Raw genomic sequence first — 72089 nt, 5'->3', positions numbered from 1 at the left:
AGGTTTCCGGGTCAAGGTTAGGGCTGGGTTTTACAAAGATAGTGCAACCAAGGGAAGTTATCCATTACCCCACTAATGCGTCTAACTGTCAAGATCGGATGGTCACCAAAAGAAAGCAAAGACGAGTTCAACGAACGAGATTAAGAGGTAAACTATATATAAGTCAAAACCTATGTATAAAGAAGGTATCTGAATTGTATTCCCAGTTATTGTCACACCCCACCCGTCGGTCTCGGTTTCCCGCCCGACAACCCGTGGGTGCGATCCGTCACAAGATCCAAGGTTTTAGTCTATCAACAATATTTAAGACAAATAAAGATAATCAAGAGCAAAGAATATTCAATAACTGAATTAAATGAATTACGGGGAGTCCAAAATACTCCAATATCAAAGGAAAGAAATAAAGAATAAAGAATAAAACAAAAATGAGGGCAGCGGAATAATTCAAAAGTGTTTATATCAGTTTTCTAGTTTGCTTTTCTAAGTCAATGAACTTAGACTCAAGTTTAATAAGGTGAGGGGTCCTCCAATTCTACTCCAGTCTCTGTGCGAACTTCCTGACCAGCTTTCGCCTCTGACCATCAACCGGTGCGATAAACGCACTCCATGCACCCGCAGGAACTCCCGCACATGCTATTTCCATCTCCCACATTTGGCGGTGCCACATCCTCTTCATACGAGATGGTTCCTTCATAGGAAACCAGCCCATCTTCAGATATAATTCCTTCTTCTGTGCAGGCTATAAACATACAAAGAATAAAGGAATGAGTTCTAAAGAACTCAGTAAGAAACAATCATAAATCTCATCCATCATCCAATAATGCCATGATACAAAAGTAATATGAATGAATGCAAAATATGAATGATACTATGATTTCTAACTATGAAAGTCTCTAACAGTTGACATGCTTTAAGATAAACACCAGCCTTCCTCTGGGTAAGTCTCATCACTCTGATCCGGCAAGGACTGGTTACCTCTGTAGGGATCCAGGGAAAAAGGGAAAGTCCACACCTAGCTCACAAACCTTGGTTAGGGGTTAAGTCAACACTCTCTCACCACGACCATTGGTAATGAGTACTGGCGCATATCGGGGTTTCTAATCCAATGCAAGGCCATAATGGTTACATGTCTACATGAAGTCTAGATACATCCCCTATGGCACCAACCAACTCGGTTCAGTATCCTTTGCAACCTAGAAGTAAGAATCCTCACGGACTGGCTACCTCTGTTGGACTCCACTCCTTAACCCTATGGTCATCCACATATTATTGGGGCGGATGCTCTCATGATTCCTAACGACACCCGGTCCGGTCCTTGGACATCCATGAGCCCAACCCTAACATATGCAACCCTACCATTTATATGACTAACAGTGGACCACCAAGTCACATCGCTGTCATCACGGGTCACTCGGTTTCAATCCCCCTACCGAAAGGGTAGTAGCATGTGGGGTACCTAGCCATGCAATCTAGACTCATCCTAATAATGTCATCAATTAGTCATGATAGTGCTGAAGGCATCAACAGGCATGTGTCCCATTCCACAGCCTTCTGATATCACCAGCCAAGATATCCCAAAAGGAACACCTCAACTATCAGAACCATATACCAATTACCATCATCATATAACATTCATAATTCACCAGGTAATTATGAAATCAAGGCAAACAGCAGTAGTATATCAGAATTAAATACAACTACAGCAGCATATAATAATAGAAATTAAGACTAACAACTATCAGATTAACATGTTCAAGTATATGTAGATAGATAAGATAGATTGTCCTTACTTGCATATAATTGGAATGTCAGTAAAATGGAATCCAGTAACTATTAGAAGACTTTTCTTTCAAACAGTAAACACCTAAACACAGGGTTATTAGAATATATAAGTCACATGAATCAATTTGAATCAGAACCAAATGTCAATTGGTCACTATTTACCAGCCGGTTGCTTAGGTTGAGCGACCGCCACTAGTGACCGCCCCTAAAACAGTGAGTTTCAATCCGAAACTCAGGCTTCTGATTACTCGATTTCAATCCAGATTTCGAGTAATCTTGACCTAAGTCTCGAATCAAACACTCCCTAAGCCAAAAGGGTGAGGGAAAACTAACCATTACCATCAATAGATTACCCATAACCCTCCCCTTGACTGGATTAACCATCTCACGGAAACAGAGTTTCGTTTACGGTTATTCCATCTCAAGTAGATTAAAAAGAGAGTTAAAATATCCAAGGGGGTAATCACAAAGACGAGGGAAAAAAAGGTTAATACTAATTTAACGGACAAAGAGAGTAAAGAACGAAGGGTTAATTCAATACCTCACGCCGAGAGTCAAAGAAGGAAAGAACTGATCTTCCAAGTCATTGTCGGTACTCCAAGAGACTCTTTCGGATCTTCCCCGCAGCCGTCTAACCTCCCAAAAAGCAACCACAAATAAAGTATTCGTTAATTAGACGGAGGTTGCCTTTTATAGAAGTCGGGGGCAAAATAGGGCAAAATCCCAACAGAAACAGACCGGGCGGTCGCTTAGGTTGAGCGACCGCCACTAGTAACCGCCCCCATGTAATTTGCCATACAAGGGTGCTTTTACTAGGGGGTTGATACCCAAGGCCAACCTAGCCCTAAATAAGAGATGGGGGAGATCTTACCTTCATTCCGGACATCTCTGAACAACACCTGGCTTTCAGAATTCCAAAATCCAACCAAGGCAGGCTCTTCAGATAAAGGATCCAGATCCATGGGTCCTGGGTATGGATAATGGGCTTCAATCTGGATACTCCACAAGTTCACCCGACTAGACCTTTGGGTTCTCGGACCTGGAATATGGATCTCGGGTTAGAAATATGGGGGGTGTGACATTCCTCCCTCCTTAAAAGAAATTTCGTCCCCGAAATTACAACGTACTTGAAGGTCCAAAAAGGTGAGGATACTTGGACCGCATCTCATCTTCTTTCTCCCAAGATGCTTCTTCAAAAGAGTGATTCTTCCATCTGATCTTCACCAAAGGTATAGTCCGATTTCTCAACTGCTTGTCCTTCCGATCCAAAATCTCAGCCGGTTCTTCATCATACGTCAAATCCGCACTCAAACCTTCCGGTTCAGGCTGGAGCAACTGCTCTACACTTGTCAAGCATTGCCTTAGCATAGATACATGGAATACATCATGCACACCAGCAAGAGACGGGGACAGAGCCAACCGATAAGCTACTGGTCCAACCTTTTCAATAATGTCAAAGGGACCAATATACCTAGGGCTGAGCTTTCCTTTAACATTGAAAAGCATGACTCCTTTCATCGGCGAAACTTTCAAAAATGCACGCTCACCAACTTGAAACTCAAGGTCAGACCTTCTTTTATCCGCATAGGACTTCTCGTCGAGGTCGAGCAGTTTTTGATCCTTTCTCTAATCATATCCACCATGGTGCCGGTGGTTTCGATTAGATCAAGGCCAAGAACACGCCTTTCCCCAACTTCATCCCAATACAGAGGAGTTCTACAAGTCTTTCCATACAGAGCTTTAAACGAGGCCATTTCAATAGTAGGCCGATAACCGTTATTATAAGCAAACTCCATCAAGGCTAGGTGGTCATCCCAGTTACCACTCATATCTATGACACACGCTCTAAGCATATCTTCCAAAATCTGTATGGTCCTTTCCGATTGGCCATCGGTCTGAGGATGATGAGCAGTACTCAAATTCAGCTGAGTACCCAGAGCTTTCTGTAGACTATTCCAGAAACGTGATGTAAACCTCGGGTCTCTATCTGACACAATGCTAATAGGAACACCATGCAGTTTCACCACATTATCAACATAGAGTCGGGCCAACTTATCCATAGAATAGGTGATCTTCATTGAAATGAAGTGTGCCGATTTGGTTAATCGGTCCACTACCACCCACACCGAGTCATTCCCTTTTCCAGATCGGGGCAGACCAGTGACAAAATCCATAGCAATGTCTTCCCACTTCCAACTAGGTCTTCGGAAGAGGTTGCAGAAGGCCAGACGAAGGCTGCCGGACAGCTTTCACGCGTTGACAAGTCCCACACTTAGCAATGAAATCTTCCACATCATTCTTCATTCCAGACCACCAAAAATACCCTTTCATATCATGGAACATCTTCAAGCTTCCGGGATGAATAGTAAAGATGGACTGATGAGCATCAGTCAAGATTTCGCTTCTGAAGTCTTCCACAGCAGGAACACAAACTCTTCTTCTAAAAACAAGAGCACCATCAAAGGCTAGGGAGAAATCTTCCACTTCCTTAGTCTTTGAAGTGATCAAGTCAATCTTCTTCTTCAATTCTGGATCAGTCGACTATAGAGCAACAATTCGGTCCCTCAAACTTGGTCTAACTGACTCAGCTGCCAAAATAGCACCAGAACTTTCTGACAAAATCTCAAGTCCAAATCTTACGACGGAGAACAATAAGGGCTTACTGAGACACGTCAGAACCACACTTCCTTGATTACTCTTTCTACTTAAGGCATCAGCAACCACATTAGCTTTTCCTGGATGATACTGAATATCACAATCATAGTCCTTCACCAGTTCTAGCCATCTTCTCTGTCTCATATTCAACTCCTTCTGAGTAAAGAAATACTTGAGACTCTTATGGTCAGTGAAAATCGATATCTTTTCACCATAAAGATAGTGACGCCAAATCTTCAGAGCAAAAACCACAGCTGCCAATTCCAAGTCATGAGTAGGATAATTAAGCTCGTAGTTCTTCAATTGCCTAGAAGCATAAGCTACCACCTTCCCATGCTGCATCAATACGCAACCCAAACCAACTTTAGAGGCATCGGTATACAGCATCAAACCTCCAGAGTCATCTGGTATCGTCAACACAGGAGCGTTAGTTAACCTTTTCTTGAGTTCTTGGAAACTCTCTTCACAGGCTTCCTTCCACTCAAACTTGACTCCTTTTCTGGTAAGCTTTGTCATAGGTGCTGAAATTCTGGAGAAATTCTCAATGAAGCGCCTATAATAACCCGCCATACCAAGAAAACTTCGAATCTCAGTGACTGACTTAGGTCGGTCCCAATCAGCCACAGCTTGAACCTTTGCAGGGTCAACTTTAATTCCGTCAGCAGAAACAATGTGACCTAAGAACATAACTTTAGGTAACCAAAAGTCACATTTGCTGAACTTGGCAAACAACTTCTTCTCTCTCAAACGCTGCAAAGCAAAACTCAGATGCCCAACATGTTCTTCTTCGCTCTTTGAATAAATCAGAATGTCATCAATAAATACAATGATAAATTTATCTAAGACATCCTGAAATACTCGGTTCATCAGATCCATGAACGTTGCCAGAGCATTAGTAAGACCAAAAGGCATAACTCGGAATTCATAATGCCCATATCTAGTTCTAAATGCAGTCTTGCAGACATCACTGGACTTCACTCTTAACTGATGATACCCAGATCTTAGATCGATCTTCGAGAACACAGAGGCACCTTTCAACTGATCAAACAAGTTGTCAATCCTAGGGAGAGGATATTTATTTTTAATCGTCAACTTGTTCAATTCCCGATAGTCTATGCACATTCGCATACTACCGTCCTTCTTCTTCACAAACAACACCGGGGCTCCCCACGGCGAAACACTGGGTTGGATAAACCCTTTACTTGACAAATCATTTAACTGAGTCTGAAGTTCCTTCAACTCAGTCGGAGCCATCTGATACGGAGCTATCTGATACGGAGCTTTCGACACAGGAGCTGCTCCAGGAATTAGATCAATTGAAAACTCTAACTCTTTCTTTGGAGGCAAACCAGACAAATCATCAGGGAAAACATCAGGAAAGTCCCTGACAACTTCGATATCAGACAACCGTTTCACACTTTCCGAGACATCCACAGAAGAGGAAAGAAGTCCAACATTCTTAGTCCACTGCCTGGCTTTCACAGTCGCAGCCACTATCTTCTTGCTCAACTTCTCTTGACTACTTTGATACTCAAACGGACTATCATCCATAGGATGAGACAGTACCTTCCTTTCCGAACAAAGGATAACTGCACCATACTTAGATAACCAATCCATTCCAAATATCACATCAAAATCAGACATGTCCAACTTTATCAAACGGGCTTCAAGGGTTCTACCAGCAATAACAACGGGACAAGATTCAACCACTTCATCTAATCTAACAATAGATCTGGTAGGAGTACTAATTACTAATCCTCTTTCCAACTTCGCAAGTGTAACAGGAATACGACTCACAAATGAAGATGCTATGAATGAATGCGATGCACCAGTATCAAATAATACGAAGCCAGAGGTAGATGATACTGAAATAATACCTGTCACAACATCGTGATCTGTCTCAAATTCTGAACCAACAACACTGAACACTTTACTATAGGGAACACTCGAAACAGGCTTCAAAGCTGACACCTGAGAATTCGGCTTCTGAGTGCAGTTACGAGAATAATGACCCTGCTTCCACAGTTAAAGCAGATCAAATCCCTACCACTCACGGAGAGCTGCTGAAGAAGGATATGCGGGTCTTTGGTTATTAACCACTGGACGAGGGTTAGCATAGATCGGTCCAGTACCCTGACTACCTGCAACAGGACGCACCGGTGCACCACTAGAACCATAGCTCGAAGCAGAGCTGAAACTGAAACTAGATCCTCTAGGCTGAAACGAAGGGGCAATATAAGGAGCAAGCCTAGAGAATCTCCGGTTACGGTCACCCAAATGATTCCTGTTCGAAAGAGAACACTAGAGCAGATAATTCTCTCTCTCATTATCTTCTACCTTCTTCACATTTTGTACCATCTCAGCATAATCCACAATCGGATGAATTGCCAGGTAAGTCTTCAATGACGGCCTCAAACCTTTGAAGAACTTCTTTGCCTTCTCACGGTCACCTTTGAAAGCATCAGGGGCATAGTAGAACAATTCTTCAAACTTCTTCTGGTACTCCAGAACAGTACTAGGTCCTTTCGTGAGTGCCATGAACTCAGCTTCCTTAGCATCTCTCACAGACTCAGGAAAGTAATTCTTGCAAAATGCATCCTTGAAAATTTCCCAAGTAAGAAATGGGTGCGAAGCTTCCATAATAGGTCTGGTAGCATTCCACCACGCATCAGCTTCATGCTGCAGACTCTGCTCTGCACAAAGAATCTTCTAAGCTTCATTGCAACGGAGGTTGCGAAAAGCTTTCTCCATCTCTCGGATCCACTTGTTAGGGAACAATGTATCCGACGAAATACCAGTAAAAGCAGGGATCTGAAGCTTCAAGAAATGCTCCATCAACCTTGCATGCGGACCAGGGGCAAAATCGTCCACAAAAGTACCAGCTGCAGAAGTACCAACTCCATTAGGATTAAGAGCTGCCTGGGCATTCTGCTGAGTAGTCACAAAACCTTGCATCATAGTAGTAACTGATTCTGCTGTTGATGCATCATATTTCCCAGAATGTTCATCACATCCTGAATAGAGACTACTTGCGGTGCCAGCAGAGGATTTCCACCAGTGGAAGGAATTTCAACTCGGGGAGGCTCAGTTCCAGTGTTTACTGCAGGTATCTCAACACGGTTCTGATCCTCACCACCTTCTTCTCCATCTTGACCATTAACAGCACGATTCCTTAATTGAACCATTCTGCGAAAGAATTCCAGAGATTAGCAACACTCAATGATCAAGTCCGGAAAAGATTTCACAAGTCAAAATAACTCCACAACATGGCCAACATTCACAAACAGAAGTAGCAACAAGCACAAATTCCAAAAATCAACAAAATAGAGCCAAAATTCAAAAATCTGTGCAATAGTAATTGGACCGGTCGCTTGAGCCGGTCGCTCAAATCAATCGACCGCCAGTAGCGACCGCCCCAAAATACGCGCGACAGCAAAGCTTCAAATACGGTTTTTGGGTCTCATTTCATTTCTACTTTGTTCCAAACTCATTTTGGGCTCTGGGGATTTCATGCAAAGGGTTAGGAAGGTATTTTGGAGACTCCGTTGGCTTCGGATCTACTTCCCACGCAACGCATACACACTACACCGGTAATCTTCTCATAAAACTCTTCATTTCTATGGTTTGCATGATAGAACTACAATGTGTAACTATTTTTAGGTTTTCTTTTGTGCAAAAATGTTTCTTTTACTTCACATAACATGTCTAGGCATAGATCTACTGTTCACTATGCATTCTTACACAAATAGGTAATTATTAGACATCTCATGGCTTCTCATTTTGCATCTTTTTTGCCTAAAAACAGATTTTCTCACTAGATGGTTGCCCGCGGAGGTAGGAGAGTACCCATTCGCGGCCGAGGTCGTGGTCGAGGTAGAGGTGGCGCACATGACCCAGTCCATCCGGACTACTTTAGATCACTTGAGGCACAGGAGCTGTACTTTGGCCATTTCAGTCATCGTACGATCGAGCATGGTCGACCAGTAGTGACTTTAGAGGTAGCACAATTCCAGATCGAGAGTAGATTTGCGGCTGTGGGCTGGAGAAATACCTTGTTTTTGAACGAGGATGCCTATCCCAAGCTAGTCAGGTTATTCTACAGCAACCTGACCTTCCACAGAGAGATGGATGGAGAGCACGACACTAGGCTAGTGATAGAGAGCCGGGTGAAGACTACGGACATACGCTTCACCCACGGAGGAGGCTGGCTCACATCCTAGACGTGCCATACATCCACGGCGACAGGAGATGGTTCGAGCCAGGGGCTGAGTCAGATGATGTCATTCACTGGGAGGAGAGAGCTCTCGTCTTCTCGAGCATTTGTCCACAGGAGTGCAGCGGGGTAGAGTCAGTGACCGAGCTGTATCCCTCATGCAGGATCATCTCCAGGATCATAGCACGGAACTTGCTGCCTAAGGCAGGTCATCAGAGTGAGATTTCACTCATGCAAGCTATGATGACCTTCTCAGTGTACACCCGCTACCAGATAGACTTGGCTTACATAATCCAAAATGCCATGATCTATCGAGTGACACATCCGAGGGGAGAAAACCTTGGATACGGGCGACTTCTGACGCCGATCTTCGAGCACTTCGGGGTCGACTTCGAGGGAGAGGAGGCTGTCCCAGTTGGGCATGGTTGTACGATAGGTCATAGATTGGTCGCTCAGATGCACTTACTGGGCGGACCAAACTCACCAGAGATGCCAGCCGAGCAGGAGGACATGGATGTAAAGGCTGATGATGAGGATCATGCAGACTCGCCACCACCTTCCCAGTTCAAGACAGGAGGCACATCCGGGACTCAGGATACTTCGGAGGTCGCACCACCTTGGGCTAGAGGTCTGTTCACTCGGATGGACCAGTTCGAGCAGGGGCAGGTAAAGATGAGGGGCCAGATAGCAGAGTGCCTTGACATACTCCGCCATATGAGACTAGCTCCACCACCATCACCACAGCAGTAGATAAGTTTAGGTTTTGATTCACTTTGATTCAGTCCTGACTTTAGGGTTTAGATATGTTTATTGTAGTTTTTATTCAGCACATGTTCATTTCCTAACATTTTGTAAAGCGTAGAGTACGCTCCAAGTTATGTAAAGCTTTATCTTATTAAATGAAATACAGTTATGTTTATTGCACTTGTATTATTGTCTCTTATGCACTTTCTTGATAATTACAATGTGAGAATGTATTTCACTTGACTTATTGTAAGTTATTCAAAAGATCATTCACTTACTTTCTCAGTTTGTTTCTAACGAAAGATTTTCTATTATTCACTCTAATTCTTTTGAGTCACTTCTGGATCTATGACTCAGATTGCTCATCTAACACTTGTATTAAATATCTTCATAAAACCAGCGCTCTGTTACCACTCTGTCACACCCCACCCGCCGGTCTCGGTTACCCGCCTGACAACCCGTGGGTGCGATCCGTCACAAGATCCAAGGTTTTAGTCTATCAACAATATTTAAGACAAATAAAGATAATCAAGAGCAAAGAATATTCAATAACTGAATTAAATGAATTACAGGAGTCCAAAATACTCCAATATCAAAGGAAAGAAATAAAGAATAAAGAATAAAACAAAAATGAGGGCAGCGGAATAATTCAAAAGTGTTTATATTAGTTTCTTTCTAGTTTGCTTTTCTAAGTCAATGAACTTAGACTCAAGTTTAATAAGGTGAGGGGTCCTCCAATTCTTCTCCAGTCTCTGTGCGAACTGCTTGACCACCTTTCGCCTCTGACCATCAACCGGTGCGATAAATGCACTCCATGCACCCGTAGGAACTCCCGCACATGCTATTTCCATCTCCCACTGGCGGTGCCACATCCTCTTCATACGAGATGGTTCCTTCATAGGAAACCAGCCCATCTTCAGATATAATTCCTTCTTCTGTGCAGGCTATAAACATACAAAGAATAAAGGAATGAGTTCTAAAGAACTCAGTAAGAAACAATCATAAATCTCATCCAACATCCAATAATGCCATGATACAAAAGTAATATGAATGAATGCAAAATATGAATGATACTATGATTTCTAACTATGCAAATCTCTAACAGTTGACATGCTTTAAGATAAACACCAGCCCTCCTCTGGGTAAGTCTCATCACTCTGATCCGGCAAGGACTGGTTACCTTTGTAGGGATCCAGGGAAAAAGGGAAAGTCCACACCTGGCTCACAAACCATGGTTAGGGGTTAAGTCAACACTCTCTCACCACGACCATTGGTAATGAGTACTGGCGCTTGTCGGGGTTTCTAATCCAATGCAAGGCCATAATGGTTACATGTCTACATGAAGTCCAGATACATCCCCTATGGCACCAACCAACTCGGTTTAGTATCCTTTGCAACCTAGGAGTAAGAATCCTCACGGACTGGCTACCTCTGTTGGACTCCACTCCTTAACCCTATGGTCATCCACATATTATTGGGGCGGATGCTCTCATGATTCCTAATGACACCCGGTCCGGTCCTTAGACATCCATGAGCCCAACCCTAACATATGCAACCCTACCATTTATATGACTAACAGTGGACCACCAAGTCACATCGCTGTCATCACGAGTCACTCGGTTTCAATCCCCCTACCGAAAGGGTAGTAGCATGTGGGGTACCTAGCCATGCAATCTAAACTCATCCTAATAATGTCATCAATTAGTCATGATAGTGCTGAAGGCATCAACAGGCATGTGTCCCATTCCACAGCCTTCTGATATCACCAGCCAAGATATCCCAAAAGGAACACCTCAACTATCAGAACCATATATGTCACGCCCTCCCCCCCCGGTACCCTATCCGGCATACCCGAGAGTGTGATCCACAGCCCGAAGATCAGGTATCGAGTGATCAACCTCCCACATAAACAATAACATAATCATGAACAATCATAACAAGAGTGCGGAAGATAAATCATAGATCCAATAAAGAAAGAATGAATCATAAATGAATCAGAATACTAAATATAATCAGAGTATCAAACAGATAAGTAAAGCGAGGCAAAAATCCCACTTTACAACCAGCGGAAAAGTAGCTCTAAAAGAATAAACTAGACAAAACCTAATCCCAGTAACAAGTACATTGGGTAACTAAATTGTTCTCCACTTTATAGACAACATCCTTGTAAGTGTAAATCTCATAAATAGCACAAGGACGCTTCCACTCAATGGTCGGACTAAGCATCGTACGGAGCATAACCACTCGCGGAATCTTCGAGTAATTGTGGTAACCGCAATCACCTTCCGGGAGATATGCCTCTTCGCCTTGCGCTTCTTCATAGGGACCGTCATAGTACTCGGTACTGCAGGATAGTCTAACAACATTGTACAATAAAGGAATGAGTTTCAAAGAAACTCGGTAAAGCGATTAAAATCCATAATAACATAAATGGCGAATTCCAGAACAAACATAAATGCAATATGATATGAGACAAGCAATGAATGAATGAATCTAACTCTATGTATGCTGGTCTCTATTGGCAGACATGCTTTAAGTCATAGCACCGTACTTCTTTAGGAAAGTCCACTCACATCCTCAACCATTTAAGATATCTTGGATTCTCTCACGGATCATTTCACCGGTCTTGAGCAGCCGATTGGTAATGGGTCCTTCATCCCTCGGGACAAACCTTGGCGGGGGGTTAAGTCAACACACTCTCTCACAACCATTTGGTATAAGTACTGGGCGCATGTCGGGGTAAAACCTAGCCAAATGCAAGTCTTCTACTTAGTTACATCAAGTCAGATCCGGATACTTCCATTCCTCGTCCCGACGATCCTTTCCGGTATCCTTCACACTAGAGTCGGCGTATCCTATGGCACCGACCAACTCGGACTACGGACTCATCAACCCTATTGATCATCCACATATGGTAAACGGGAAGCTCTCACGTCCTCTCACGGGTTGGTTACCGGTCTTAAGCGCCCGTGAGCCCAAGTCTAATCATATGCAACCCTACCAATAAATGGCCCCCACAATGTGATTCCTGTCCTCTCACGGGTTGGTTACCGGTCTTGAGCGCCCATGAATCCCCATTGCTACCACGGGTCGTTCGGTCTCAATACCCCTCCGATTAGGGTCCGACATAACAGGACATCCTAGCCAAACACTACTAGACAAATCCTAGATATGTCATCCAACGGTTTAGGAAGGTGTCCAGAGGGCATCTCCGGAAACATCCCATAATATTCCCGTAGTAGTCCAAGGACAGAAGTGTCGAAAGGACACCTCTCCTTTCCAAACCATACTTAAGCATACACATGCATCAATTCATATCATCACATATATGGTAACTTCATATATGGAAAGAAATCAATAAGTACAATCACTTGTATATAATTGGTAAGTAAATCATACATGAATCAATTCAACATGAATAAGTAATGCTACTGTAATCAAAGTTATGCAACAGTAGTATATCATTGTAAGAATCTAATTTAGGAATCATATCAATGATATTCAAATATAGAAACTAGATTCATGCTATCTATGTAATTAAGGAAATAACCATCCTTACCTTTTATAACTCGCAAAGGAATCCTAAGAAATCAAGTAAGATCTTGGCAAACTTGAGAAGAAGGTCCTAAACAAGTATATACAACATATTAGGAAAGATCCCTAACGAGAAAAGATATCAAAACATCCGAAACAGACCAAATCCGGAGTTGCTTTGTACTCATTGGTCGAGTGGATTGGTCGAGTGGTCCAGTCGACCAATCAGTCGACCAATGCAGGCAGTAGCCTATAAAATCAGAGTTTTAAGATATGAAATCCGAATTTGGTGGTTCAAAAGGGTACTAATCAAGGGGTAGACTACATCAGTAGTATTCTAACATATAGGGGACCTCAAAACACTAATCCAATCAAGGTATCAAGATCCAAATTAGGAAACAAAAAGTTACCATAATTAAATCAACCATGGATCTTGATGAATTTGAAATAGAAAACAAAGACAAGAACAATAGGAGGATGGATCATTGCTTTCGGTAATGGTATCATGAAAACATACATAGATCTTCATGGAATAAGGCTTAGAAGTATAAATCTAAATAAGGAAATAAAACCTACCATATATATAACTACCATGCATCATGAAGAACACATAGTATGGTAGAAGAGAACAACTAGAAATCTATAGATTATGGATCATGGAAAGAAAACACAGTAATTAACTACTAACATGATCAACATAGAAGATCCAAAGAGATCAGAATTCAGATTAGAAGTTTAACAGAGATTAGATCATGGTTTGATCATGATTCCTTCAAAAGCTTGCAATGATCATGGTTAAGATCATTGTTCTAGCCTCAAATCCTTAGGATGATCATGAGAACATGTTCGAGAGATGTTTGCAACAGAGAATGCAGCATCTCTTCTACTGTCTCAACTCAAAAAGGAAAGAAAAACAAAGATGGAGGAGAAGAAGAGAGAGTAGACATACCTTTCGATGCAAAAGAAGAGTTTTGACGAAGATCCGTCAAGAAAACACCAAGGATGCAAGAGAGATGACTTGCAGAGGTCTTTGGTTCGTTCCAGAGAGTTTGGAGGCAGCAAATACGAAGTGGACTCGAGATTGGACTTAAATAGAGCAAGAACAACCTAATTGCCAAAGACAGACACTCATTGGTCGAGTGGATTGGTCGATCGGCCCATCGACCAATCGATCGACCAATGCGACAACAAGACCAAAACGAGGGAATTGAAGGTCCAGATCAAATCCAATCCTAAAGGGGTTTTGCACACAAGTCAAGTGACTTACCTAATAGGTAGAAATGCCTTCAAACCAAGATAGAGAGCACTCCAAGTCCATCAACTAATTAGATCTTCATCAGGATTCGGTTTCCATAAATAGAACCTCATCATCAACTTTCATGGATTCAAAGCCGGACACCAAGTCCTCTCTTGGGATGGCCCAAAGCTGACTTCTTACTTTACTTCGGGTCATCGGACCTACAAATAACAAGGTTTCCGGGTCAAGGTTAGGGCTGGGTTTTACATTCTCCCCCCCTTAAAGAAATTTCGTCCCCGAAATTGAAAGCGTACCTGTGCTTCCAAAGAGGTAAGGAAACTTCTCCTTCATATCTTCTTCCTTATCCCAAGAAGCTTCTTCAGGGGTATGGTTCTTCCACCGAATCTTCACCAAAGGAATGGCGCGATTCCGCAGCTGCTTGTCCTTCCTATCCAAGATTTCGGCCGGTTCTTCATCATAGGTCAAATCAGCACTAAGTCCTTCAGGTGCTTGCTGCAAAATGTGTTCCGGATTCTCTATGTATTTTCGGAGCATCGAAATATGAAACACATTGTGCACACCAGCAAGAGGCGGAGGTAATGCTAATCGATACGCAACAGGTCCAACCTTTTCCAAAATCTCGAAAGGTCCAATGTAACGAGGGCTAAGCTTTCCCTTAACATTGAATCTCATCACACCCTTCATTGGTGAGACCTTCAGAAAGACTTTCTCTCCAACTTGAAATTCCAAATCGGTCCTTCTCTTATCAGCATAAGATTTCTGTCTCGATCGGGCGGACTTAATCCTTTCTCTTATCATATCTACCATAGCACTTGTAGCTTCAATCATCTCGGGACCTAAGACTTTTCTTTCACTGTCTCGATCCAGTACAAAGGTGTCCTACAAGTACTGCCATACAAAGCCTTGAATGGAGCCATGCCTATTGTGGCTTGATAACCGTTGTTATAGGCAAACTCAACCAAAGCTAGGTGTTCATCCCAATTACCACCCATATCCACCACACAAGATCTGAGCATGTCTTCCAATGTCTGAATTGTCCGCTCGGATTGTCCATCGGACCTGTGGATGATGAGCTGTACTCAAGTTCAATTGGATTCCCAAGGCCTTCTGCAAACTATTCCAAAACCTTGAGGTGAACCTAGGATCACGATCCGAGACAATACTCAATGGCACACCATGCAGACGAACCACATTATCCACATAAAGCCTTGCTAGCTTATCCAAAGTATGAGTGATCTTCATAGGAATGAAATGGGCTGATTTGGTCAACCTATCAACAATCACCCACACAGTGTCATTGCCTTTACTTGTCCGAGGCAAGCTAGTCACAAAGTCCATGGAGATATCCTCCCACTTCCAACTAGGAATAGGAAGAGGCTGAAGTAATCCAGATGGAGGTTGTCGAACGGCTTTCACACGTTGGCAAGTCTCACACTTGGCAACAAAATCATCAACATCCGCCTTTAGACCAATCCACCAAAAATGTTCCTTCAAGTCCTTGTACATTTTGGTGCTTCCCGGTGTGTCTGATAAAAGACCGACTGGTGTGCTTCCTTCAATATTTCTTTCTTAACTTCTTCGTTTGCAGGCACACACAGTCTTCCTCTAAACAACAAAGCACCATCCATGGATATACCAAAGTCGGGGTCCGACTCAGGATTCGAAGAAATCTTCTCAACTTTGATCAAAAACTCTTGATCAGAACTCTGCAGAGCAACAATCCTATCTCTAAGACCAGATCTTGCCATCATGGCAGAAAGAATAAATTCAGAATTCTCAGGGACGATTTCCAAATCAAAACTCTCGATAGAAGACCACAATGGTAAACTCAAAGCATTCAAATCCAAAGTCTTCTTCTGGTTCTTCCTACTAAGAGCATCAGCAACAACATTTGCTTTCCCAGGGTGATACTGAATATCACAATCTTAATCGGAGACTAGTTCCAACCATCTCCTTTGCCTCATGTTCAATTCCTTTTGGGTAAAGAAGTATTTCAAACTCTTATGATCCGTGAAAATGGCAATCTTCTCACCGTAAAGATAATGTCTCCAAATCTTCAAAGCAAAGACAACGGCGGCAAGTTCTAGATCGTGAGTGGGGTAATTCCGCTCATAATCCTTCAATTGCCGAGAAGCATAGGCTACGACCTTGCCATGTTGCATCAGTACACAACCCAAACCAATCTTTGACGCATCGGTATAAACTGTCATACCACCGGAACTATCAGCTATAGTCAAAACCGGGGCACTTGTCAATCTATCTTTCAACTCTTGGAAATTCTTCTCACAAGCGTCAGACCAAACAAACTTCTCTTCTTTCCTGGTCAACTTAGTCATAGGAGCAGCCAACCGAGAAAAATTCTCAATAAACCTTCGGTAGTAACCCGCCAATCCAAGAAAACTTCTTATTTCCGTTCTTGACTTCGGTCTCTCCCAATCAGCCACAGCTTGGACCTTTTCAGGATCGACACGAATACCTTCGGCTGAAACTACATGACCAAGGAATACCACTCTCTTAAGCCAGAAATCACACTTGCTAAACTTAGCGAACAACTTCTTTTCTCGCAACCTTTGCAACGTGAAGCTTAGATGACTCGCATGCTCTTCTTCGCTCTTCGAATAGATCAAGATGTCATCAATGAAAACAATCACAAACTTATCAAGCACATCATGAAATACTCGGTTCATGAGGTCCATGAACACCGCAGGAGCATTGGTCAATCCGAAGGGCATGACTCTAAACTCGTAGTGACCATACCGCGTTCGGAAAGCTGTCTTGAAGATATCACTAGACTTCACTTTCAATTGGTGATATCCGGACCTTAAGTCAATCTTTGAGAACACAACTGCACCCTTCAACTGATCGAAGAGATCATCGATTCTGGGCAGCGGATATCTATTCTTGATAGTCAACTTATTCAACTCACGGTAGTCGATGCACAAGCGCATACTACCGTCTTTCTTCTTGACGAACAAGACCGGAGCTCCCCAAGGTGACACACTAGGCTGCACGAAACCTCTATCTATGAGCTCATTCAACTGATTTTGCAACTCTTTCAACTCAGTAGGAGCCATCCTATACGGAGCTTTAGATACTGGTGCAGCACCAGGGACGAGATCAATAGAGAATTCGACATCTCTGTCCGGAGGCACTCCGATAGATCATTAGGGAAGACATCAACAAAGTCGCAGACAACTCGACTTCATCGACTCTTTTCTCCACTATACCCTTGCCTTCGGATGAAGCATCATCCACTAGGGCATAGACTTGCATCGGTCAGACAGCACCTTCTTACAAACCCTTCTCTTTTCACCCTGAAATTCAAAGACCGGACTTCCACAAATATGGAACTGAATCTTCTTTGAGGAACAAAGGAACACAGCTTTGTGGGCTGTCAACCAATCAATTCCCAAAATAACATCGAAGTCCTTCATGTCAAGAATCACAAAATTGGCTTCCAAGTTCTTCTCACCAATCAACACGGGACATTTAGATAACCCCTTATCTAGTTTCACAACAGGACCAGTAGGTGTACTAATCAATAAACAACTAGACAACTTCTCGGGGATTAGGTTAGTCTTCTTGATGAATGCGAGATGACATGAACGAATGAGATGCACCCGTATCAAATAAGACAAATGCGAAATAGAAGCGACTAACAATGTACCTGTAATCACATCATGGCTTGGATCCTGCTCAAGACTGGAAATACTGAAAACTCTACCGAGGGAGGAGCAGGAGCACTCTTCACCACTGGGGGCGGGCTGCTTGGGCGGGCCGCCCGGACAGAGCACGAGCAAAATGACCAGCTTGCTTGCGGTAGAAGCAAACAGGATTGCTTTGGATCCAACGGGGGTGGCTGCAACAGAGGGCTTCGAACAAAAGGCCTTGCACTTGCACTTGCACTTGCACTTGCTGGTGGTCGGTTTCCGCCATCTTGTCTAAACTGGCCGGGCTGCTGAAAACCCGTGTTCGACCTACACTCTTAGCCCGAAAGGTAGGAGTGGGGTAGGGTGTAGGTCTCACAAAACGACGGTCATTACGATCCACCAAACCAGAATTCCTTGACCGCCAAGGCTTTTGCACACGAGCACTTTCCTTCTCTGTTTCTTCCAACTTCTTCGAGTTCTGCACCACTTGAGCATAGCTCACTATAGGCTGGACTCGTGAGGTAAGCTTTAATGGCGGGGCGCAGTCCTTTGAAGAACTTCTTTGCTTTGGCGAGGTCTTCCTTCAAAGAATCTGGAGCAAAGAAATGAAGCTCCTCGAACTTCGTTGATACTCCAACACGGATAGAGTTCCTTGAGTCGAATCATAAACTCAGCTTCCTTCGCATCCTTTACCGCCTCGGGAAAGTAATTCATACAAAAAGCCTCTTTGAATAACTCCCAAGTTACAACTCCTGCATGCAAACCTTCCAAAACAGGACGAGTGGAGATCCACCATGCATCGGCTTCTTGTTGCAACTTCGCTCAACAAACAAAATCTTCGAGCTTCCGAGCATTGCGGATGTCGGAAAGCCTTCTCCAACTCACGAAGCCACTTGTTAGGAAACAAGGGGTCCTTGGTAACTCCGGTAAAAGTGGGTACTTGCATCTTCGAGAAAACTCTCCATCGAGGCAGAGTATGAGGAGTTCCAGCTAAACCTCCCGCATTCGGGACTACGGCATGAGGATTCACATTAGCACCAGCCCGGGTCTCATTATGCTGAGTCATGAAACCCACCAACATCTGGTTGAACCGAGCTGCTTTGCTGCTGCATCATATTGCCCATAATATTGGCAATATCTCGAAACTTCCAACATTCGGGGCACCGGGGATCTCATGAGTACCCTGATCAACATTTGGTATCTCACCACCTCCATGAGGTACTTCACCACCTCCCCGAGGTATTTCACCACCTCCATGACCACTTGGATTCACCACGCCCACTTCTCGGAGTAACCATTCTCGCAAAACCGAGAACATCAAAATACCGAATTTCAAGATTCAACATAAACCACAAGTCCAAATGATTTGAAAACTTAAATCATGCTCAAATATATCCATATAGTCATCAAACAATATTCCATAAGGCAAAAATCACATTTTCCAAAAATTCAACAGCAAATGAGGTCACCGTGACCATTGGTCGAGTGATTGGTCGAGTGACCCGATCGACCAATGAGTCGACCAATGCGGATGAAATCTGAAAATTCGCATTATAAGCCTCATTTTCACATTCCAACCTCATTCTAACTTCTTCCAAAGGTGAGAGAGCTCTAGGGAAAATCTCCAAGAGTTTCCAACAAGTGTTCTTGAGGTGATTTAGTGCTTCAACAACAACACCACAACACACCATCTTCACAAACAAGGTAAATCTCTCATTCTTTCTTCCATTTTCATCTTCTCATGCTTGCATTTCAATAAAACCATGCTTTACTTGTATCCAATGCTAGAAATCATGCTTAGGAATGCTTAGAAACATATTCCCTAGGTTTTAAACACAATGCCATGCATAGACAACAAATTTTAACACATTGGTGCTCATCTCGCAAAGTTTTATACCGAAATCGATATCTTTAGAAAAATTTCGTTTTCTCTCAAACCGCTTGAAATTTTCGCACGAGATCAAATGCTACATGCTCAAGATGACAATGTAGATAGGTCCATACAATTTGATTTAACCAATTTCAACTTTTCAAAAATCCAATTTTGACCTAAATTGCAAAATCCCCAAATTTCCTTCTTGCTGAATTTTCCGCTTTAATCCAAGTTTTCGATCGATTTTCATCAAACAAACTTCATAGACATGAAATTCCAAGTATTGCGCACATGCGAGTATGTTCAAATCAAATTTCCCCCAAATTTGAAATTTTCCGAAAAATTACGAAAATACCCTTTTGGCTCAAATCTTAAAATAGCACTAATTGGAATTGTCTCTTGTCTCTTCCACAGATACACTATGCAAAGGGGAGGGCGAGGACGAGGTAGAGGTCGTGGTCGCATCGTAGGTGCTCTTAGGGGCAGAGGTCGGGTTCCTTTCGAGCCTAGACGGGAGGTTAGGAGACCGGACATGTTTGACACACCTCGGGCCGAGTTCTCGTACGAGGCCTACTTCGCCATTCTTGCAACATTGAGATGGGACGTCTACTTCACTTACGCCAGCTCGTAGCCTTTAGGATTCGGCAGAGGTTCGACACATTGCGGTGGACTCATCTCTTCACCGAGGATCTACCGGTATACCGGAACTAGTGAGGTTGTTCTTCAGCAACCTTACTTACACGAGAGGAGGCTCGAGGCCAAGGACATCCACTTAGACTTGTCCTCGGGAGCGGGGTCTTCCGGACTCGGATTCGCTTCTCTACCCGGACACCGGCTGAGATCTTGCGGGTTCCTTACTATCCACAGCGGTGTGTGTGGATACCTGCGGGAGCGGATCTGGACAGCCATCCGATGCCGTACGAGCTTCGCGAGATATGCTCTACGCTATGGGATAGCCGTCGATGCTTCACACCGTGGACTAGCGGACGGATGACGGGTTCTGCACGTATTATCGGTCGCATAGTCGGCCGAAACATCATGCCGAAAGCCGGACATCACCATCGGGTCACGGTGATGGAGGCCTTAGTCATCTACCGCATCTACATGGGCTTCGAGATCGATCTCTCCTACATCATTCAGCGGGTCATGCTTTGGACTTAGTTCTGCGGCCTAGCATGCGGAACCTTTGCTATGGGAGGCTTCGACTTTGATCTTCGGGCATTTCGGGGTGAGTTTCGAGGATACACCGGTGGACACTAGATCACGGGGATACCCTATTGGGACTCGGACCATTCGTCGGATGAGACTACAGCGATCGGAGAGATCTCCCGGTCCGGAGGGTGAGGATGATGATGAATCGAGAGGATGAGGATCGGGGATCGAGAGGATGAAGGAGAGGATATCGGTCCCGATAGTGATGATCAGGCCGAAGATGATGCGAGATATGCGCGAGGCTGAGCACATGCATCACGAGTTTCCTTCATCACACTTCGAGGTAGGTGGCCCTTCGCATGCGGTTCCGGAGACTTCGGATCTTGGTGCACGAGATGAGATCGATGACTTCCATGCTAGAGAGAATGGAGGTCGGACAGGGAGCAGATGTACGAGAGGATGGAGTCACGACGGGATAGGATAGAGCATCGGGTGACTCAGCTAGCGAGAGGAGTTCGAGCATACGAGATCGGAGCGGATCACCTAGATAGACTGTACCTTAGGATTTCCATTTATGCATTTCAGATGTGATCGTTGTAAAAACTTTTGAAATTAATGAAGTTCATTTTGTTTCTCTTTAATTATTGTATGTTATGCAACTTTCTTTTCCTTGCATTAGTGACATTTGTTCAAGTATAATTATGGTATGTTATTCAGAAATGTTCTGTTATGCCTCAAAGGTCAAGTTTCTAATTCGGTGTTCTATTATTCACTTCTAAGAGTAGAAGAGTCATTTCGGATCAATGACTCGGGAATGTTCGAGTTGTTGTCTTTTGTGGTTAGGATCTCCTCGAACCCCGGGCTCGATACCAATCATCACGCCCTCCCGGCCCGGTACCCTATCTGCATACCCGAGAGTGTGATCCACAGCCCGAAGATCAGGTATCGAGTGATCAACCTCCCACATAAACAATAACATAATCATGAACAATCATAACAAGAGTGCGGAAGATAAATCATAGATCCAATAAAGAAAGAATGAATCATAAATGAATCAGAATACTAAATATAATCAGAGTATCAAACGAGATAAGTAAAGCGAGGCAAAAATCCCACTTTACAACCAGCGGAAAAGTAGCTCTAAAAGAATAAACTAGACAAAACCTAATCCCATTAACAAGTACATTGGGTAACTAAATTGTTCTCCACTTTATAGACAACATCCTTGTAAGTGTAAATCTCATAAATAGCACAAGGACGCTTCCACTCAATGGTCGGACTAAGCATCGTACGGAGCATAACCACTCGCGGAATCTTCGAGTAATTGTGGTAACCGCAATCACCTTCCTGGAGATATGCCTCTTCGCCTTGCGCTTCTTCATAGGGACCGTCATAGTACTCGGTACTGCAGGATAGTCTAACAACATTGTACAATAAAGGAATGAGTTTCAAAGAAACTCGGTAAAGCGATTAAAATCCATAATAACATAAATGGCGAATTCCAGAACAAACATAAATGCAATATGATATGAGACAAGCAATGAATGAATGAATCTAACTCTATGTATGCTGGTCTCTATTAGCGGACATGCTTTAAGTCATAGCACCGTACTTCTTTAGGAAAGTCCACTCACATCCTCAACCATTTAAGATATCTTGGATTCTCTCACGGATCATTTCACCGGTCTTGAGCAGCCGATTGGTAATGGGTCCTTCATCCCTCGGGACAAACCTTGGCGGGGGTTAAGTCAACACACTCTCTCACAACCATTTGGTATAAGTCTTGGCGCATGTCGGGGTAAAACCTAGCCAAATGCAAGTCTTCTACTTAGTTACATCAAGTCAGATCCGAGATACTTCCATTCCTCGTCCCCGACGATCCTTTCCGGTATCCTTCACACTAGAGTCGGCGTATCCTATGGCACCGACCAACTCGGACTACGGACTCATCAACCCTATTGATCATCCACATATGGTAAACGGGAAGCTCTCACGTCCTCTCACGGGTTGGTTACCGGTCTTAAGCGCCCGTGAGCCCAAGTCTAATCATATGCAACCCTACCAATAAATGGCCCCCACAATGTGATTCCTGTCCTCTCACGGGTTGGTTACCGGTCTTGAGCGCCCATGAATCCCCATTGCTACCACGGGTCGTTCGGTCTCAATACCCCTCCGATTAGGGTCGACATAACAGGACATCCTAGCCAAACACTACTAGACAAATCCTAGATATGTCATCCAACAGTTTAGGAAGGTGTCCAGAGGGCATCTCCGGAAACATCCCATAATATTCCCGTAGTAGTCCAAGGACAAAAGTGTCGAAAGGACACCTCTCCTTTCCAAACCATACTTAAGCATACACATGCATCAATTCATATCATCACATATATGGTAACTTCATATATGGAAAGAAATCAATAAGTACAATCACTTGTATATAATTGGTAAGTAAATCATACATGAATCAATTCAACATGAATAAGTAATGCTACTGTAATCAAAGTTATGCAACAGTAGTATATCATTGTAAGAATCTAATTTAGGAATCATATCAATGATATTCAAATATAGAAACTAGATTCATGCTATCTATGTAATTAAGGAAATAACCATCCTTACCTTTTATAACTCGCAAAGGAATCCTAAGAAATCAAGTAAGATCTTGGCAAACTTGAGAAGAAGGTCCTAAACAAGTATATACAACATATTAGGAAAGATCCCTAACAGAAAAGATATCAAAACATCCGAAACAGACCAAATCTGGAGTTGCTGTACTCATTGGTCGAGTGGATTGGTCGAGTGGTCCAGTCGACCAATGCAGGCAGTAGCCTATAAAATCAGAGTTTTAAGATATGAAATCCGAATTTGGTGGTTCAAAAGGGTACTAATCAAGGGGTAGACTACATCAGTAGTATTCTAACATATAGGGGACCTCAAAACACTAATCCAATCAAGGTATCAAGATCCAAATTAGGAAACAAAAAGTTACCATAATTAAATCAACCATGGATCTTGATGAATTTGAAATAGAAAACAAAGACAAGAACAATAGGAGGATGGATCATTGCTTTCGGTAATGGTATCATGAAAACATACATAGATCTTCATGGAATAAGGCTTAGAAGTATAAATCTAAATAAGGAAATAAAACCTACCATATATATAACTACCATGCATCATGAAGAACACATAGTATGGTAGAAGAGAACAACTAGAAATCTATAGATTATGGATCATGGAAAGAAAACACAGTAATTAACTACTAACATGATCAACATAGAAGATCCAAAGAGATCAGAATTCAGATTAGAAGTTTAACAGAGATTAGATCATGGTTTGATCATGATTCCTTCAAAAGCTTGCAATGATCATGGTTAAGATCATTGTTCTAGCCTCAAATCCTTAGGATGATCATGAGAACATGTTCAGAGATGTTTGCAACAGAGAATGCAGCATCTCTTCTACTGTCTCAACTCAAAAAGGAAAGAAAAAAAAAGATGGAGGAGAAGAAGAGAGAGTAGACATACCTTTCGATGCAAAAAGAAGAGTTTTGACGAAGATCCGTCAAGAAAACACCAAGGATGCAAGAGAGATGACTTGCAGAGGTCTTTGGTTCGTTCCAGAGAGTTTGGAGGCAGCAAATACGAAGTGGACTCGAGATTGGACTTAAATAGAGCAAGAACAACCTAATTGCCAAAGACAGCACTCATTGGTTGAGTGGATTGGTCGACTGGCCCAGTCGACCAATCAGTCGACCAATGCTGACAGCAAGACCAAAACAGGGAATTGAAGGTCCAGATCAAATCCAATCCTAAAGGGGTTTTGCACACAAGTCAAGTGACTTACCTAATAGGTAGAAATGCCTTCAAACCAAGATAGAGAGCACTCCAAGTCCATCAACTAATTAGATCTTCATCAGGATTCAGTTTCCATAAATAGAACCTCATCATCAACTTTCATGGATTCAAAGCCAGACACCAAGTCCTCTACTGGGATGGCCCAAAGCTGACTTCTTACTTTACTTCGGGTCATCGGACCTACAAATAACAAGGTTTTCGGGTCAAGGTTAGGGCTGGGTTTTACAATATACCAATTACCATCATCATATAACATTCACAATTCACCAGGTAATTATGAAATCAAGGCAAACAGCGGTAGTATATCAGAATTAAATACAACTACAGCAGCATATAATAATAGAAATTAAGACTAACAACTATCAGATTAACATGTTCAAGTATATGTAGATAGATAAGATAGATTGTCCTTACTTGCATATAATTGGAATGTCAGTAAAATGGAATCCAGTAACTATTAGAAGACTTTTCTTTCAAACAGTAAACACCTAAACACAGGGTTATTAGAATATATAAGTCACATGAATCAATTTGAATCAGAACCAAATGTCAATTGGTCACTGTTTACCAGCCGGTCGCTTAGGTTGAGCGACCGCCACTAGTGACCGCCCCTAAAACAGTGAGTTTCAATCCGAAACTCAGGCTTCTGATTACTCGATTTCAATCCAGATTTCGAGTAATCTTGACCTAAGTCTCGAATCAAACACTTCCTAAGCCAAAAGGGTGAGGGAAAACTAACCATTACCATCAATAGATTACCCATAACCCTCCCCTTGACTGGATTAACCATCTCACGGAAACAGAGTTTCGTTTATGGTTATTCCATCTCAAGTAGATTAAAAAGAGAGTTAAAATATCCAAGGGGGTAATCACAAAGACGAGGGAAAAAAGGTTAATACTAATTTAACGGACAAAGAGAGTAAAGAACGAAGGGTTAATTCAATACCTCACGCCAGAGAGTTAGAGAAGGAAAGAACTGATCTTCCAAGTCACTGTCAGTACTCCAAAGACTCTTTCGGATCTTCCCCGCAGCCGTCTAACCTCCCAAAAAGCAACCACGAATAAAGTATTCTTTAATTAGATGGAGGTTGCCTTTTATAGAAGTCAGGGGGCAAAATAGGGCAAAATCCCCGAAAACAGACCGGGCGGTCGCTTAGGTTGAGCGACCGCCACTAGTAACCGCCCCCATGTAATTTGCCATACAAGGGTGCTTTTACTAGGGGGTTGATACCCAAGGCCAACCTAGCCCTAAATAAGAGATGGGGGAGATCTTACCTTCATTCCGGACATCTCTGAACAACACCTGGCTTTCAGAATTCCAAAATCCAACCAAGGCAGGCTCTTCAGATAAAGGATCCAGATCCATGGGTCCTGGGTATGGATAATGGGCTTCAATCTGGATACTCCACAAGTTCACCCGACTAGACCTTCGGGTTCTCGGACCTGGAATATGGATCTTGGGTTAGAAATATGGGGGGTGTTACAGTTATCGTATTCATACTTTAGCTTTGCAACTAGTCAAAGCCTTTGTGATCAGTTCATTAACTGACTTAGCCATCGGAGGTGGACTCCCGACCCCCACAGTCGGGCCATATCTGACGATTGTTTTGCAAGTCATTCTCAAGTGATCTAAGGGCTGAGCAAATTTTGGATGCATCACTCGCACATAGCAGTTTCATATTCATTTAAATCCCAAAATGAAATGACCAAATTACCCTTCTAATTTATTTACTAAACTATCACTGTGTCTCATCCCATGCCCAACTCTTAGGTGGGTGAAGGGATTCTCTCTTCACCCATCTCCTTCCTTCACTTTGCAACTTGCCAGAAACCACCACCACCATTGGAAATCCCTAGTGGTGTTGGAACTAAAAGCGCCCATCTAAGTTCATGGACTGGCTCTTGAATTTTCAAGGTTTCCTGAGCATCTAGCAGGAAATATCACCATAATAAGGTTCTAATGACAAAGGGGCTCAAAGACCAAAGGGTTCGTCTCTCCATCTCAATGGCCATACAGTTCTATGATCTACAGGATTGTCTGGGCTATGATCAGCCCAACAAAGCAGTGGAATGGCTAATTAAAGTTGCCGCAAACGTGATTGCTGAGCTTCTTTCGCTAAGAAATGCTTTTTTGGAGACCCCAAAGCCAAGTGATGAAAGAAAGTCTATTGCCTCGTAGACAAGGTTTATTCTAGCCGAACTCGAATTAGAAACTGAGTCATCTTAGTAGCAATAAAATTCCCTTACTAAATCTGGAGGAAGCAGCACATCTAAGACAAGAAATTGATTGAGCTTGTCTGTCTCTAGGTCTGAAAGTTGTGTAAAAGCTGGTGTGCACGCCAAAGAAAGAACGGTGAAAGGAACGAAGCTCTCCAGTGGTGGTGGGTGATTTTGATGGGGGCGGTGGTGGTGTGTGATTTCTAGCAAGCAAAGTGAAGGAAGGCGATGTTCCCCCTTCACCCACCTAAAGGTTGGGTATGGGATGAGAGACAAGGGTAGTTTAGTAAATTGATTAGGTGGGTATTTTGGTTATTTCATTTTGGGATTTAATTGAGACTATCTGAAACTGTTATGTGTAAGTAATTTGTAATATCTAGGTGAGTCAAGTAAACTTTGTCACTTACTGGTTAAGGAAGGCACCTTTAGTTTCACTTCCACTTAAGGGAATCACAAGTAAAAGAGCTCTATTAATATCGGAAGGTAAGTCAAGAGGTTGCCTGATTATTTCTCTTTGGTCAGATTTTAAAAAGGATTTACTCAATAAAATATATTTTTAAAATACTTAAATGATCCTATTTTTGAAAACAATTACCAAATTCCAATTTTGTGATATTTTTTCTGTCCAACTAATTCTACCATGAACTACCCAAATTACCATCAAGTCAATTATATAAAAACTTGTGAGAAGTGGTTACGAATTCCTTCAATCTCTTGGCAATTTTATGGCCAACAATATCTTGTCTTTTGTAACTCTCAATCCTCCTATCATTCGTCAATTTCATCGTTTGCAATGAAAGACTTGAGGGTAATTTAGGTAGTGGTAGAGTATTAGTTCGGTGGGAAAAATTATCACAAAATTTGGATTTGGTAATATTTTCAAAAATAAAGTCCATTTGAGTAAAAAAAAATTTAAATATCTTATTAAATAAGTATTTTTTAAAATCTAACTATTTGAGATATTTTCCCTTCATTTTTTGCTTTTCCCCCCTCTCTGTAAACCTCCTTTATTTTTTTTTTTCCTGAAAAAACATAATTATTTTTGGTCAACGAAAAACAGACATAATTGTGTGCAGAATTTTTATATTTAGAATAACTTCTATAAAAATGGAGTTAGTCGTATATTTTATGAATGTTAGTTGAAAAGGGTGTCGAGCGAAGGTCAATTGAGCATGTCACATGAATTATGGACAAAGCAGATGGTGGATCTGTTGCATGACCGCATCAAATCCGTCACGAATTTCATTTCTTCCACTAAACCCGTTTACATCATCTTTATCTTTGTCTCTCTTTTTTAGGGTAAAAAGAATTATTTAAGAAGAAATTCAGCATTTATCAACTCTACCCTTCATACTTGGCATTAAAATAAAATAGAATCGGAATAATCACAGATTTCCTGTCCTAAAGTTTAATAAGTAATTATTTTTATTCTTAGTAACTTTTTAAATTATTAATTTAATTCTAAACTTTGCTTAAACTTATTTCTATCATTAAGCTCTATTAGTCAATTGATGATGTGAGTGATGTGACTTCTTTGTATTTTTTGAAAAATTCTTTAATAATCCGACATCATTATAATTTATTCATTTCATCGGGATTCAACCCTTTGAAATTTAAAAACCCAAGAATATATAGGTAAAATGTTGGTATTCATATGATTTTTCTAAGTAAGAATAATTTTGTCTTTTGACTTCTGAATTCTAATGAATGGTCAATAGATATTGTACATCCAACCTTGATAGTTTAATAGCATTAAAAGTGAGAAAGGCAATAGTAATTTGATAAACAACAGGATTTAATTAGCAGTTAAGGTGCAGTATGGGGCAACAATAATTATCCCAATTGAATTAGGTGAGCTCAACATTAAAAGTGATGTAAATTAATAAATATACAGAAAAACAGTGGGTATTGGATTTGTTTCCAACTAAAACTGATGTAATGATGCGTGACAAAAGCGCCGGTGACTCTGCATCTATATACATACGAAGGTCAGTTTTGAGGAACTTTAAAGCGTCATTTACAGGGAACAGCTCTGTTTAAGGAACTTCAAAGAGTTGATTTTACAGGGAAAAACGCTATGTTCTGAGGAACTTCAAAGAGTGGTTTTACAGGGACAGAAAACTCTGTTTTGAGGAACTTTAAATTCGTGATTTTACAGAGGAAAAGCTCTGTTTGTAGGAACTCTTCAAAGAGTGGTTTTACAGAGGAATACCAAGCAAAATGGATGGAATTGGTAGCAGCATAGACGATTCATATCAGCCACTGACTTCGGTCTACCTGGGATTCTTATCTATATGGCTTCTTTCGGCAATCTCTTGGAGTTTTAATACCTGGATTAACCGCCATTTTCAGGTTCGAATTTGCTTCGCTGACTCTAGACTTCAATTTTCATTTCAAGAATTTTAAGTTTGCATTGTTTAACATAGCATAGTTATTGATTATTCTTAAGCAGTCAAACCATCTGCAGTGGACGCTTGCTACTGTTCCATTGATTAAAGTCCTGCAGCTTACACTTTCTTTTCTCTTCTGGTACGTAGAAAGAAGGATTCACATATGTGCATTCAAAAGCTTTGGGTTCTGTACTTGTTTGGTTTTTCATTTATATTTTGCTGAAAAGTATCCCTGTTTGGTTGCTTATATATTGAAGGTTTTGCTTATAAAAAAATGTCAGAGCACAAAGATCATCTTCCAAGATGCTTGTGGCAGATATGATAATACCTTTTGTTTTGGGTCACTGTTTTAATTTCAGAAATGATCTTTGTACTTCAATTTTAATACCAAATTTCTGGAACGAAATACTGAAATTTTAATAATTTTAAAAATTACTGTTGAAAACCCAAGAATTTGCTAGTGATGATTGTGGTCATTGGGATGAAGGGCTGGTTGTAATGGAAATGCGAGGCATGGGTAGTAGGGGATGGTGGCGGTGGAGTTGGTGGTGGTGGCGGCGGTGGCAACAGTAGTAGGGATGGAACCAGGGGTGGTGGTGGCTACTAATTCTCATAGAGATTAAAGAGTAATTGAAATAGGTTCAAACATCCCCACTGGAGCTTGAAATGGAGAAAAACGTTTGAAATTACTCATCGTTGACTGCACTGCATTTCTGTTCTCTTTTCTTCATTTCTTACAACAATGTTCTTGCAGGTATTCTTGCTATAGTTTCCAGACATGCTCCCTATGGATGTCATTTGGGGTGTACGTTACAGGAGCAATCTTTCAGACGGCTTCTTTCGTGTCCTTCATACTCATTTCTCATGGTTACTGTATAATGTGCGAGCATCTTTCAGTACCAAAACGCCGTGCTACAGCTGCTCTTGGGTGTGTTTCCTATTTGACTCTAGTTGGTTACAGAGCTTCAGTACCTTTCTTCACTGTGAGTCTCTTGTTCTCCTTCATTGAGATCCTGTACCCGCAAATTCATATACTCTTATTAAGTTCATTTCAACTCGATGTTCAAATAACCATTCTTCATGATCTTCTTTTCTGACATTAATATGAGCTGACAATTCCTTTCTAACTTGTTATCCAGGTCCTTTTGCTACTTAATTATTTCATATCATTCTATGTTATCTTCCACCACATATCTCAGAATCTCCTAGTTTTGCGTGAACAATTAAGCTTCATAGACGAAGAAGACTTACATACAATGCATGATGCAGTATATACAAAATACACTTTGTTCAAGTAAGTCTATGGATCTGATGTTTATTTAGATTACTGTAGCTACTATTTTGCACAATGGCTGAATAACAAAATATTTTGACCTTCATTCTTCAGGAAATTTCAAAGTGCAATGCAGATGGTGGCCATGGCAGAGACTCTGGTATGGGCTGTGGTTCCCATATTCCTAATGATATTTTTGCCAATGTACAAAATATAGGAAAATGTTATTTGAACACTTGGATACATTTTGATCAGATATATATAAACATGGATGAAACCTCAGACAATTACTGGATCCGTGTTTTAGTTCGAGAATGGGCACAGCTCTGCATCTTCTTGTATATTGGGTACGTTCTATCAACTTATACAAGTTATTGTCTCTGAAATTTCTCATTTTAATTTAAAGGAGAATTCAGTTTTCATATAGTAAAATATTTTCAACTTGAGTCATGACAACCCTCTCTAGTGCTATCATGTAATTGATTTCTCTGCACTCCAGATGGACTTTCAGGTCACAGGAATTCTCATCCAATTTCTCAGTTGTGCCTAATCTGAAATCCGAAGGGAAGAACATGATACCTCCCATCTACAGAGTAGTAAGACTTCTCTTCCTCATTCATCCAAAAGAAAGAGACTTATTTCTATCAGATCTCCATACTTTTTAAGAACCTTGCCTTTTTGGTTCTTGAGCTCCATCACCCTTATGTTCTCAAAGAATGGTCTTTGGATATCTTGACATGAAATGTCTAATGAAAGAAGATAATAATGCCCCGTAAAGAACTCTTAACAAAACCAGCAAGGCAGGCTTAATGCCCAAAACTGTAAAAAAATTTCTCCACTAATGCCAAACTTCATTACAGGAAATGGATGCTGCAGCTTTCAAAGATTTCAACTCTCACGAATGGCACATCGGGGTGGTAAGTGAAATCATTTCAAGTGTATTAGCTTATTCCTTAATGAGAATCAGATAGTGTCGTAGTTGGTACTAGTACTGAAAGTTAAAGATGAACTATTGCAGCCAACTTCCTCTCCTCCAAATGCAGAAAGCTCTGCAGATTCATTTCTAGTCATTGTCCACCATCCTCATTCACAGAAAGCAACTGCTGGAAGTCAACTAGTCCACACATAGCTGCTACTTAACCACAACTACAACAGCAGCACAGGAGTTTTAGAACATAAGGTTCATGCTCATGAAATAGCATTAGTGGTAAAAGTATTGATTTCTTTCATTCTATGACCTAATATCAGCGTCCAATAGGCAGTTCAACTCTAAATATATATCTCATGATGGCAGAAGGGCGAATTTCAATCTTTCTATTCTTTGCACATGTTATTTCCTGTCAAGGCCACCTAAAAGCAAGGTGTTTACTCTTGAGAGTAATTTTACACTCTAGTGCTATTGAGCAGAGTCCATTCATCCCCTCTCACCATGTTAAACTGTATATTTCTCCACCTGTTGTATGTCAATTTTCTGATCATAGAAGCATAAACTTATGAAAGAATTGCAAATTACGAACTAAGCCTTTGACACATTTCTCCCCCCTTGTGAGTGCAATCACTACAAAAAAACATGTTTTTGGCGACGGTTTCAAAAGACTCCAAACCGTCGCCAAAAATGTTCCACTACGATTTATGACCGTCGCCACTATTGTTGCTGAAACTGGCGTCGTGGAAATCCACAACTTTTTTTTACGTTTGGAAAAATACTTTTGGTGACGGTTGTCCAAAAACCGTGGGTACAATCACATTTTCGTCGGCGGTTATAGATAAGCGTCGCCGAAAAGTTAAACCGTCGCCAGATATCACAAGCATGGCCCGGCCAAAACCACACTATTATGTGACAGTTTCTTAGAAACCGTGGCCGAAACTATAATATTTGGCCACGGTTTACCGTCGCTAAACATAATATTTTTATTATTTGTTTTAACGTTTTTTGTGACGGTTCAACAAGTAACCGTCGCCAAAAATAGCATTTGTTTTAAAAAAAATTTGGTGCGAATCTATCGCATCCTAATCCTTTAATAACATACACCTAAAAGTGACAAATAACATTTAGAATTATCAAAATCCTAATAACATGCACTATTTTTCATGTACCAAAAATAAAAATAAAGAAAAAATTGTATAACAATCAATCATTATATAATACAATATTGAAAAGTTGGTAAAATTGACCTATGAAGTACATGAACCACTAGCAATTTTAAATGAACAAAATATATAACATGTTATTACAACAAAGGAAGGAAAGAAAAATATTCTTACAAAACTTGCTTTGAAAATGACTGATGTTTCTTGTTATATGTAGAGGCTAATGCCAGTGCTAAGTGCCTCCACAAACTTGGATATCAATTGCATCAAATTCATACCCTCTGGCTCGACAAATCAGCTTACTCATTCGTTTCTGCATCAATTCAAGTTTCTAGAGAAGCAAATTGGATTCATTTTCCATGCCTGAAACACACAAGGAAAAATTAGATGATTTCATATAGAATCCTAACCACTACATGTGTTAATATGTATCAAGGTAAATTCATATATTGAAGGGTTCAAAATTCCTATAGGATGAGAAGAAAATAGTTGAAGGGTTGGTTCAGATTTTAGAAAATTGGGAACTTTTTCAAAACTCTCTCTTTTCTTTCTTTTTCTTTGATTCTTTTTTCCACTCTATATTCATCTCATTCTTTCTTTTTTGCTTTTTTATCTTTTTTCTTCTTTTTATTTTTTTCTGCTCTTTGTTGTTTCTGTTTTTCTGCCAGAAACAGAGTACAGAGGGAGAGAGGAGGGAGTTTAGCAAATATAGAAGATAAATATATAAGATTCTGAAACATCCATTGAGACAATCATGAGATCTACATTTTTAACTACTGACAAAAACTCAAATCAATTCAGAGGTTTAGCAAATAGGAGTTGCTTACCAAACAACTTCTTTTTCAGGACACCAACTCCTCTAGATTATATTTGGTTTGTTTGTAAGCCTTGATCTTGTTCACCTCCTGCAAGACATGGTTTGAAGTATAAGCTGCAACCATATCTCTTCTTCCAGACATGAGGAGAGAAGGGTTCTTCATGAATAAAATGAAAGTTTTTATTAAGAGAAAATTACTTAGGTCTACAGAGCAAGGAGCAAGGACACGTTTGGCTTAGTGTAACACACTATCCTGTAAACTTTCATGTTTTGTGATTCCTTTTCTCATCTAGTACATATATGAAACTGCCTCTTTCTATGAAAGACATTTACCATTAAACTAACCATGTGCTCATCAAAGAGCAGGACTAAATCAAATTTCGACTGCAATGAAACATTTCATCAGTTATTCCAGAATTTTTATTACCTTTGATTTCTATCTATCTGAAATAGCTGCCTGAAAAATGCAAAAGCCAAAAAAAAAAAAAAAAAAAAAAAAAAGAAAAAAAGAAGAAAGAAAGAAAGAAAAGGTAACCGTTTCAGAAATTGAAACAGAAATCCAATCAAATCAGGCCTAAACCGTTATTAAAATGGTTAGAACAGAAGACAACATAAACATTTATAAACAACCATAGCAGATCCTGCAGCAACATTTTCAAATAAAGGAGCTAGATTACCTTGGAAAAGTACAAAAAACAAGTACATATTAGCCTTGGAAAAGTACAAAGGACAAGTACAATATGGAGTAAAATTAGAAGTGTGCATGTGTGCATCTATTAAGAATCAACAAGAGGAGAAAAAGAGTGAAGTAATGCACCAGGACTGGGAGGACCATTCTGGTTCTAAAGCCATTTCTAAGAAGCTGGGGTAATGGTGACTCTTGGCCCAACAAAGAGTGACCCTTATAAATAATGCATGTTACCCATCCTCTATATAAGTATGAATAAGAGACCCTTTTTTTGAGAAAAAAAGCAATTAGAACACATCACTACTGGATTGAACAAATAAGCAAATACAGACATGATACTAGATCACATATTCAACTTTTAACACTAATATTTAGATCTACCTTTGTAAAATTGCCAAATTGTGAAGGATCCAATGTTGTAGCCTGTCCACTTGACTTTGTTGGGTTGAACACAGGATCTTCAGTTCACAAAAGTGGTAAAAAAGAAAAAGTCAGGAAGAATTAACAAATGATATGCAAATGACTCAGAGCCTACTGCTTCTGCACAAAATTTCAAAAAGTAGATAAAAAAGACTTAGGAAGAACACATCAAGTGTATGTAGAAGAAGCCTAACCCAAGCATCTACATGCACAACTATGGCTCGATAAGGAATCTTAATTTCCAGATCAACTAATTCATTGGAGAGCACCCAACAACTAACAAGGACAACTCATTCTGCAAACGTCTGCTTTGTCAGATGACCTATGTCAAGGGAGACCCAAATTAACATTTTCTGCACAGGAAACATTTTTTGCATACACTGCCATGTCAAGCAAAGAAACCCAAGTGCATGTCCACACTACCTAGATTAATAGTGTAAGACTATCCCAGTTAATTGATAGAAGAGCATGCTATATGTAACTCTGTTTTTACAATTTGACCATAACCATTACCCTTATTCTGCCATGTTATAATATCAAAGAGGCTGAAAATTTGGGCATCCCAAGGTCGCCTACTCAAATGTAAAGTCTCAAGTTTATCAAAATCTGCCACATAGAAAACAGAATTTAGCACTACCAAATGGTGGATGAATATAAACAGGAAGGTAAATGATTGAATTGAGACTGAAATATCACACACAAACACAATAGGCAATACATAGGCATCTAACAGCCAGATATGCCACATCGTTGTTTCACATCTCAGCCAATCTTCGTTATTTATAAAACAGAGTTTGACCAAAGGTTATAATCTTGATCTGCGAGGGTGCATTCATACCCTCTGCTGCTACTTCTTACTTGAAAAAAGTACATTCCTCTGCATGTTAGCTTATGGTTTCCCATTTATAAATCAGGGTTCAACCAACACAGATAAACTTAATCTATAAGCATGCAAATCAATAGGTGTTGATGCCTTCTGCTGGTTCTACTTACCTAAAAAAAAAAGGTACAGACAATAAGGACCATTTCTTGATGACTTCAGGTGGTGATAACATACTAGAGGGCAATGGATCTAATACAACATGCAAGAAACCATCAACTGAGATACATAAGATAATGCACTTCTGATGTTTCAAATGAAGTCACAAAAATATAAAAAAAGGGGGGGGGGGGGGGCGACCAGAGAGTTGCACAATAGTTCAAAGATTGAAAAGTAATTATTTCCTGCAGGTAAGAAATTTTGAAAAGGGAGCATGGTACCTACTTCTGCCAAGGTTTACAGCATCCTCAATGCGAAACCCAACTGAATTAGCCAGGGCTCCAAAGTCAGAAACTCGAGAAAAAGGGTTGTTATTTCCATCTATGCCACCTGAAACCAAAGATATCAACAAACATACAGTTATATTAGCAACAATAGAACATGTAACATAATGGCAGTATGACCAAATCTGTAGAACTGCTAGAAAACTAACAAAAAACTGCAAATCAACATAAAAATTGTTCTCTCCATATACAAAGTGTGTTACCTGGCCGAAGGTCTGTTCTTTCACCTCCCTTCATGGCAGTTTATTTGGTAATTTGTTTCTTGTTTATTTTCTTTAGCGAATTCAATGGCAGATTTGCCATATAGCACTACAAGAAAAAGTGGCAATTGCCACGGGAAAAAATAACCGTGGCAAAAGGCCATCTATTGCCACGGTAATAAAGCAACCGTAGTATTTAAGGGATTATATGCCACGGAAATTAAAACCCCGTAATATTTAAGGGATTATATGCTACGGAAACAAATTTCCGTGGCAAAAGTTCATTATACATCACAATTGTTCATATCAATTATACTATTTGTCACGGTAATTTATTACCGTGGCAACAACGTGAAATATACGACGGTCAAATCCTACCGTAATAATAGATCAATTAAATACTACGGTCTTAACCGTAGCAAATAAACAATTTCAAAATCCTGCTGGCCGGTAGAATACCTAAACCATTTGCCACGGTAATTTAATGCCGTGGTAAATAGATTCAGTAAATCGACATTTTTTTCATAAAAGTAAAGACATTTCTAAAGTGCTTTGATAATACACAGACCATTTGCCTCGGTAATTTAGTACCGTGGCAAAATAGATTAACTAAATCGATCCGTTTAGTAGAATAGATTCAGGACTAAATGCGCTTAGTTGTTTCGCCACGGTAGTAAGTTACCATGGCAAATAGTCAGTTTTAATTTCACAAATAAGCATTTAGCATTTATATTAATGGAAGCCACGGTAGGTACTTCCCGTAGCAATAGTTTGAAGCATGTATGCAGTAGCCTAACTCTTCTTGTTATTAGAGTATATGCCACGGTAAGTAATAACCGTGGCAAAATAACATATATACTGCGGGAACAGAAGACCATAGCAATAAATACGGTAAAGCTACGGTAATTACCGTAGCAAATAGATTGGGTAAATGGTAATCTCATAGACTATACGCTACGGTATATTTTTACCGTGGGAAATAGATATACTGTAAGTATTTTTCGCGCCTTCCACTTAGTCTTGCGCGAAAGCCGATAAGACCTTCAATCTCTCGAGAAGCGCGCGAAGGCGAGTATAACGATTGCGAGATCCGAGAAGCTTGTCGTCTTCCGTCGGTGATCCGAGAAGAAAACCAAGCTAGGTTTGCGTTTTTAATCCGAGGATTGACATCGTTTTTTCTCTCCTTCAGTTCGTCTGCTGCAATTTTGCAAAACCCCAAAGAGAAGAAATCACTAGGTAAGAAAGCCTCTCTCTCTCTCATTCGTCATTTCTCTTATCTGATCAATTTTATGCTCCATATTTTCTGTTGTTCTCATCTGTAACTATTTTTTGAGATCATTAAGGTATGCGTCAAGTGCAGAAATCTTCTAGAAATGCTTTTCGTTTTCGGTTTGCTTGCAACTGAAATTATGCGTCTAAGTGCAGAAATATTTCTAATTATTTATGATCGATCTGAAACTCAACTCAATCTGAACTTAGTGCTCGTTCTTTTTTTTTTTTTGCCCCCCCCCTTTGGGGGTTTGGGTTTTCTTTTGGCGTTTTTGGAGGCTAATTTAGATTTGTTGTAATATTAGTCCCACATCGACTGATGTGGGAATATGTGGAGAGGAAGAGGCTATAAAAGAATGCCTCTTCCTTCTTCTTTAATCATCCCAAATATCTTCTCTCTTGGATATTTCTTTATTTATAGTGGAGTTTTCTCTCTTGCCCATATATTATTGTGTCTTTCTTTTCTCTTAGTTGTTATTATTATGTTCTTCTTTTCTCTTATTTGCTGATTGTTCTATTCGGTGGGTTCTACATAACCCGACAGTGGTATCAGAGCGAGGTTTTTCTGAAGTATGCTCTGTGGTTGCAGCATAGTCTGAGCTTCCACATCAGAAAAGGAAAATTCCTTGGGGGGTTTGTTTGTTTGGTTTAGGGTGTGAGTATCTACTTATAGTATGCTCTGTGATTGCCACTTAGGTGGATCCTTCACATCAGAAAAATAAGTAAGATATTGTTTTTCATCATACGGAGGTGCTGCAGAAGTCGCAATTTCACGTGGTTTCTTTTCGGGTATCCTAGAAATGTGTATTGGGTGATTAAGTGCATGTCTAGGAAAATTTTGTCTAAGGAGTCTGGTTTTTAAGCGGACCGCTTGTGTCCCTCCAGTCTTTCCTGGAAATTTTCCTGGTGCATTTTGGTTCAACCATATACCGCTTGGAGATAACTTTGAGAAGACAAGTTTCACGTGAAATAGTGGGAGTTATTCTGCAACCAACAACAGTTCGTGATAGAAGCAATGGCAGCAAAAATCGACATCGGCAAGTTTGACGGCACGAAATTCTCATTATGGAAAATGAAGATGAAGGCATTATTGATAAAAGATAACTGCCTGGAAGCCATCAATGTTCGGCCGGCGGAGTTCACAGACAACGAAAAGTGGAACAGAATAGATGCGATCGCTCTTTCTCATTTGCATATAGCATTATCAGATGATATTTTAGGGGGCATAGAAGAGAAGAAAACTGCAAAGGAGGTTTGGGATCACCTCATCAAATTGTATGAAGCCAAAATCACTTCACCTCATCAAATTGTAGATAAGGCAGAGACATCTCAAGGGTGCATTGCTGAAGGAGATATTCTTTACAGCGAATCAGCAATGGCAGCCAAGGATAGATTGGAACATAGTGATGCTTGGATCTTGGATTCGGGAGCAACATGGCACATGACCTCTCGCAGAGATTGGTTTCAAACTTATGAACCTATCTCTACAGGGTCTGTGTACATGGGAAATGATCATGCCTTGGAAATTGTTGGAGTTGGCACCATCAAGTTGAAGATGTACGATGGTATGGTACGCACTATTCAAAATGTGCGGCATGTGAAGGGCTTAAAGAAGAATCTATTGTCTTTGGGACAATTAGATGAAATTGGGTGCAAGACACGCATCCAAAATGGAATGATGAGGATCGTCAAAGGAGCGCTAGTTGTAATGAAAGCTGAAAGGGGCGCTGCAAATTTGTACGAAGTAATGGGAGAAACATGTCTGGAGGCGAAGCATCGAGTTGCATCAACCGGAAATGCGAGAAGAGATGACAAAAGTGTGGCATCGAAAATTGGCCCACATGTCGAGCAAGGGTTGAAGGTTCTCGCAGAACGGAAATTACTCCGGGTCTCACAAAGGTTTCATTACCCTTTTGTGAGCACCGTGTTACAAGTAGGCGAGCATAGATTGAAGTTCAATGCATCCGATTCCGGGAGTAAAAGTATTCGGAATTAGTTCACTCGATGTATGGCAAGCACCGGTTACATCTCTGGGGGAGCAAGGTACTATGTATCTTTCATTGATGATTATTCCGAGAAGATGTTGGGTGTTTCCTATCAAGAAGAAGTCATATGTGTTTTCAGTTTTCAAAACATTCAAAGCGCAAGTTGAACGAGAAACTGAGAAGAAAATCAAGTGCCTCAGGACAGACAATGGCGGTGAATATACAGGGGATGACTTCTTTGAGTTTTGTAATCAAGAAGGCATCAAGAGACAACTCACGGTGGCTTACACTCCTCAACGAGAATGGAGTAGCGGAGCGGTTGAATAGAACTCTACTCGAAAGAACGAGAGCGATGTTGAGAAGCGCAAGTATGGCTAAGTCCTTTTGGGCGAAGCCGTAAACACTTGCACTGCTATGTGATTAATCGATCACCAACAAGATCGATTGATTTGAAGACACCGATGGAGATGTGGACTGGCAAGCCAGTTGATTATTCACGCCTACACACATTTGGGAGTCCTGTGTACGTGATGTATCATCCCCAAGAAATTTCGAAGTTGGATCCAAAATCCGAGAAATGCAGATTCTTGGGAAATGCTTGATGGAGTCAAGGGGTATCGACTTGTGGGATCCCATTGCCCACAAAGTCGTCATCGGCGAGAGATGTCATTTTTGCGAGAAGATAAGCTGCAAATGGAAGATGTGAGTAGCATTTCAATAGAAATTCCGGAGAGTACAACAGTTCGGGAGGAAGAGAAGTCCAATCCGAGAAAATTCTTCGGAGCGAGAATCGAGAAAATGAGGAACAAGTACCAGTTGAGTCTACAACTGTAGAAGTTCGACGGTCACCTCGTGAAAGACATACACCAACTTTGCGATCGATTATATTATGGAGAGCAACATTGCATACCTTGTCTTCTAACGAGAAGATGGTGAGCCATCAACATTCGAGAAGCGATTGATAGCTCGGAAGCGTCACTTTGGATGGCGGCTATGCGGGAAGAACTAGAAGCTCTTCATAAGAATAAGACGTGGGAGCTTGTACCTTTACCGCACGGAAGGAAGCCCATTGGTAACAAATGGGTTTACAAGATCAAACGAAACAGTGATGATCAAGTAGAGCGGTATCGTGCAAGAATGGTGATCAAAGGATATGCTCGAGAAAGAAGGTGTTGATTTCACGAAATCTTTTCTCCGATGGTTCGACTTACTACTTGTTCGGATAGTTACGGCACTTTGTGCTATGTTTGATCTACATCTTGAGCGATTAGATGTAAAAACTGCATTTCTTCATGGAGATCTTGAAGAAGAAATCTATATGCTCCAACCGAAGGTTTTGAAGAACCGAAAAAGGGGAACTTGGTTTGCGGAGTTGAACAAATCTCCATACGGCTTAAAACAGGCGCCAAGATGTTGGTATAAGAGATTTGATTCCTTCATATTGAGCCTTGGATACAATAGACTTGCTTCAGACCCTTGTGCGTATTACAAGAGGTTTGGTAATGATGATTTCATCATTTTACTGTTGTATGTCGATGATATGTTGGTGTCGGGCCCCAACAAAGATCGGATCGTAGAATTAAAGGCTCGATTGGCTAGGGAATTTGAAATGAAGGATCTGGGACCCGCAAACAAGATTCTAGGGATGCAAATTCACCGAGACAGAAATAACGGGAAGATTTGGCTATCTCGGAAAGAGTTACTTAAGGAAAGTCTTGCGCCGCTTCAATATGCAAGACTGTAAGCCAATTTCTACTCCTCTTCCTCGTTAATTTCAAGTTATCCTCAAGTATGTGTCCTAGCAATGAAGCGAGAGAGGATGGAGATGTCTCGAGTACCGTATGCATCAGCGAGTGGGAAGTCCGATGTTCGCTATGATATGTACAAGACCGGACATTGCACATGCGGTGGGAGTGATTAGTCGGCATATGGCGAATCCAGGACAAGAGCATTGGATTATAGTGAAGAGGATCCTAAGATACATTAAAGGAACCTTGGATGCTTGCTCTATGTTATGGAGGATCTGAATTTACTTGTCGAGAGGATATGTTGATTCCGATTTTGCGGGGGATCTTGATAAAAGGAAATCCACTACGCCTATGTGTTTACAATTGCGAAAGGAGCCGTGAGTGGGTATCTAAACTACGAGACGGTTGTAGCACTGTCTACAACAAGAAGCTGAGTATATGGCAGCTACACAAGCTTGTAAAGAAGCAATCTGGATAAGAAGATTCATGGAAGAACTTGGGCACAAACACGAGAAGATTCTCTTGTATTGTGACGAGTCGAGTGCCTTGCACATTGCAAGGAATCCAGCTTTTCATTCCAGGACAAAACACATAGAAGTACAATATCATTTTGTTCGTGAAGTGGTGGAAGACGGAAGGGTGGATATGCAGAAAATCCACACGAAAGAGAACCTAGCAGATGCATTGACAAAAGCAATCAATACTGACAAGTTCATTTGGTGCAGATCCTTGTATGGCTTGATAGAGACATAGACAGCATGGTGGTGGCAAGATAGAGACTGGTGTGGAGATTGATTGGTTCTCAATCTAATATCCAAGTGGGAGATTGTTGTAATATTAGTCCCACATCGACTGATGTGGGAATATGTGGAGAGGAAGAGGCTATAAAAGAATGCCTCTTCCTTCTTCTTTAATCATCCCAAATATCTTCTCTCTTGGATATTTCTTTATTTATAGTGGAGTTTTCTCTCTTGCCCATATATTATTGTGTCTTTCTTTTCTCTTAGTTGTTATTATTATGTTCTTCTTTTCTCTTATTTGCTGATTGTTCTATTCGGTGGGTTCTACATAACCCGACAAGATTGTTGTCTTTAATTTGTTGAACTAGGTTATTGATTAGAAACTGCAGTGATACTTGCACCAGTAACTTAACTTGAACCTCAAATGTGATATATTTCTTTGGCCGTGCAGGAGTATATGTACTCTGTTACAGAGATCGACTAAGCTAGCTGTAGGTACTTCAAGAGGAAAACCCCTTTTGTTAATGTCGGTCAATATGCTCCTCTGTCTTTAATATATCTGACTAGCTTGTTGCTTTATTCTTTTGTCAACAGAAACTAATCTAAAGAACTTGGAGTCTCATTTTCCCTCCCAGAGAATTTGATTTTGTTTTTCTAATTTGCAGTTTGTGGCTTCTCTGCTGCTGTGTTTTTCTAATATTGCTTCAGTGCTCTTGAATCTGTAATTGGAGGTCTTCTCTTGTGTGAGGCATGAAACTGTTTCTCCTACTGCTTGGTGCCATTTAGAGCTGAGAATGCAACTTGTAAATTGAATTATCAAGCTGAGGTTTCTGGAAGATGTGGTTTCAACCCCATTAGTGTCAAAATCCCCTGCTGCATTCTATTTCCTTATCCTTGAAGGTCTTGGTGTTGGAGACAAGAAATTGAGATATAAGAAGTCATCAAAAGCAACCGCTAAGAAGAACGAAGAGGTCAGTTTGTCTCTATCATCCAGCCTTCAAAGCCTTCCCTTGTCGTTTGTTTGTTTGTTTGTTTTTATTGCTTAAATGAGTAAGCATGAGAGGCTGGGACTGTATTAGTTTGATGATTTGAATCATAGGTTACATCAAGGAAAGATCAACAAAAGTACTGGATATCTAAAGATGAACTTTACTGATTAATTGTTGTCAATGACCTCGTGAAGGCATTCCAGTCAGTCCATGTTGGTCATAGACTAGGAGATGAACTTCCTACCCTGTTTGATAAGAGCAAGAGTCACCTCATGCAGGTTGTTGCCAAACATGAGTGACAATGAGTTCTCTCCTCCATCTTCGAGTTCAGGGTCTACAGGTAAGAGATTAAACATCTTTAGCAAATTTATGTTTGTTTAATTAATAGTTAATATGTGTATCTCACTAGAATTGAATATTTTCAGGTGGCAAGAAATTTGGAAGAGGGCCGGCTCGAGGGAAGGCGATTGAAGAACTCCGTATATTGATTATTGCAAGTCTTTGTTTGATTCAAAGGTATGCTTCTCTGTTATATTGATTTCAATTCTGGGTTTGAATAGTGTTATAGCATGTTCTGTCTTTATTTCCAATTTTCATCAATCAGTTAGAGATTCTGACTATTGGTTGTAGTGTTGCCTTATTGACATGGTCCAAAGAGCTATCCAAATTGGAGACCTCTTTCTTGTACTCTCTGTTCAGGTACACCCGAGAGATCTATGGAATCGAATATGTTTCTCATTCTGTTGCCATTCAGAGGGTTGTACTTTGTTTAACTGCCTGCCTTCCTACCAACTTGTTTAAGGTGACAAGTTATTCAACATGAAAATGTTAGGTTAGAAATTTCCAAATTTTATTATAGAAATTTTAGCCAGATTAGCTGGAAACCTTTGGATTCAGGAAGCAAATCTTTCTTTTGTACTGAAGTGACTATCATCTTGTCTGAAGGAGGGGGGATTCCTCAGTAAAATTTATTTAGTTGCTGCTAAGGTTGGTATTGGTACCATTCATTTGAGGCTGTACTGTAATTGCAAATTTCTTGGCAAAGAAATTTGGGACTGGAGTGTACTTGCAATGTTACTGTAATGGTTAAGTAGTTGTAAAATACTTTATTTATTTTAACAGAGGCCATGGAGCAGGCAACTTTAATTGCATTGCATTGATGTTGGTAATACATCAAAAGTAATTCAATTCAATTAATTGATGGGGAAAAAATTCCTTACCTGAATTTGCTTTCCCTTACTTGAAGTATTCACAGCGGAAGTCTAGATCCACGTCCTCGTTCCACCACCAAAGATTTACCGGCGAGATTCCTCAATCACAGGGAAAGGGAATAATATCCACAACCCAAATGCCGTGGATTAATGGAATGAAGATCAAATGCAAGCAAAGAAGAAAATCTAAGCCTACGATTCTAAGAGAGAGGGAGAGAGAGATGGAGCCGCCGTTTCTCAGAGATTCGCTCGTGCGAATGAATCACTCCGTTACTTACTCACTAATGCGGTGGTTACCAAAATATATAACCCTATTTTGTAACCGCCCTAATAGTGAGTTTCCAATATTGCCCTTGGGCATTTAATTTATTAATCAAATTAATAAATTCCAACAGCTCCCACTTGCACAAGGGCAAGTGTTAATCTTTCAATGTGTCCCAGGACACACTTGTATATCCCGATATACACATTCAATCTCTCTGCTATGTATCCCGATACATAGACCTCTTGTGTCCCGCACACACATGCATATCCCGAGATATACATATATATTGATCTCTTCACTATGTATCCCGAGATACATAGACCACCCGTGTCCCGGACACTAATATCCACAAGTCATACTGGCAAAATGGGTTGTGCGACCGGTGATATACCACACGCGTGAGCCCCAAACTAGAAACCTTCCCGAAGGCCGGGAATGGCACATCACTCATAGAAACAAATCAAATAAGCATTAGTATAACACGGTGTCCTAGGTTTATTCAAACTCACCGGACTAAAGGTATCTTGATCCTCTCGAGAGATCACCTTCTTGTCCTTAAAATGTTCACTCTTGTAACACATACGGTTGGCGCCCGGAAACACTTTTTAGGGTGCAGTTGAATCAAACCTTTCCTTTCGCCCCTGCACCATCACTACACTTAGGATTGACTCCTTTCCCGGTAGTGCCCCTTTAGGTCGAATCTATCATGACCATAGGTAACACCCCAAAGTAGCCACATCAACCCTTCGTTTCATGATGTCGTCGAAAGTCACTAAGAACACTAATGGACCATAAGGTCCAGGACTCACACAATGAGAGGAGCGAGGATCCATCCTCTCATTTCCAATGATCGCTAAGCACACATAGTATGATATATGTGCTATGGTGGAGCATTCTATATACAATAGAACGTATGTCCATCTCAACACCATACAGGTCTTAGTCCAATCGCAACCCCTTGCGCCTAACCCGAGTTACTTTATTGTCACCACCCTAGCGCCACATAAAGTACTCGCACTTGGCTCCTATAGGCAACATGAATAGTGGGAACATTCATGTCGATTCTCTTCACAATAGAGAAACTCATCTTGATTCCAAATCAAGGCGACATCATGATTATGAATTGACCTACACAAAGTCATTCACAATCCGTCTCATCTCTGCTCGCCTCCAAGGCGCCAGAGGCGAATGCTCGTGTGAGTGAGCCATTCTCTTGCCTATTGACATATGTTGTTTTATGCTAGAAGAAACACAATCACACAGAAAGTGAATAAGAATAAATGCTGGAATGAACTCATATTACTCATTAATAAGAAAGTCTCAGTACAAAATTAAGTCACAATCTACGCAAGCCCAAGGATTTTACATGAGAAATAAAAACATCCTTGGCTATAGGTTTGGTAAGAGGGTCAGCTACCATCAAACTAGTAGATATGTGCTTAAGTACAAGTTTCTTTCTTGATGTAATGTCTCTAACAAAGTGATATCTCAACTGTATATGTTTGGTCTTCCCATGATACTTGGGGTCCTTGACATAGCTAAGAGCTGCCGTACTATCACAGTAGACAAGGGCAGCCTCTTTGGATGTCATCACAATCCCAGTATGTCGAAGGAATCTTGTCACGCCCTCCCAGCCAGTACCCTATCTGGCATACCCGAGAGTGTGATCCACAGCCCGAAGATCAGGTATCGAGTGATCAACCTCCCACATAAACAATAACATAATCATGAACAATCATAACAAGAGTGCGGAAGATAAATCATAGATCCAATAATGAAAGAATGAATCATAAACGAATCAGAATAATAGATATAATCAGAGTATCAAACAGATAAGTAAAGTGAAGCAAAAATCCCACTTTACATCCAGCGGAAAAGTAGCTCTAAAGAATAAACTAGACAAAATCTAATCCCAGTAGCAAGTACATTGGGTAACTAAATTATTCTCCACTTTATAGACGACATCCTTGTATGTATAGATCTCATAAATAGCACAAGGACGCTTCCACTCAATGGTCGGACTAAGCATCGTACGGAGCATAACCACTCGCGGGATCTTCGAGTAATTGTGGTAACCGCAATCACCTTCCCGGAGATATGTCTCTTCGCCTTGCGCTTCTTCATAGGAACCGTCATAGTACTCGGTACTGCGGGATAGTCTAACAACATTGTACAATAAAGGAATGAGTTTCAAAGAAACCCAAGTAAGGCGATTAAAATCCATAATAACATAAATGGCAGGATTCCGAACAAACATAAATGCAATATGATATGAGACAAACAATGAATGAATGAATCTAACTCTATGGATGCTGGTCTCTATTGGCAGACATGCTTTAAGTCATAGCACCGTACTTCTTTAGGAAAGTCCACTCACATCCTCAACCATTTAAGATATCTTGGATTCTCTCACGGATCATTTCACCGGTCTTGAGCAGCCGATTGGTAATGGGTCCTTCATCCCTCGGGACAAACCTTGGCGGGGGGTTAAGTCAACACACTCTCTCACAACCATTTGGTATAAGTATCGGCGCGCATGTCGGGGTAAAACCTAGCCAAATGCAAGTCTTCTACTTGGTTACATCAAGTCAGATCCAGATACTTCCATTCCTCGTCCTTGACGATCCTTTTCGGTATCCTTCACACTAGACTCAGCGTATCCTATGGCACCGACCAACTCGGACTACGGACTCATCAACCCTATTGATCATCCACATATGGTAAACGGGAAGCTCTCACGTCCTCTCACGGGTTGGTTACCGGTCTTAAGCGCCCGTGAGCCCAAGTCTAACCATATGCAACCCTACCAATAAATGGCCCCCACAATGTGATTCCTGTCCTCTCACGGGTTGGTTACCGGTCTTGAGCGCCCATGAATCCCCATTGCTACCACGGGTCGTTCGGTCTCAATACCCCTCCGATTAGGGTCTGACATAACAGGACATCCTAGCCAAACACTACTAGACAATCCTAGATATGTCATCCAACAGTTTAGGAAGGTGTCCAGAGGGCATCTCCGGAAACATCCCATAATATTCCCGTAGTAGTCCAAGGACAGAAGTGTCGAAAGGACACCTCTCCTTTCCAAACCATACGTAAGCATACACATGCATCAATTCATATCATCACATATATGGTAACTACATATATGGAAAGAATTCAGTATTACAATCACTTGTATAACATTGGTAAGTAAATCATACATGAATCAATTCAATATGAATAAGTAATGCTACTGTAGTCAAAGTTATGCAACAGTAGTATATCATTGCAAGAATCTAATTTAGGAAACATATTCATGATATTCAAATATAGAAACTAGATTCATGCTATCTATGTAATTAAGGAAATAACCATCCTTACCTTTTATAACTCGCAAAAGGATCTTAAGAAATCAAGTAAGATCTTGGCAAACTTGAGAAGAAGGTCCTAAACAAGTATATACAACATATTAGGAAAGATCCCTAACAGAAAATATATCAAAACATCCGAAACAGACCAATTCTAGAGTTGCTGTACTCATTGGTCGAGTGGATTGGTCGAGTGGTCCAGTCGACCAATCAGTCGACCAATGCAGACAGTAGCCTATAAAATCAGAGTTTTAAGATATGAAATCCGAATTTGGTGGTTCAAAAGGGTACTAATCAAGGGGTAGACTACATCAGTAGTATTCTAGCATATAGGGGACCTCAAAACACTAATCAAATCAAGATATCAAGATCCAAATTAGGAAACAAAAAGTTACCATAATTAACTCAAACATGGATCTTGATGAATTTGAAATAGAAAACAAGGACAAGAACTATAGGAGGATGGATCATTGCTTTCGGTAATGAAAACATGAAAACATGCATAGGTCTTCATGGAATAAGGCTTAGAAGCATAAATCTAAATAAGGAAATAAAACCTACCATATATGTAACTATCATGCATCATGAAGAACACATAGTAAGGTAGAAGAGAACAACTAGAATTCTATGGATTATGGATCATGGAAAGAAAACACAACCATTAACCACTAACATGATCAATGAAAGAAGATCCAAAGAGATCAGAATTCAGATTAGAAGATTAACAGAGATTAAATCATGGTTTGATCATGAATCCTTCAAAAGCTTGCAATGATCTTGGTTAAGATCATTGTTCTAGCCTTAAATCCTTAGGATGATCATGAGAACATGTTCAGAGATGTTTGCAACAGAGGATGCAGCATCTCTTCTACTGTCTCAACTCAAAAAGGAAAGAAAAACAAAGATGGAGGAGAAGAAGAGAGAGTAGACATACCTTTTGATGCAAAAAGAAGAGTTCCGACGAAGATCCGTCAAGAAAACACCAAGGATGCAAGAGAGATGACTTGCAGAGGTCTTTGGTTCGTTCCAGAGGGTTTGGAGGCAGCAAATACGAAGTGGACTCGAGGTTGGGCTTAAATAGAGCAAGAATCAACCTAATTGCCAAAGACAGCACTCATTGGTCGAGTGGATTGGTCGACTGGCCCAGTCGACCAATCAGTCGACCAATGCTTGACAAAGAAGGCCAAAACAGGGAATTGAAGGTCCAGATCAAATCCAAACCTAAAGGGGTTTTGCACACAAGTCAAGTGACTTACCTAATAGGTAGAAATGCCTTCAAACCAAGATAGAGAGCACTCCAAGTCCATCAACTAATTAGATCTTCATCAGGATTCAGTTTCCATAAATAGAACTTCATCATCAACTTTCATGGATTCAAAGCCAGACACCAAGTCCTCTACTGGGATGGCCCAAAGCTGACTTCTTACTTTACTTCGGGTCATCGGACCTACAAACAACAAGGTTTCCGGGTCAAGGTTAGGGCTGGGTTTCACAAATCTCCTCAACCAAACAACCTCTTGAACCGCAGCGGAGCATGCCACATACTCTGCTTCCATGGTCGAGAGGGATATACAAGCCTGCTTCTTGCTACACCACGAAATGGCCCCGCCATTCAGCAAGAAAGCATATCCAGAGGTTGATTTGAGCTCATCGATGTCTCCAGCCCAGTCGGCATCACTATAGCCAACTAACCGCAAATCTGATCCTTGGTAACACAACATGTAGTTACTCGTTCCTCTGAGATATCTCAATATCCTCTTGACTGCTTTCTAGTGCTCTATGCCTGGGTTTGATTGGTACCGACTAACCAAACCCACTGCATAACAAATATCCGGCCTAGTACACATCATAGCGTACATAAGGCTACCCACTGCACTAGAATATGGAACTCTTTCCATCTTGGTTTTCTCCTCTGGAGTCTTAGGACCCATATCAAGGCTCAAATGCAAACCCTTCTCCACTGGAGTATCAATTGGTTTGCGGTTGTGCATCTGTATCTCGTCAAGACATTGTCAATATAGGTCTCTTGAGATAAACCCGGTAATCTCTTTTGCCTATTTCTGACAATCTTAACACCAAGCACATAGCTTGCTTCACCCATGTCCTTCATATCAAATACGGAGGACAACCATTTCTTAATGGTTTCCAATAGCTCCTTGCTATTGCTAGCCATAAGTATGTCATCTACGTACGGTGTTAGAATGACATAATTATTATCGATCTCTTGGTGTAAACACGGTGGTCTTCCTCAAGCATGGAAAAACCATTTTCCATCATAGCTTGGTGGAAGCGCACATTCCACTGTCTAGATGCTTGCTTTAAGCCATATATGGACTTCTTAAGCTTGCATACTTTGCGCTCAAGTCCATGTGCTTCAAAGCCTTGAGGTTGATCCATATAGATCTCTTCCTCAAGTTCTCCATTGAGAAAAGCAGTTTTTACATCCATCTGATAAAGCTCCAAGTCCAACCGAGCAACAATGGCTAGTATGAGGCGAATTGAGGCAAACCTAACCACGGGGGAAAAAGTTTCCTCATAATCAACGCCCTCTCGTTGGGTGTAGCCCTTAGCCACTAAACGAGCCTTGAATCTCTCAATAGATCCATCCGCCTTTCTTTTGATCTTGAGAACCCACTTGTTCCCAATCGCCTTTCGGCCTGGCGGCAAGTCAACCAAGTCCCAGACATGATTAACTTTCATCGACTCCAACTCTTCCTTTATTGCTTTTAACCATTCCTTTGAGCTTGACCCCGCAAGAGCTTCCCGCACGCTCTTTGGTTCATGCTCATCGACTGAAATCATCTCACGGTCGATCTCTTCAGGAGTTACCATGTAGGCTTCATCCTCTATGTCGAAACGTCGACGAGGAACTAGCCCGCGCCTACTACGGCGCAAGTGCATGTCGATTGCTCACCGTCTAAGGTAGCTATCACATCTGCACTCCCACTCCCACTAGGATCTTCTGGATGAACCCCAGGTTCATTATCCAGAATCTGAATCCCTGGAGTGACAAGACCACTATCTTGTATCTCAAAGAATTCCGATGATTCTTTGTTAACTCCCTGAAAGAGATGGAAAATCATTCTCCAAGAATGTTGCATCCCTAGACTCAAGTTCCGTTCTCCTCTCATTCTCATCTAGTCCAATGAAGACATGGCCCTTTGAGGGTTCGGAATATCTCACAAAGATACACTTTCTTCCTCTGGGTCCAAGCTTTCCATATTGGTGAGAAGTAGAGTGAACATATGCTGCACATCCCCATGCGCGCAAGTAACTCAAATCGGCTTCCTTCCGGTCCACAACTCATATGGTGTGGAAGGAACCGATTTGGTTGGAACTCTATTGAGGATATAGGCCACGATCAAGCAAAGCATCTCCCCAATAAGAGATGGGTAGATTTGCCTGTGCCATCATGGATCTCACCATGTCTAGCAAGGTTCTATTCCTCCTCTCAAGCAACCCCATTTTTTGTGGAGTCCTTGGAATAGTAAGTTGTCTAGATATCCCCTTTTCATCACATAACCCTTTGAACATATCGGAGAGATACTCTCTTCCTCTATCCGTTCTAAGAGTTTTAATCATTTTATCTAATCGATTCTCAACCAAGCTCATGAATTTCTTAAAACATTCCAGAGCTTCTGACTTATGAGAAATTAGATAAATGTGACCATACCTTGTATAGTCATCTATGAATGTGATGAAATAAGACTGTCCTTTTCTAGTATGCACATTCATGGGTCCACATACATCCGAATGGATAAGTTCTAAAGGAAGAGAGGCTCTCAAAGCCTTTTTAAATGGTTTTCTAGTTGCTTTTCCCCGCTAGACATGACTCACGAGGTTGGCAAATCGGATAGTGAACCTTGGCCTAAGAGACCTTCTCTTGCCAACCTGTTCATCCTATCTAAGCCAATATGTCTTAGTCTAGCATGCCACAAATTAGAATCAATACACACAGTATTTTGGCAAACAAAAGCATTACTAGAATTAAATGAATAATCAATTGTATCCAATACAATGAAACCATTATCAAGAAAACCATAACCATATACTGTATCACCCAGATACAAAACCAAAGAATTGTTTTCAAATACAACTCTAAAACCATGTCTTAAAAGATAAATAACAGAAACAAGATTTCGCCGAATGTCTGGAGCATACAACACATCATGGAGTAACAGCGTCTGGCCACCTCGCAAAACTAATTTGCATGTGCCTATGCCATGAACCTCCACGCTTGAGCTGTTCCCCATCATTATCCTCTTGCTTCCTCTTGGAATACGACGGTATTCCACGAAGCTCGAGCGTTCCCTTGTTATGTGTTTTGTCGCACCTCTTGCTCAGTGCAATCACGAGCAAAATGACCAGGCTTTCGGCACTTGAAGCAAATCAAAGCTGATTTCTTCTTGCCAGCACTAGTCCCCCTTGAACGCTTGGGCCCACTCTTGTTTTTGTTCCCACCCTGGTTACTTTGCTTGGACCGCTGAGGTTGAGCTTTCTCTCTCTTGCGCTTGAAGCCTGCACCCTTACTAGTGCTTGCTTCAGTAGCAAATACATCAGTTTGAGGGGTATCGGCCAACATCCGATCCTCATCAAGCTCAAGGTGCTTGGCAGCTTGATCGAAAGTCTTGACCTCATCAGCATGAGTCAAGAAGATCTTCATATGCTCCCAAGTCTTTGGCAATGACCTGATGACTGCAGAGACTTGCTCCTCATCAGTCTTCTGGCGCCCACATGCGCTCAACTCGCTAATCATGTTAGACATGATGGTTATATGCTGCCTCATGGTGTGACCCTGACGCATCTTATAACCGTCAAAAGTGAGTCCGAGCTGGCGGCCTCTTGTGGTGGAAGTCCCTCCATACTGGAACTTCACAGCCTCCCACAAAGACTTTGCAGTCCTATGCTTCTCATAACGAAGCATCAGGTCATCCCTCATGGAGCTCAGGATTGTAATCCTGGCTACCCGGTCTTTCCTCTTCCAAGCATTGTATATATCAAGGTCCTTGCGATGCTGTGCAGTGGTACCTTCCTCAGGTGGGTTCATGGTCTGGTTTATGGTCTCTAGCATATCCTGCTCTTCCGGGAGATATTGCACCTTTCGGTGCCGAGGTCATAATTCCTCTCATTCAGCTAATCTCCTTTAGTGAGGTCAGCAACAATGCTCTTGGTAGCAGCCATTTTTCTAGAGATATTACATACAAGAATGAGTTCAATAAATCTAGCATAAAACACAACTCATGCAACAAAAATCACACTAGCATAGTCAACCTATGGGATAAGCACTTAAACCAAAAGAGATGCTAAAAAAACATTCAATCAAATTCTCATGCAAACCCACATAGACTTATACACTAGCTTCATTCTGTGCAAGAAACATGATTGATAGACCCATGAATAAAAAATAGTTTTATTAAAATAAAACATGCAATCATGTTAAAGCTATGAGGTGGTTCACACAGAACACTTCTACCTCATTAGCTCCCACTAGGCCCCAATAGGCCTTCAATGCCCAAACATCACACAGACTGTTGGGCCATTGGTGTCGATAAGTTAGAAACACATTCTCGAATCGACAGACCAATATCTAAAAAAATCCATCTCCCAGACGGACTGCCGTCTGCCCAGACGGAAATTCCGTCTGGCATTCTGTGACCAGACGGATGACCGTCTGCCCAGACGGAAATTCCATCTGGCATTCACGTGACCAGGCGGAAATTCCGTCTGGGTCACTATGACCACTCTGATAATAGATGGACGACCGTCTGGTCAGACGGTCGTCCGTCTGGTCCACAGTGACCAAAAACGGCGATTTTTTCAATTTTTCTTGAACGAAAAAAAAAACGGTAAAACACGTTTTTTCACTCAAAAAACATCCAAAAACACATGAAAAAAATCCAACAATAAATTTTAAACAAAAATTTTCATCATGGATTATCAATTCATGCAAATCTCCATTAGGGAAATCCACAAGGATCTCCCACTCGGATCCGAATCAAAATTAAAAGGTTTCCAAAAACCCTATCAATTCTCCCATGGGTTTCGTATTAAACCCTTGATCCTCCCATTGGATCCATACTATAAAATTAAACAATGGGGAGGAACAATAAACGTGGGAACCAATGGCTCTGATGCCAATGTTGGTAATACATCAAAAGTAATTCAATTCAATTAATTGATGGGGAAAAAATTCCTTACCTGAATTTGCTTTCCCTTACTTGAAGTATTCACAGCGGAAGTCTAGATCCACGTCCTCGTTCCACCACCAAAGATTACCGGCGAGATTCCTCAATCACAGGGAAAGGGAATAATATCCACAACCCAAATGCCGTGGATTAATGGAATGAAGATCAAATGCAAGCAAAGAAGAAAATCTAAGCCTGCGATTCTAAGAGAGAGGGAGAGAGAGATGGAGCCGCCGTTTCTCAGAGATTCGCTCGTGCGAATGAATCACTCCGTTACTTACTCACTAATGCGGTGGTTACCAAAATATATAACCCTATTTTGTAACCGCCCTAATAGTGAGTTTCCAATATTGCCCTTGGGCATTTAATTTATTAATCAAATTAATAAATTCCAACAGGGGTGGTAGTTTTTGATAAAGCAGAACCTCAGAAAGGAGTGGGTTCTATGATACATCAACTAAGAATGATACTTGAGCATTCTTGAACAGGGGCGTGTATTAAAAAAAAAAGTCTTTTTTGTTGGTAGGAGTGGTTGGTTTGGTTCAGTATGTGGTTTCATGTCATCACCTGCATTAGATGTTTGGCCTTGATCCTGTGAATTTTCGAAGCCAATTAGCTGTCTTGAATTAAGCAGAGTTATCATTTCCTTTCTTGATTGTGGTCACAAGTGGGCTGACTCATGTGTTCACTGGGTTATGGAATCCATCCTTCTCATTCAATAATGAATCTTCAGCATCCGGAATTTCAAGAGCAACCACGTGATTTTTGAAGGAGGCAGCAGCATTTTCTCTTTCATCTAATTGTTCAAGTTTGTCGAAGACGATGGCCATCAAGTAGAAGGCTTCGGCCGCCAATTCATGATACTGTGGTTCCATCAGCATAGTCAGCTCAACAATGACCATAATCGAGAATACAAAGAGGTTTAACATATAGACAAGAACACGAGGTAATGAACGAGGGAAGTTCTTCTTCACTCTAATATACTTGTAAGTAACCAATTCAGGTTCTTCTTACCGTTGTATATTTCTCTTCTCAACAGCAGATCTAGAGAGAGATCCCAAAGTTATTTTTCACCTCAGCCTTGTAAATGCTGAGCAGAGGAGGGTCAATACTTTGCTGTTCTCTATGCAATGCGGTTTCGAGATTTGGAAACTAATTCTAACATCAAAGGATGGATCTTATTGGCTCGACTATTCTCTGTTCAAAAGAGATACACGGATGCTGAAGCGGCCATAGATACTGGTTTGAATGAAACTGGAGAGTTGGATAAGGGAGATTTACTACGGACCAAAGCTAAACTGCAGAGGCACAAGGTCAGTTACAGGATGATGTTAACACATATGTACATCTGCTTGCTGTTCTTGAAGTTCGTGAGGATTACAGAATTGGGTAGGCTGTGTAGCTCAAATCCCCCATATATCTCCCTTCCTCCCCCCCGCGTTTTTTTGGGGGGGTTTGCCTCCCCTACTTTTTAACGGGTTCAGAATCATGTTTCTAGGGAATCATGAGTCTGTGGAAGTAGGTTCTGTTGAGTCATATTCTTAAAAAAAATCGTGTTTGGTTACCTTGATTCTGAAAGTGAATATGTCAGAATTAGCATTTGGTTACCCCGATTCCGAAAGTGAATCTGCATGAGATTAGCATTTGGTTACCCTGATTCTGAAAGTGAATCTGTCTGTTATTTTATTTGATTAACCAAATAACATAACAATAATTTGTCAAAATTCAATACATCAACCATGAAATTATTGAGACACGTTTTGGTCAAGATTAAATATCAGTAATTAAACATTAAATTATTAGAACCCAGTTATATGTTCCAACTTCCAACTCAGAACAGTTGTTAACGAGTTCATCCTAAGCTTTTTGAACCCATGGTTGTTAGTAAGTTTTGGTGAAAGTGATGTCACTAGTAAGGTATTTGATCCTCTGGCATTAAAATGGTTTTTTTCTTGGCTTTTAATCCACAAACTTAAGCAATTAATTCAATCCAATGCATCAATCTTATTTACTTATAATTTGAAAGAAATTTGATGGCTACTTCTGGTAATACCCAAACAGAGAAAACTTGGATTAAAAAAAGGAATGCATAAATCATGATAGTTAGAAAGCATGCATTTCTAAATTTAGGTCATACCCAGACATTTAAAGCATAACACCTATATTTAAAGCAGAACTTTGAATCAGAAAATGTTTATGTTTGTTATTATGATCTTGGATTATCTGGATCCCACCTACTATCACAGCCTTCAAGAATGGAAAATTTTGAACCATAAACAAGATTTGCTACACATAATTTATAAACTCTTTAGTTGTAATGTATGCATATCCCAGATTAATCTTCCAAGGGAAAAACATTAGCTTGCACAATGTACATGGCAAAAGGAAAGGTGGGTTTCCTCATTAGCACAGGATTCAGTAACCTAGCCATCTTTTTTCTTGTACGTTATACAAAAGTGTTTGTACACATTCAATGAGTCTAATTGGTTAACAAGGAGAATACAATGTTCATATCAAACTCAATGTTCATAACAAACATCAAATCCAGACCTTCCCACCAACTGTGGGATGACGAATCAAGGTGTCAAAACTGCAGGAATTCCAACTGTAACCCTACATGTCAACCGCCAAAAATTTACATCAAGACATCAGTGTTGTCCAACTCCCATAAACCATTCCAGCCACCAAAGAAGCGTAACAACCGAAATCTCCATAAGAAAAAAGGCCACACAAATTTAACAAACAACAACAACAGAACATGAAGTAACATAGGACATTAAGAAATGCTATCTTCAATGTCATCTTCAGCCTTCAAAATCAGTGCAATGATGAAACTGCTATCTCAAACCCAATCAACACTTTCTCATTTCAGGCATGAAGGCAATGTAGGTCCATGGCAAACAACTGCAACCACAATATAAATGACAACCAACAGGATGACTATCAATGCGACCATGCAAAAAAAGTATATAAACAGTCATCAAATTAATCAGGAAGCTGGCCAATGTAGCAACGAAAAAAATTCATTTCTCTTTTCACTTATACAATCTTTTGTTTTCTTGTTTTTTTTTTCTTTTTTTGGCAGGGGTGGGGGGTTGTATGTCACACACACACAGATTGCATCGGAGCTGAAAATAACCATCCATTTCCCTGGCATGCTTAACCTAATCTTGCATACAAGTAGATTTATATATCATCTAATTCGATGGATAGAGACCATAACCAGTATTTTTGTTTATGATGTGTCAAAAATGGGGATCTATAAGATCTAATAAGACACTAGAGAGGGAATCGACCTGGAAGCCAGCCATGTGTTGAAAATCAAATTTGATAAAGGTCCATCCTCCTCAACACAACATGATGCTTGGGACCCAGCTACATCTTCATCTTCATCCTCTTCACATCAGTTTTGGATAAAGATTTGAAAGCTTCAACAGGTGAACCAAACGCTCTTAATTTTCTAATATCATGATTCCCTAGAACGAAGACATGCACACACAAAACCATGTAAGCAGAACAATGCATGTATGAATTTCATACTCCTGCTTGCTTCTCTTGGAACATATACACATGCGTGCACACATGCACACACACACAATGAAAAGACAAAAGTGAATTGAAAACCACTTAAGCATAACACTGCGTGTATGATTTTCACACTTCTAGTTGTTTCTCTTTGGAACATACACGCACACACAAAAAAGAAAGTGAATTGAAAACCACACAAGCATAACTGAATGAATTTCACACTTCTACTTTGCTTCTCTATGGAACATATCAACAGCTTTCAGTAATAGCATTAGACCAAAACTCATTGAGTTGGCCCCCATATTCAGGGAGTTAAAACAGTGAACTAATTCATCTTAGTCTCATCTCTTCTCCTCTCTCTCTCACAAAACTCCTTCTCATCCCCCCAGGAGTCTCTTCTTCTATCTACATTTACAGCCTGCCTAGATATCTCCTTCTTTACATCTTCTTCAACCCATCTCCACCAAACCTGCAGCTCGAACTTGACCCTTCATCTTCCATTCCTTTTAGACAGCTTAACAGCACTTAAACTTAGCTCCTTTTATTCCTCATCTCCTCCACATCACACCAGCTCCCTCCCTTACGTATCCCTCAAAGCCTGGTCTATTTGAACTTGATAATTCACCTCCCAATAGCCTGCAATTTCTCTTCATCTAAGGTCATTATCTGATCTTGAAACCTTGCCTTCTCCCAATGTCCTATCTCTAGCCTCCCTATAAACTAGATCTGATCTTTCAATTACCGATCTGAACCTTCCACCTACACCATGGGGGTCGCTTCAGATTTTATTTCTATCTTAAGATTTCTTTACTTTTGTTCCCCCTCTTCTAACAAAACAAGCTTTTCTTCAATTTTAACATGGCAGACGCTTTTTAAGAGACCAACCTTTAAACCTTCAAACACATCAAAGAAAAGAATCACGCTTTAAACTCATCAAAATCAAACAGATCTGAACTCATTACAACCACAACCAAAATTATTCAAAAAACAAAAAATCAAACATCGATCAACAACTCAATTCGAGCGCTACTTGATTAAATAAGAGATAAATCCAACCTATCAGAAACGATAACCTTGAATATAGATCATAATCGAAGAAAAAAGAACAAGATAACGAATCGAAGCAAGACTCACCGACATTGAAGCTGGATTTTGGAGAGGTTGAAAAGGATTGAAACTGAAATTGAAATGAGTAAACAAACCCTGGATACGCTAAGGGATACACGAGATTTCCTTTGCGTTTGAATGGCCTTCTAACACGACGTGACAATAGGATTAAGTCCTCAAAGATATTTATAAGACAACGATGCAGTTCTAATAACGATTTTGTTAACTGCGTGTGGCGATTTGGTTGAAGCAGGACCAGCGCCGAACAAGAAGAAGATGCAGGACCAGCGCTGAGATGTTGCAGAAGAAGAAGCTCGACACTGAACTTGCGATTCACCTCAACGATGGAGCACAAGGATGAGTTCCGTGACAGATGTTGATTTTGAAGAAGAAGAAGAACCTGCAGCAAGAGCTCAACGATGGAGCTGAACCAAAAGTCCACCAAAACAGAGGCAACGTTTTGTAGAAATGGGAAGAAGAAGATAAGATCCCAGAATGGAAGCCAAATCACTCTCGCGATGGAGTCAAGGATGAGGTTCGCGTGATAATGGAGCTCGGACGGAAGAAGACCCTGCGACAAAGAGAACCCTTCGACAAAATTTCCCGAAAATAGTGATTCTGTTTGAGTCTCTCAAATTTATACCACGGTTCGATTTGGTGAGTCTGTTTGGAAACCACCTCAAAAGGTGGTTTCCAGTGGATTCTCATTTTTAGGCTAAAAAGTGGATTCCGGGTGATTTTGGGAATCAGCTTCATTCCGACTCAATATTAAACCAAACACGATTTTTTTGTTGGACTCATGATTCCCTGGAATCTGATTCCAGGGAAATGCTCTAAATTTTTCTTGTTTCATGTTATCACAATGTGCTTTTTAGAGTTTAAACCTTGCTCTCGGGAAGTTACTGTTAGTCTTGGATTCACTATATTGCCACAGATCCTTTTAGTTTTTTATGGTGCCACTGGTTTGAATATTCTGCACAGCCCAGAGGATTCAATGATGTAATATTCTTTATACAAAATAACATTAATTCTCATCATTCCTTTTACATCCTGATATTTGGTTACTATAAGTTTGTTCAAATCAAAATGCTAATTTATTCATCTTACTAGGTATAGAGTAGGGAGAGAGGGGATGTGAAAATGAGAATGCTATATTAAAAAAAAAAAAAAAAAAAAAAAGAAAGAGAGAGGTATTTGCAACGGTAGTAAATTTCCGTAGCAAAAAAGACAACCCACTATTTGATATTTGAGATTCGGAAGAGTATATTGAACTAGTTGCGTAAATACCGTCGCATATACTTGAGTATTTGCCACGGTAAGTAAATACTGTCGCATATACTTGAGTATTTGCCACGGTAACTAATTACCGTGGCAAATACTAACAGAACCGACCCCCACCAGTTTCCGTCGTAAATGCTTACGACGGCTTTCCAACCGACGGAAACCCGACGGAAAGTTGCCGTTGGGTATATATATTTGCCACGGTATCTAGTCTTTCGCCACGGTAATTTTCCGTGGCAAAAGCCCTTTTTTGTTGTAGTGTAGGCTATCTTAAAAACATGTTCTTCAAATTCACATTCTTTTATCCATTCATTGTATCCAAATTATGAACCCAAATAATCGAGGTGGCATTCACAAGCTCAACAGATGAGAGTTTAACTTCTTAAGATACAAGTCATACAACCCCAGAAAAGGTACTTCATGCCAAACTGCTGAACCCAATGACATGCATAGTTTCCATGTCTTAAAATGGTAGAACTCAATGAAAGCATCAAACATCAACCATATTGCACTTAGATATCCACTCAAACCAAGTAGGCAACTACTTTAGGAAGGAGAAGGATTCAACATTTCCAATCAAGGTACAAGGAAAGAAATGGAACATTCACCAGTATGAACATGAAACCAAGGAAGTCTTCATAAGTCCAACTAGACACTAAATGCATGGACAAGTTAAGATTTTATATAAAAGGATTACTAAAAGACAATTAAAAACAGAACCACAATGTCTTCAATCTTCAGAGAATCTAAAGGAAGGAAATGAAAGCAAAACAGCAACAAAACGAAAGCCAAATCAACCCAAAGCAAAGTGTTAAGAGTTGAACTTTACACTGCATGAGAAGCAGGTAATTGAGGAGTGAAAGCCGGCATCCCGCCTGCCGCTTCTTTATCATTTTCTGCACCAGCCCTCCCTCTTCTACTCCCCATGCATCACCACCTCACCACCATCTTAATTCTTCAAAACCAACAGGAAAACCCAAAAACCCTAAACCTTCAGCAAACTCTGCAAGTTAAAATTTGAACTTAAAAAGCTGATGAAAATAAGAAAGGATAAAAACTCCATACTACTTGATATGGAGAAAATATGATCGAACCGGGTTCGTACTCGGTTTGACCCTCGACCCCGGTCGAGACAGAGGGAATCTCACTTCCGAGTGAACCGGATCCAGAAGATAGCTTGCTGAGGAAGAAAACTAATTCAGCTACAAGCACGCCCTAATCCAACTTATGGATTAGGTTAATTACCCTAATGATGGCAGGCACAAATTGGCGGCTGTTGCTTATCATTATCGAAGGGATAATCATCGCATAACCTGGAGGTTATCTCAGGAGTCCTCTACTAGTCCAAACTAGTAGAAGTCTACCGCTCAACAGATCTAACTGTTAAGATCCAACGACTACCCGAAGAAGGCTCGAGTACATCCAACGAAGGAGATTCGAAGGTAAATTCTATATAAACCTTACTTGCCTACGAGGTAAGGGGGACTCAGATTCACATACACACTGGTAGACGTAAACTATCAAGAGCTTATGATCTAGAACACCTTTCCCAGTTCTTCATTCCTTAGCTCTGTGCTTCTAGCAGAGCCGTTTGTGATTAAGTTCATCAACTGACTTAGCCTTCGGAGGTGGACTCCCGACCCCCGCGGTCGGGCCACATCTGACGCTTTCGTTTTGCAGGTCATCACGAGGAGATCTAAGGGCTGAGCAGATTTTGGACGCATCATTTGGCGCCGTCTGTGGGAAAGACTTGTAAAGCCATGGTGACTAAATCGACAGCAGCTGCACAACGCGATACCGGTGTTCAAATTCCTGGAGGGAATAATCCAGACATTCCCCAGGGAAGCCAACATCCTCTTGAAGTAGATGGTAGTCAGGGAGGACATAATCCTCCAGAGACTTTCCAAGATCAATTGAATCAAGTAAAGATTCAACTCTTGGAGGTAAGTCAAGCACTCCGCGTGCTCACCAGACGAGTGGTATTACCACAAGAACCTGATCATCGCGATTCAGGGAGGGGTGCATTGCCACATGATCAAAGGTTGCCTGAAGATCGGAATATCGGTCAGAACTTTCGTGAAGGTGACCGAGGACCTAGGAGAATTGACAATCAACCTAGGCAGGACGACCGGTTCGACAGACCACAGGAAAGTACAACAGATTCAAATACAAGCTTGGATACAGGGGTGAGGACTCACTCACCGACTGTTAGACGAACCTTTTGTGATGATCGAGCAGTTCGCGATGAGCGGAATGTTTGAGATGGACGGGCTATTTGTGATGATCGAATAGCTCGTGAAGATCGTGTTGTTCGAGGTCGCGATCATATTGCTGAAGATCACCCAACTCAGATTGGTAAGGAATTGGCCAACATCAATCAAAAATTGGGGCAGTTGGCTAAGGGTAGGATAACTGGGGATATTTATTCAGTTATTCGGAAGACCCCCTTTGCCGAGCCAATTGCGGGATATCAGTTTCCCCATAACTTCCGTTTGCCTACCTTTTCTACATTCGATGGCTCCGGAGATCCAACGGCTCACATTGGCTATTACCAACAGACCATGGCAGTTTCAGGTAATTCTAATGAAATTCTATGCAAGGTTTTTGGTTCATCTTTAACCGGAGCAGCACAAAAGTGGTTTTCAAACCTCCCATCTGGAAGGATGGTAACCTTTGATGAGTTGGCGCGCAAATTCATAAGGCGATTCCAGAGTGGAATCCTGGTTAAGAAAACGGAAGAAACCTTGTTTACTATCAGACATGGAAAGAACGAATCGATCAGAGAGTTTCTGAAAAGATTCAACAAAGTAACGATGGAGATAGAGAATTTGGATGAGCAAGTAGCTAAAACTGCTCTATTCACTGGACTCACTAACATTAGACTCCTGGAGTTATTACTACAGGATATGCCTGCAACTTATGCTGAGTTGGTACAGAGATGCCAGAAGCAGGCCGAAGTCATGGAAATCTTAGATGCGCACTGTTGTGACTAAAATATCCACTGCCGGTTCATACCGGCCAAACCAATCTTAGCCGGGTTCGATGGAGAGATAAAGGAAGGATGATCAGCGACGTCCAAAGGGGAGCGATGATCCGATGACTGTGATTGAAAAAGTGTTATAAGCGGGAAAGCTAGTATAAAAGCGAGGGAAGATTCGTAACAAGGTAAGTCTCTAGAATCAACCAAACTCTAAGCTCACTTTGATTGAACTCCATTAAAAACACTTTAGAAGCTCTAGAGAGCTCTAAAAACATCATCTTCACCATACTGACTAAATCGTCGGAGACGAGATGCCGATCAAGACGACCGGCTCCGTTTCTTACTGGTATTCTGTTTCTTTCAGGAGTGAGAGGTTGATCGATCGAAGAGCAAACCAGATCAAATCAGATTTGAGGAGTTCGGTGCGGAAAACTACGGTTCAAGGCGATCGGCAGAAATAACACCAACATTTTGGCGCCGTCTGTGGGAAAAAGTTCAAAGCAGAAGCTATGGCTCAATCACTTGAGCGGGAGGAAGAATTACCGGTAGAAATGGTGGAAACAAGCCAGAGGGAGCCGAGGAGAGTAAATCCAAAAAGAAGAACGAGAGAAGTGGTTCCAATACCGCAAATCCTCATGATGCAGACTCGACAGAGGCAGAGAATGATGGAGGATCATTCACCTCGTCCAACTGATCAGTTCGAAAGGCAAGAGAAGCAATTGGCGGATACATTGGCGACATCTCGTCCAGAGTTAGATCCAAATCTGATCACTGAGCGGTTTGAGAGCATGCAGCATCAAATCCTGGAGACACAAAATCTGATGAGGACATTCATTAAGCAAATTGGAGTACATCCTGAGGAAAGAGTTCCGATCTTATCAACTAGAAGATCTCGAACTTTTTCCCGAGCAAAGACGACCTCTGTCCCAAATTCTCATATTCAAAAGTCAGGAGGAAGCCGAAGGAGGTCATTTCTTAAGGAAGGATCAGGAGAGAGTGCGGATCCAAACTATATTCCACTGGAGACCGAAGATCGAGAATCGTCCAGGGATGATCAATTGAGTCATATCTGGAGCAAAAAGAGTAGAAGCGTTGGGGATTGGAGAGATAAGAAAGAAACGAGAAGATCAGGAGATAGCAGATCTGAAGTCCATGGATCAGAAATCAGTAAAAGATTTTGTATCCTTGACGATCAAATTCAGCGACTGGTGAACAAAGATGACAGAGAAAAAGTTGAGGAAATGATGAACCAAAATCCATTTGCTAAGGACATTATGTCAGCACCATTGCCGCGCAATTTTAAACTTCCGACATTCACGATGTATGATGGAAGCACAGATCCAATGGAACACCTGGCTCAGTTCAACTCTGTTATGATGCTGGCAGGTAACTTTGATGTTTTAAAGTGTCGCTCATTTCCATCTTCCTTGAAAGGATCTGCAACAACCTGGTTCTTCAGCTTATTACCAGATTCCATTAAGGATTTTAAGGATTTGACGAAAGTATTCTTGTCAAGATTCCAAAGTAGCATGAAGAGCAAAGCAAAACCGCTGTGATAATTTAGCTGCAATCCGTAAAAAATCAGGAGAATCGGTTTGAAGTTATATGAAGAGATTCAATCAGGAGTCGATTCAAATTAAAAATTTGAATGAGGCGGTAGCATATGACGCTATGTTCAGAGGCCTAACAGATGAGCATCTTTTGGAATTCCTGATCATGAACAAGCCGGCGAATATAGCGGAATTGACGACTCGCTGTAACCAATATGCAAATATGAAGGACATTCTTCAGGCAAGAAAAGAAACTGACATCAGTGGAGTTAAAAAGAAAGATGATGGAGTTGTGAGATCTGATCAGAGAGATCAGAGAGAGCGGAGGAATAGCAAGAATTTTTTCGAGAAATACTCCTGATCGTCAATATAGAAGGGATATCCCAAGACCATTCCAGGAAAACTACACTCCTCTCAACACAAGAAGATCAGAAATTCTGATGCGAATTTAGCATCAGGGAATTATGAAATGGCCATTACCTTTGATAGCAAAGGCGGATGAGAGGAATCCGAATAGATTCTGTAGATATTACAAGGATCATGGTCATGATACTGATGATTGCAGAATTTTGAAAAATGAAATCGAGCGACTAATCAGTCAGGGGAGATTGGACCAATTTGTTCAAAGGAGAAATGGAGGCAACAGAAGAAATGCTGCTGATCAGCCGAGAAGGTGGAATAATCAAACACCAGCGAGAGAAGACCGACCCAAGGGAGATTTTCAGTACAACTCTCCAGATGAAAATGCTAAACAACAGGAAAATCAGCAGATTCAACAGAAGCAGTCTCCTGTCATGACCATCCTGGGAAGTTTAAATTTGAATTCAATTTCAAAGTCTAAGGCACATGCCAGGTAAGTAAATGCTGTTGAATCTCATGTTACTCCTAGAAGAATCAAAATGATGAAGGAGATAGTCTTCACGGAGGAAGAAATGGAAGGAATTCAGGAACCACACGATGATGCCATTGTGGTGGTCATTGAAGTGGCAAACAGAGATATTCATAGAGTTCTGATCGACACAGGATCATCTGTAAACATAATGTCTTACGAAGCTTTTCAGCGATTGAAGTTGGATACGGTCAAGATAAAACCTTGCGGCACAAGGCTATTTGGATTTTCTGGAGAATCTACTTCGGTAGAAGGAACTGTGGAGCTAACATAACACTGGGAACACATCCACAAACAGTAACTACAGTTACTAAATTTTTGTTAATAAAAAGTCTATCAGCGTACAATATAATTCTCAGGAGACCAACGTTGAATGTTATTGGGGCAATAGTTTCGACGAGACATTTGAAGGTCAAGTTCCCAACTGAAGGAGGCATTGGAGAATGCAAATCGGATCAGAAAACTTCAAGGCAAAGCTATACAACCTTTTTGAAGGATTCAAAAGCACAAGGTAAGGCACTCGCTCTTACTGTGGAAGTTACGGATAACAGGGATGAGGGAAAAATTCAAAGAGGTGAACCAGTAGAAAAGCTGGAGAAAATTTGTTTTGGTTTAGAGAATCCAGAAAAAGGGACCATGATAGGAGCTGATTAGAACAGTCAGGACAAGGAGCAATTGAGAGAATTTCTTCAGCGAAACGCAGATGTCTTCGCCTGGTCAGCACAAGACATGCCGGGTTTAAGCAGAGAAGTGGCAGAGCATTGCCTTTGGATAGATAAATCTATCAAGCTAGTGAAACAGAGGCGAAGGAATTTCTCATCAGAAAAGCATGATGCAATTAAAGTCGAAGTGGACAAGCTTTGGAGATCTGAGTTTATTGAGCAAATCGAGTGTCCAAGGTGGCTAGCGAATGTGGCTAGCTTAGGAAATCGATTGAAATCAGAACAATCGGAGATCAAACAAATCAAAACTGGGCAAAAGTTGCTGACAGCAACTCTATTGGTCGATACATTTGGTCGATAGTATCGACCAATAGTATCGACCAAATCAATTCCAGGACAGCAAGCTGGCTTTTCGGATTCTTGCCCAGATTTGGTCTTCCGGGTCTCGGATTGACATGAAACTTGGAGGATAGTCTAAGCACAACATGGGGAGACTAATTATCAAGAAACTTTCATAATCCAATGGTCCATTTGGAAATCCCCAAATTGACATATTAAGGTTAAGAGTTGTAGATCATGGCATTGGCTATATCTCAATGCAAATTAGGGGAAAACATGGGGGATTAGGTAGGGAATCGTTTAGAAGTAACATGGAGCACATATGCAAGGTATATATTAGGTTAATCATGAGCTTCATCTCAGTTTTGGTAAATAAAGCAAGTTGGTAAGCAATAAATCATGGAAATGTGTAGTCAATGATCATGAGGTGAATCAATCATAGTCGTATCGGTGAAAACATCATTGTATGGGGTTTAGAAGGTTCATGGCAAGGTGTATGCAAGGTTGCAGCACCTTGGCCATGGTCCCAACAGTAAAATAGAGAAAAGATGAGTGAGAAAGTGATTAGGAGAGAGAGTCATACCTTTAAAGTGGAACAAGAAAGTAGGAATGAGTGGTTGGCAATGATTGATGAAGAAGATGCTTCACCACTACCAAGGAGGAGTTCTTGGGAGGCTCTCTCACATTCCCAGATGTTAAAAACGCGAGAATAGGGCTCCAGTCTCGAGGAATAAATAAATAGAAAAGAATATTCCAAGAATCTTTAAATCTGGGCTCAGCAGACTTGTTGGTCGATACCTTTGGTCGATAGTATCGACCAATAGTATCGACCAAAACAATCTCTGCAGAAATTTTATAGAATAGTTCAGCAACTTTAGGTGCGGACTTGGAGGGCTATACAAGGTCAAATTGCATGGGGTTTTCTCCTACAGTTCACTCAAGAGGTCTAGTTTCAGGGAGTACCTTCGGATTATGCACAGGAGTCCGTTTGCTATTTCAACTGTCTCGCTCTTCATCAGTGCGCAGATTCTAACTTAGCACTGGTAATGTGCTCAAGGAAGGAGCAGCATCATCAATGTCCATAAACTGGAATCCCGACATTACGTCATCAACCAGTAGGGCCCATAAGTCCCTCCTACCACCACTTTGGGTCTTTGGACCTACAAACATAACAATGACCGGGTTGGGTCAAGGTTAGGTAAAAGCTGGATTTTACAGTAATGGTGAAAAAGCATAATGGAAAATGGTGAATGTGTGTAGATTACACTGATTTGAACAAGGCATGTCCCAAGGATTGCTATCCTTTGCCGCGAATTGATCAGTTGATTGATGCTACATCAGGTCAGCAAATGTTGAGTTTTATGGACGCTTATTTTGGTTATAATCAAATTCTTATGAAAAAGGAAGACCAACCTCATACGGCATTCATGACCAATCGGGAAAGCTATTGTTATAAGGTTATGCCTTTTGGGTTAAAAAATGCCGGTGCAACATACCAAAGGGCAATGAACAAGCTGTTTGCTGATCTGATTGGAAGAAATATGGAGGTTTATGTAGACGATCTTCTTGTGAAAAGTCAATTTAGATCTGATCATCTCGCTAATTTAAGAGAGTGCTTTGATGTATTGAGGAGAAATGGAATGAGACTCAACCCTGAGAAGTGTGCATTGGGGGTTTCATCTGGTAAATTCCTTGGTTACATGGTCACGCAGAGGGGTATCGAGGCAAATCCAGAAAAAATCAGGGCTATCTTAAATATGACGGCACCCAGCAGTATGAAAGAAATTCAAAGCTTAACAGGAAGAGTTGTAGCATTAAGTAGATTTATATCAAGATCAGGAGATAAGTGTGCACCATTCTTCAAGGCGTTGAAAAATCTAAATGCACTCAACGAATTCAAATGGTCGGAGGACTGTCAGAATTCATTTGAAGAGCTGAAGAGGAGGCTGACCAGTCCACCAGTTTTATCTCTACCAAAGCCCGGAGAGAGCTTGCAGATATATCTATTTTCTTCAAAGGTGGCAGTAAGCGCAGTGTTAATCCGGGAAAAAGGTACTGTCCAAAATCCTATCTACTTTGTAAGTCATACATTGTTAGATGCAGAATCTAGATATCCGGAATTTGAGAAACATGCTTTTGCCTTAATAATAGCAGCCAGGAAGCTCAGACCTTATTTTCAGGCTCATCCAATTATTGTTCTTACCAACTGGCCTTTAAAGAAAATACTGCATAAGCCTGATCTGGCGGGGAGAATGGTGTCATGAGCAGTAGAGTTAACAGAGCATGATATAGATTATAAACCTAGAACTGCGATAAAAGCACAAGTTTTGGCTGATTTTATTGCTGAAAGTATTTCATCACCAGAGGAGGAAAAAGATTCTAGTGAGGTGTCTTCTGTGTGGACCTTACATGTAGATGGGTCAAGTCATTCATAAGGATCAGGAGCGGGGGTGATTTTACAAAGTCCGTTCGGATTTGTAATTCAGAATGCACTCTAGTTTAATTTTCATGCTTCAAACAATGAAGCAGAGTATGAAGCTCTTATTGCAGGATTACGACTGGCCAGATCCCTCTGTGTACAAAGCATTGAAGTAAAAAGTGATTCTGAGCTGGTGGTCAGTCAAGTCACGGGAGCGTATGGTGCGAAAGATGATCGAATGGTCAGCTATCTTAAAAAAGTATGGCAATGTAAGGAGTGGTTCACACAATTCTCAGTCACGAGGATATCCTGAAATCAAAATAATGAAGCAGATTCTCTGGCAAAATTGGCATCCGCAAAATCTATTTCTATTCCACAAGCTGTATATTATGAGGAGCTAGATTTTCCAGCATATATAGAGCCAGAGATAATGGAAATTGACGCAGAGATATCTTGGATGGATCCTATTATACAGTATCTGAAGGATGGTATTCTTCCTAAACATAGGGAAAAGGCCAGAACTGTGAAAAGAAGAGCTGCCAGGTTTATTCTAAAGAATGAGCTATTATATAAAAGAACAGTTTCTGGGCCACTTTTGAAATGTTTGGGACCCTCTGATGCTCTTTATGCCTTATCAGAGGTCCACGAAGGAATCTGTGGAAACCACTTAGGTGGGAAAGCTTTGGCTTATAAAATTCTAAGACAAGGATTTTATTGGCCACGCATGCAATTTGAGGCGATTGAATATGTAAGAAAGTGTCATCAATGTCAGATTCATGCACCAATTCAGAGCCAGCCAGCAGAGCAACTAACATCAATTCTTAATCCCCTTCCATTTGCTATGTGGGGTATGGATTTGTTGGGGCCTTTTCCTGTTACAACTGGAGGGAAAAAGTTTGTAGTGGTTGCAATCGATTATTTTACGAAATGGGTAGAAGCAGAAGCCTTGGCAACAACTACCACAAGTCAAATTGAAAAGTTCTTCAGAAATCATGTCATATTCAGATATGGCCTACCAAAGATTCTACTGACTGATCACGGACCACAATTTGACAATGAAAGATTCAAGGAATTCTGTGCAGACTATCATATTGAATGCAAGCACTCGTCTGTGGCATATCCTCAATGCAATGGCCAAATTGAGGTAACCAACAGAACACTTTTGCAAGGAATAAAAAGGAGGCTGGATGAAGCACATAGCTTGTGGATTGATGAATTACCTCATGTACTATGGGTGTATAGGACTACAATCAGGACTCCAACAGGAGAAACACCTTTCAGACTAGCATATGGGTCAGAGGCGTTGGCTCCAGTGGAGGTTATGGTGGGATCAAACAGATATGAAGGATTTGATCCAATAACTAATGAAGAAGGATTGCGAGCAAACCTTGAATTCTTAGATGAAGTCAGAGAAAAAGCCTTATACCGTAATATAGAATATCAGAGGAGAACGGCGGCGTATTATAATGCTCGAGTCAGACATAAATCTTTCAGAGTAGGAGATTTGGTTTTGAGGAAAAAATCAGCATCAGATCCAAGGAACTGTGGAAAGCTTTCTGCAAACTGGGAGGGGCCATATGTGGTGACAAAAACTGTGAGCAGAAACACATATTGGCTGAAAGATTCTCATGGGAGCTATTTGAAACGACCGTGGAATGTAATTCACCTTAAGAAATATTATCAGTAGAAAGGAGACAGGATTTTCTAGTATTCTTGGAGAAATCATCTTATTAAGCGTGGTCATCTAAAATTTCTTCTTCATTATTAATTCAAAGAACATTTCTGCGAACTAATTTTCTGATCATGCCATTTCAACGCTGATCCAGGGTCATTCCTTCTGAGGGTGATCCCGACTTTCCGAAGTCAGACCCAAGTGGTCAACTTTATGAAATCTGATCATGCCATTTCAACGCTGATCCAGGGTCATTCCTTCCGAGGGTGATCCCGACTTTCTGAAGTCAGGCCCAAGTGGTCAGCCTTACGAGGTCACGCCATGCCTTTTCAACGCTGATTCAGGGTCATTCCTTCCGAGGATGATCCCGGCTTTCCGGAGTTAGGCTCAAGTAGCCAGCCATCTGAGGCGTGATTATGCTAGCTGATCCGGATCATTCCTTCTGAGGGTGATCCCGACTCTTCTTAAGTTAGGCTCAAGTAGCCAGCCTTCCGAGGCCTGGTCATGCTTTCCGAAGCTGATCACGGATCATTCCTTCCGAGGGTGGTCTCGACTCTTCGTGAGTTAGGCTCAAGTAGCCAGCCTTCCGAGGCCTGGTCATGCTTTCCGAAGCTGATCACGGATCATTCCTTCCGAGGATGATCCCGACTTTACGTAAGTCAGGCTCAGGTAGCCAGGTCATGCTAAGCTAATCACAGATCATTCCTTCCGAGGATGATCCCGGATCACTCCTTCCGAGGATGATCCCGACTTTCCGAAGTCGGCTCCCTGTAGCCATCTTTCTAAGGCAGCATTCGGATCGAGAACAACGGAATTAATCAATAAAATAACTCAAGGATCAGGTTGCATCGAAGACTATTTATCGAAGTTCAAAGATTTTCTATAAATCATCATCTCAAGCCTACTGATCAGGTGATAGCCAACATTACAAAAGATACTATTCTGTCAAAGCCAAAAAGAGCAAAAGAAAGGAAGAAAATTTCATTAATATAAAAGATTGACAAGTTCCAAAACCTCGTATGCAGAGGAGGTAAACGAAGAGGAAAAAGGTAAGTTCATAAACAAAAAGAGTATATTCTTCAAACTTGTGATTTTGCAGACGGATCAACATCTGTAACATTACCAGATGGATCGACATCAGCAGTATCATTAGCAGCAGTCACTTTATCATCTTGAATAGGTGAGTTGTCATCACCATTGTTATTTGAATCATTGGCAGAATGGTCTTGGCCAGAACTGGAAAACTCACTCATATCATTGTCAGAATCATCCTCTGATGAGCAATCAAAGTTGGGGTATCTCAAGTTCCTAAGGTCAAAAAAGGTTCTGGATGGGAGAAATTCTGGAGATAACAGTTTGAAATCTAAATCAGGATGAATCTTGAGGATTTCTGAAAAGATTTGATTAGAGCAATCCTTTACCATATTCTTGCAAAATCCGAGGAAAGTTGGATTATCTCCAACTTCCTTCACTGAGGAGGTAACTGAATTTAAGACTATCTGATTTTCACTTTGTATTCTTTTCTTCTCAACTTCAAACTGTTTCCTCTCTGCTTCTAAATCTTCATGCAGTAAAGTTTTGAATTTTAAAGTTTCATCCAGGAGAACATGAAGACTTTCTTTCTCTTTAGAAACCAAACTAAGAGAAGCATCGAGATTATCTCTTTCTGCTGTCATTTCACTGAGTCTCAATCCCAAACCATTATTTTTATCCTCTAAGGCAGACTTCTCCTATAAAATTGAACTGAAAGCTTTCACATGGTATTCTTGAGCCAACTCTAAAG

The 72089-nt window shown here is 40.9% G+C and overlaps 1 protein-coding gene and 1 long non-coding RNA gene across 3 annotated transcripts; both read left to right on the top strand.

The window, feature by feature from the left end:
- The first annotated feature begins 28961 nt into the window (after window positions 1-28961).
- Window positions 28962-32045, top strand: LOC149011283 (uncharacterized). The gene is made up of 9 exons (XM_089163974.1): window positions 28962-29287; window positions 29388-29464; window positions 30080-30308; window positions 30465-30619; window positions 30713-30758; window positions 30854-30945; window positions 31098-31194; window positions 31459-31515; window positions 31617-32045. The coding sequence occupies exons 1-9, from the start codon at window positions 29156-29158 to the stop codon at window positions 31725-31727; spliced, it is 996 nt and encodes a 331-aa protein (XP_089020100.1). The 5' UTR covers window positions 28962-29155; the 3' UTR covers window positions 31728-32045.
- Window positions 32046-37229: 5184 nt separating this feature from the next.
- Window positions 37230-54772, top strand: LOC149011282 (uncharacterized). Of its 2 annotated transcripts, XR_016174699.1 has the most exons (5): window positions 37230-37373; window positions 42545-42850; window positions 42979-43208; window positions 43294-43384; window positions 54613-54772. It is a non-coding gene; the product is annotated as an uncharacterized LOC149011282 (long non-coding RNA). The 2 variants fall into 2 exon arrangements; XR_016174698.1 differs by having other exon boundaries at window positions 42545-43208.
- Window positions 54773-72089: the final 17317 nt, after the last annotated feature.

Source organism: Hakea prostrata, chromosome 7 (assembly GCF_041222555.1).
Source record: "Hakea prostrata isolate BN-2017 chromosome 7, UWA_Hpros_2, whole genome shotgun sequence".
NCBI lineage: Eukaryota > Viridiplantae > Streptophyta > Magnoliopsida > Proteales > Proteaceae > Hakea > Hakea prostrata.
This window is presented reverse-complemented; position numbering and strand designations above follow the sequence as displayed.

What these genes read in the sequence shown, in the direction of transcription:
- LOC149011283 (XM_089163974.1), top strand. Translation starts at nt 29,156, where the DNA reads ATGGATGGAATTGGTAGCAGCATAGACGATTCATATCAGCCACTGACT. An exon ending in ACACTTTCTTTTCTCTTCTG is followed by an intron (nt 29,465 to 30,079) that starts GTACGTAGAAAG and finishes ATGTTCTTGCAG; the next exon opens with GTATTCTTGCTATAGTTTCC. An exon ending in CTTCAGTACCTTTCTTCACT is followed by an intron (nt 30,309 to 30,464) that starts GTGAGTCTCTTG and finishes CTTGTTATCCAG; the next exon opens with GTCCTTTTGCTACTTAATTA.